Source organism: Platalea leucorodia (genome assembly GCF_965183815.1).
Source record: "Platalea leucorodia genome assembly, chromosome: Z".
NCBI classification, from domain to species: Eukaryota; Metazoa; Chordata; class Aves; order Pelecaniformes; family Threskiornithidae; genus Platalea; species Platalea leucorodia.
The window spans coordinates 26005661-26077749 of NC_138858.1; the positions used below are offsets into that span (position 1 = coordinate 26005661).

The window sequence follows — 72089 nt, forward strand, 5'->3', positions numbered from 1 at the left end:
AACAACTAAAACATCAGTGTGTTATCAACATTATTCTCATACTAAATCCAAAACACAGCACTATACCAGCTACTACGAGGGAAAAAAAAATAACTGTATCCCAGCTGAAGCCAGGACAATATCCCTTCTTAGTTATCCTATGTTGGGAAAGTTTCACATTTTCTAGATAAAGGTAGCCAGCACCTTTTCTAAAAAAAAGGGCAGCCCTCACAGCTCCCCAAAATCCATCTAGAGCTTGTAGAGCATCTTTGAATCCAAACATCATCCTGTACTAAAAACTTGTGCTTCCATTTTACATAAAGCAGGTCAAAGTGAATGTTTCACTGAGACCAAGTCTACTATCTTACAAAGATGAGGGGGAAGGGCAGTGAAGGGGAACATATGCATAGAAGGAGAACATTTTAGTGGATTGCTAGAGTTGGATTAAAACCAAAAGACTGTTTAAATTGCAGAAGGAAGCTGTTTTAAGAAGCAAGCCAAAATCTTACATGGACTAGATCACAATGAAGTGTGTAGTGAGTAACCTCACAGCAGGCAAATAGTTTACAGTTTCTAGAACTTCCAAACTGTAAAACTTCAAATAAATTAGAACTTAGAAGTTTGCACAAGAAGAGATAATGCTTGTTATTTCACACAGTTATCAGGGTTTTCACAATCTCATTAGAGACAGCAATAAATGAAACTTTTACCTGTACACAGATGCAGCACAGAATAGCCATATAGAAGTTTATGATTTGCAACAGGGGCCTTACCTTTACAGAGCATTTCCTTTTCTACTTAATTATAGGAAATATTTTAAATATGCAGTACAAAATAACATAAACTAGAAAAATAAGCTGTATCTTTCATATACAAAATTTATTTCACTGGACACCATACAAAATATTAAACTTAAAAAATGAAAATACCAATTTGACATCAATGGTAAATACAGTTTTAACAATAATTGGTCATCAATAACAAATACGCGAGAGGCACGAATTGTGCTACAGCAGGTCCAAAAGAGGGTTCACAACTTTTTTTTGGAAAAGCTAAAATTTTCAAGAGTACGTATTTAAATTCAATTTACAGTAGCTGACCAATTTACAAATATTTACAGAGAATCAAAACAGAAGCCCAGCTTATTATAGCAGTGGTATAGTTGTGGCGTGTTTTGGTTTGGTGTTTTTTTTTTTTCCCCTCCAAAGCAGACAACACTACTACTTCAAATATGCAAAAGGAAGCACTAAAAAGTATCTTGCCTACTCTGTGTGAATATGAAGCACTTATGCATATTGATTTGTCCTTTTTTATTTCAACTTCTTTGTAGTAGAACTGTTGCTTGAAAATTCCAGTTTAGATTACAGTTCTTGATATCCAGAATAATACATACCATAATCTAGTTTAATTTTCATAAGTTGTTGCTTGTTGTTCCCCGTAAAATGGAGATAAAACTGGAAAGTGCCAAGTTGAGAAAAAGTGCTTACTGCAATTAAGCAGGTGTAAAGCACGGGCTGTCTGTTCATCACGAAGTGGATACTGTGCCCAATGTTCTAAGGATATAGTCAGACTTGCATGTTGTTTAGCTCTGAATGTCTATTTCATGGTTAAATGTGTCTGAATTAATGATTACACAGATTACGGAAACAAGAAGTCAGTATATTCCCATACATTCCTTAAAGTGGATTTATTCTTGTGGTTTGCTGTTTGAGTTTCTTCTAGAAGTCAACAATGCAATCATTTTCAGAAAACACATCTTTGCATGAACAGCTGTATTAACAAATGTCGATAATAAAATATGCAATCTTTCTTATAAACATTTCCTTAACAAAAGTTTACAGAGAAAAAACCATGTCATAAAAAAACATAGGGTAACTGCCTCTTGATTTTGATACTGTTCTTTATTTCAGCAGGATCCAATAAGAAGAAAGTGAAAAAAGTTGGTTATCTTTTCTGTATGGTTGATCTTAAAGGTAATATACAGTTCAGGTCTTTCTTGTCTCGTAATATCTGCCAAGACTGGGGAAAAAAGTACAAGGTTTTAAAAGGCTAAATATCTTTGCCATTAATACTTAAATACCATTGTAAGCAGTAAGCCTCACAGATCCACAAAAATAAGGTTGATATTCTTCCCCTTCTTGAGAAGAGGGGGGCTTTGGTTTTGTTTTTTAAGGGAAGAAAAAAGAATCTAAAGGTACACAAAATACAATGAACTATTGAGGAAGGTACAGCCTTTCAAGAAGAGAGTGGATTTGAGGAGACTGAGATGTTAACATTATATAAGCATTACATTGATATTCTGACTGCAAAATAATTGTCTCAAATTCACACATGTCAAAGTTCCTGATACAAGATGTTGTATCCTGACATTTCCAGAACTTAATTGTGTCTTTAAAATAGGTTATTTCAAATTTCTTCTGTATTCTAGTGTGAATTCCAGGACACATCTGTCAGGCTATGAACCTGCAAATAACTGCAGTGACCCTCCTGTCTTTACACAGAATTCATTTAAACCACAATGTGTAATGAAAACCATGGGAAAAATAATCTCTGAAGGGCAATGAGACAAACAGATTCTTTAGGCTTCTTAAAAAAAAAAAAGTGCAAGATATTAGTAAGTACTTGCAGTTTTAAGCAACTGTCATTCCTTATGGTTCCTAGTAAAGAGGAAATTTTTTCAGGGCCATAACATGCTAGTATACAGGCTTCCAGACATCTAGGATCAAACAACTGCTTTTACATTTTTCAGAAAACCACACAGTTTGAAACCAATTTTTTAGTTGAAAACTCTGAAAAAAGTTCACTCTGATTTCACAGAACAGTGAGACAGCCCAAACTACTTTGAAAACCACTGCTTTAGCATTAGCAGATTCACAAAATCAAATATTTTATGTAAAAGCATGTGAACAGTTCAGCATTTTATATGCTAACATGGTTAAATAGAGGAAACTGACATTTCTGAACAGAATTACAAAGCAAAAAAGTTATCCTTTTCTGACTAAGGCAACACCTTATAGCATTTGTTTTATTTCAAGTATCTGGCCCTCAAGATATTTAAGGACTTGATTAACTGGAGTAAACAGAAGCCTCCAATGACAGCAAAACAGGGGAGTGTAACTGGTTAAAGCTGGAAGCCAGTTCTGCACACTAACCCCCAGTCATAACTACATTATGAATAGTCAGAGAGCTCAGAAAATTAGAATTTCCAAATACAATGTCTATGATAGGAGACAAGCATAAAAGAGTTGGTAGCAAGGATTTTTAGAGAAAGGAGGTTTAACCAAGGCCTAAATCTCTGCTTGCTTCAAAGTGTCCTTGCCTCCTCCACTGACTGGAAAAGTGAAAGCTCTAGTTTGAACTACTCATGTTCTAAAATTATGAGTGTGGTCTCCCTAAAGAAAAGTACCAATTTAATTCAGTGGTCAAAAACCAGCAGAAAACCATCAGTGGCAATATTTATAAAAAAGGGATAGTAAGTAGTATAAAACTTTGTTTATTACCAGTCAAATTCCTGAAGGAAGAAATACTGACTGAAGATAAAGTTGTAATTCTAAAGCTATTAACTATCACTAGAATTTTACACACACAAGAAAATCTAAGACAAAGGGTTTACTATTAGAATTTTACACACACAAGAAAATCTAAGACAAAGGGTTTACTATTCCAAGTACCCATTTCAACTTAAGCCTGATGCTTAATGGCACACATTAATAAATACTTACTAAATAATTTTCTATTTTTTTTTAAATACATGTCTATTATTTATATAGTACAAAGCATAAAAATATTCATAACACAAATATCAGAAACAGTGGGGTTCAATGACTAGCATTTGTATAACTATCTTGAAAACCAAAGTGACCGGAAAAATTAAATAAGATTACTTTTTACCTTCAGAAATTCACCTTTGATAATATCAAACTTCTGTTTTTCATGTACAGCTCTAGCAGTGTTTGTCCCATCAAAGGGCTCTGCAAGATCAAACACAAACATTAAGTGTTAAGAAAACCTAGAGCTAGGCTGTCTTCACTGAGCAAGCAATCAGACAAAACCCAGAGGAGTCAACACATCATCGCTTCCCAAGAGCGTTTGGAGTGGGTGATTCTACTTTGCTTCTCAATCTTTATTTCTACATAATATTTATCCCCCCCCAAAAAAAAGCCCCAAACCCTGAATGGTCTAATGGTATGTAATACATAATAAAGTCAGGTTATTGTATCTATGGAAGCACGCTATGATTGTGCTGAATTTATGCATCAGCAATTATTTGTTACTGCTTAATAGTCTGAGATGACATATCAGAGTATGATTTTGCATATTAAAATGTTTTGAAAATTACTACACATGTGCCTCTTGGAACTGTTCACTTTAGATTCATCTCATTTAACAGATTCTCAGTGAAATACAGGGAGTACAGTAAAATATTTACTATAAATTTTTATATAAGATGTATCAACTGCTGTAAAAATATATTTTTATCAGTTCACACCTATTCTACAATATCTATTCGTAACTTAACAATTTGGGTCCTCTACCTTCTAACAGACTACATATTTATGTTATGTTTTTCCTTTTTTTTTGCTAACATACTTTGAAATTTTTTTTTTAATTGAAGGATTAAAAAAAGTACTCCTTCCTTCTGATGGGGTTGCCAACATTAAAGCAATAGATACTAAAAAATTATGATGCAGAAACTATGCATTACAATGTGCTACAAAACAGATTTTATAGTCTTTTTCGCCTTACTAGAGAACTGCTTAATTAACATGGTATATTTCACACTGGCAGAATGTATGGAAGTCCTTAAGGGCCACAGAACCCCAGAAGTATATGCCTGATCAGGTAGCTTTTTTGTTTAGTTGGTTATTAATTGCTTTTATTCAGATAGGGACATATGGTAAAATAAAGTATTAAACAGACATCAGAAGGGCTTATGCCATTATGGATACTGGGACTTCAAATGTGGAACATGCTCCAGGGCATTGGGTTTTTATTTCTGCAAGTTATTTAAATTCACAAAAACTGTTTCATGCAATAGATGTTGTATTTAGTAGGTTTCTAAAAGATTTCTCTTCAAACTACCTATAGAGTTTTCAGTGGACATTTACAGGCAGATTTATTTTACTTTAGAATGCATCATACATTTAGATTGGAACAAAAGAACTGACAATCAAATAAAAAAAGGTACATAGTCCTCTAAAGTCAGTCACATAATTTGACACAGTGATCTACTGCCACTAAGAATTCCATGTCCCTTACCATGTGAAGCAGTACAGCATTTCTTCTGTGCTTCTTAAATGTGATGTTAACTGTTTATTTAATGTTAGGACCTTTATGTACTTTATGTTGAATCAAGAGATACATTTTTTTTTAAAAGTAACAAGAGCAAAGCTGTACAATCTTCTGAAATCATCAGCGGGAAAAAGGTACTCTAGTCACAAAAGCTGACTCACACCTTCCCTTTATTCTTCCTCAATATTTACTGTCAAAAGACAAACTCATTCCCTGGAGCACAGCAAGAATAATTTTGCAATCAGCTACTGTTTACACCACTACATTTTCTAACCATCAAGACAGTGAGAGTCCTTCATAAGTTATTTTGTTCACACACAGGGATGAGAATATTAAAAGAAAAAAAGGAATACAACTTCAACAATGATGCTTGAGGGAAAGGCTAAAGGCGATCATCTTTCCAAATGAAAATACATGAAATCATAAAACTTCAGAACTGCTGCAAACCAAGCGCTGAGGAATTATTTTTAGAATTATTTTTAACATGTGGATCTGAAAGATTTAAAAGTACAAGCATGAATCAGGTGCAGCTTAGACGGCTTCAGATACAGTTTCCCTAGACGACTATCAATTTAATTGTCTCACAAAATTGGCATATTTCTAGCTTTTCCAAACTGTGTCTTTTTCAACAGGACAGTGTACGATATTATTTTATATAGACAAGATTTAAACTGAAACCAGAATACGCACTAGTAATTTAGACCTTCTGACAAGGAATGTTCACAAATATTAGCTAAAAGCAGTGTTCTCTGTTTCCCCATAATGGTAATAGCTTGCCAGATTTTAAACTGCCTAGAAAGAGCATTTCTATTGTATTTGCTTCTCTAACAGCAGAAGTACAACTAAGAATCAGTCTTAAGGCCAATAAAAATGAAAACAGAACACAATTTTTTCTTTGAGCAAGCCTCAATACAGTGCTACATGCAGAACTATGGCAACTTGCAGGCATAGACTTGTGTTATCTATCAACAAGTATATTTAAAATATTAAGAAATATATGCAATGATACCAATTACTGAAATTTTAGTCCACTAACTGGAAAAACTGACAAAGACGTGGAAACAAGAATATGTTGACAAATTTAGCTAGCTTTTAAAAGTTTCTTCTCAAAGTACACAGTTGTTTATCAGCATACTTTGTTAAGCTAGTTCAGCTTAACAGCTGTTATAAACATGAATCCTACTTTGAGTTGAAATAGAAAATTTAATTATTCCCTTCCAATTTAGAAGTAGAAACTTGGTATGTGAAGCTAAAACCCACTCTCAAGAAAGTCCTGAAGCACATTGTAACAGGAAGGAATCAGATGTGCCACCTGTAGATAATTTTGCTTTTTTAATAGTGCAAATGCGAGATGCACTCTTAAGGGAAAGTTGCATGCAATCAAGCCCATTTAATACAAATTCTAAAATGCCTATTTTGCATGCTGATATTCTATTTTCCAACCTGACAGAAAGAAAACCTAATTATTCAACCACTTTGTAATGTCATAAAAAAAGCTGGGAGCTTGAAACACACAGCCTGCCCGCCACACAGCGGATCAGCATCATGTGACAGCAGCAGACACAGCTGCCCAGCATTCCCACCTCCCACATTCAGACCAGAGCCCTGGCAATGCCTGCACTGTGCTACTGTGAATCATTTCAGCTGTGCAGATACTCTAATTCTCACATTTCTCAACTCTGACACTGCAGAGCCAAGTGTGCAGTCATCTTTCAGTGTATTTCTTCCCCTATGACCGGTAGTTGATTTTTTCCCCCAAGAAGTCCAATACAGAACAGGAGTCCCGTTACGTGGCTTCACACTGCCATCCATACAGGGCCACGCTGGGGAGGTCTGGGCCACAGAACAGCTCACTTCACCAGTAGGTAACGATTCTCTGCACAGAGCAGCACAAACGCAGGAAATTGCGTGCGCGCACACGTGGGTGCGCTCCCACCCCCAGCAGTCTCAAGGAATGTCTGTCCAGCCACAGGACTTCTGCCTTATCTCCCTCCTCCCCCAGCAAAATTTTCCTAGTTTCTAACAACTCTTTCCATACTATGTGGCTCCTGTCGAAGTTCTATTCCCCTTTTATCCTAAAACTTCAAGCCTTGATATCCCGATCCTAATAGCCTCCATTTATTTACATCCAGGGCCTAGGCCACGTCTCCCATTTCAAACCGTCCCTCTTCACCGCAGTGTCCTGAACCACCTACTTCTAATTCAGCTCCCATTCCACCTTGGCTCCTTACCCACAGTCCCTTGTCCAAACAATTCCCCTTCACCTACAGCATTCTGATTCTCACCCCCCTTTCTTATCTCTTTGTGTTAACTATTACCAGTTACGCAGCACCTCTCAGTCCCTTCCCTGCTTCTCTTCATTCTCCTACCATCTCAATGGCCTGTTATCTTCTCTTTCCCTGGTCCAAGCTTCATCTCCTACACTTGCTAACTGTTCATCTTCTCCATGTAGATTCCCCACAGCTGTTGAAAGGCATCAAGAGCACATGAAGCCGGTTCCCTCTATGGTGCTATGGCCCAGCTCAGCCCGCACTAAGAAGGCTGAGACCTGCAACTCCAAAAGGTAGCCTGGGTTTACTCTCCAGTTCTGGAGGGCATCACAGAGTCTCTGCAGAGACTGTACATGCACAAGCCAGACAAAAATAATAGCCACAAGGGGACTGACATACGCATAGTCTAGTCACTGCTAGGACTTGGGATGCCAGAGCATTTCTGGAACAAAGAATATTCTTAAAGAGGAATCGGAATATGTGCCCGCTGTGTTTCCTCAGAAGCTCAATCTTGGCAAAACTGACAACTATGTTTGCAGAGCAGGAAAACACAGACTACTGTCATGAAGTCCGTTCCTTGTCAAAGTCCTAATCCCGGTTCCAAAAGTAACAGGGCAATGAGTGCTCTTGAAGAAAAGGTCAGGAGAACTATTTTTAAACAGTATAGAACTTAAAGCTTCCTTCTCAAATGTTCTTGGCAGGACTGTTTCCAAAACTATTTACATTGGTTAAACTTAATTTTCTACATAAATATATTACACGTGTGCATTATTAAAACTCAACCAAGGTAAAGTCTAATTGACAGATTTATGTATTTAGTGTCTTAACAGTTAAAATGATAATGCAGCTTTACATTTTACCTTCTACACAAATAAATTTGTTTCTCCATTCAATACCATCAGGTCTTGGAATAGCTTTGGCCTCACGAACTGAAATCATTTGATGGCTCCAACTAGGGAAAAGGAAAACAATTTGCAGAACTTTTAACTCTCGATTCTAAATTAATAATATCAGTTTGCATTAAAAAATAGTCAAATTGCTATGTCATAAGTCTCAATAACACAGTACTTTATGAGTAATTTAGTGTAACAGCCTAATCTTCCTAATTCACTATATAAGAGTAAGGAATGATGGGTAGGAAACAAGAAAATTTTCCACAACAGAATTTTATTTACAAAAACATCTGCAAAACAGAACATCACAGGTATCCATGAATAACACATATTCATGACAGCATAATTTTTCAAAAAAAAGTGTCAACTTGAATATGGACACCTACATTTATTTCTAAGTTCAAAAGAAATTATAGCTTCAAATCTATCTTTCAGAATTTTCTGTGGGGAGAAAAGGAATGTAAGGAGTTTAAGTGCAGATTAAGTCACATACTGCATTCCATTAAAAATATATTCAAGAGTACAGATATATAAAGATAGGTTGCTTACAGGCCAGCATTCCTGGTGCAAGGAACCTGTTACTAGAAAGCACTAACACTTTGTATATGCTGAGTTTTAGATCTCCTGCAAGTGTAACAACACAGCAAGAACTCAAATCCGTGTTTGAGGATTTTCTACTGCTTTCTACACGCAATTTTACAACAACAAAACCACAGGAAATGATCACACTGAAACAGGAATAGCAGGCAGTTTACAGGGCCATCTTTACAATGTGCCAAGCATCTTTATGATCTTTATGATGCCTGGCACAACAATATGCCAAAGATACTGGAAGCCAAAGCAACCACTTGCAGTTTTATGTTCTTATCTACCCAGCCAGTTTTCAGCTGCTCTTAACTAAACCAAGGAACTACCATACCAGCGAAACACCTGGACCAGCAACAATGCATCACCATATGGTCTGACTAAATGCGGCTTAGAAATAGCTGGGTAGCATGCTGCTACACATACTGGTGTTACGTACACCTGACGTGATCTCCTGGCTGAATCAATCTTTTAACATAATGCAAGGAGAGAGGAGCTTGGCTGGGTGCATCAACCACCTGCAGTAAATCTGTAAATATCAACTGTAAGACAAAATACAGTCTATAATTCATCAGTTAAATTTGGAAGAACTCTGTGCTCCCTAGGCCACAGATCAGCTGTTGTAACTCCATTAAGTCAGTGATGATAAAACAGTTTACACCAGCTAAAAATCCATGCCTGCAATTCTCCAGATTATCTTGGATACAACACATGATTAAAACCACTTATGAAAGTGAGCTGCTTGAATAACTGTACCTCCATAGAACACATACATTTTTCTTCTATTTAAGAATGTGAATAGGGCCTATTTCAAAAAGGTGCAGGACACAGCATATGAAGCATAGTTTGGGATACCTCAGATTACTTATTCACACTGACTGCTGTGTATATTTAGATTTCTCTTGATGTATTCTTTAGAAAATTAGTACAGGTGATGATCATTTCTAGCATTCACTGCAAACTAAAGCTTTCATTCTAACCCATCACTCTCCCTCTCCTTAATTCCCATAGTAGACTACTTTTGCAGAATTAAAGGTACTGTGAAGCACCAAATACTTTCCTATCATGTCTTTTTAATAAACTACCATCAACACAAGCTTAACAAGAAATTGCTCAAAAAAACCCAACAAACAAAAAAAGAAAAAAGAGCAAAATCATGTTACTAGAGCATCAAAGAAGCTTAAACTCCAGCTCCAGAATATTGGTTATGAGCAGAAGCAGCTGACAGTTCAACTCTTCTGCTTCTTCGCTTATTTAAAAGTCAGAGACATCCAGGCCGGGGCGGGGGGGGGGAAGTCACACAACAAAGTATTTGATCTGTGTTTGGCCTAACAAGGCAGTATTGTTTCACTTCAAACATGTAATGCTTCTTTTGACTTCTTTTTCTCTAGGTTACACTTGGCTTGATTCCTCAGCAAAAAATAAATGTGTTTATAATACACTGGTTTAGCAAAAAGCAACAAAAAAGGTGATATTTCTAGCTATTTAAACAGCTTTTTATTTAAACTTTAAAACAACTACTTTATCTAATAGTCTCATTAAACCCTCACTAACCCTGCCTTGGTACCAAAATCAGCCTGAATTAGAAATGAATTACCAATAGCAAATGATTTGTGTATCAGTTTAAACCATTTTGGCTTGCACACAATAACTTCATTATTGCCAACACAAAGCAAATACTCTCTCCATACACACTTTCAATCCATAAGTTAACAATAATTGAAATACCTGTTTAAATGGTTATCAGTTATTTCTGGTGTCACTACCCATATTAGGTATGTGCTCCTCATGCAGAAGGCAAGAATTTGGAAAAGACCAGGCATTTCCAGGTATAAGTGTGTATGAATATACTACAAATAGTTTAAAAAGCTATCTTTTCCAGAGTGTTCTTATAAGCAAAAGCCACTTGCATAAACACATTAAGATGGGTACAAATTGCAAGCATATTTAATTCAATATACTATTAAAAAATGATCCCTTTATTACCTGACCAGTTCTACCCTGAAGAGAGCCATGAGCAACTGTATTTTGTATTTTGTCACGATAATGTAACCAATCTTTTATCATGTCCACCAAATACAACTTAATCAGTGAATGATCTTAAACAACTGCTGCGTAACTTGAAACAATAAATTTAAAAGAAGTGCAGTCGCAAAGGACAATCTCTGAGCTTCCTGGCAGTAACTTCAGGGGAGCAAGGCCTTGCTTCAAGGTCTCGCTTTGTAAAGAGGCAGCCAAGTAAAAACCTGCTGCCTTCACTCACAGCTGCAGAAATGAAATCAGACACTCTCTCCAGAGGGCCTGGTAAACATGGACCAGTTTCCAAATACTTTCTTTCGAGAACACCTCCATACATTTTTTCACTTGGTCACATTTACTGCGTGATCAGCGGGCCTTTGATAGTTTGAAATACTTCAAGTTAGAATGGAGTTATAAGCATATTTTTAGCCAGCTGTATCATGCAAAACATTATGCAGACTTGAACTCTTATGGCAAACTAATTATACAACCGTGTCAGCAAATCAAGCTTTGCCATATGTAGTGTGTAAACCCAATATATGCAGCAATTTCCAAATCACATTTCTGGTAACTTATGAGGGGGGATAAAAATTACTTCCTACGAACACACCGAAAATCCCAGAGTAGGACTGTGGAATGTGCGCTGTATAAATACATGGTAATCAGCAATTTTCTGAAAAAGTGTATAGTCTAAATAAAGAAAGCAGATTAAAAGCATAAGGGAAAAAAACACAGCACAAAGGAGATAAACTTATTCATGGCTACAGAGCATGCAAGGTTCCTGTTTTTTTCTTTACGCCCTACTCTTTGGGCCCATCGCACCCTTAAATATTATTCACTACACCAAGTAAAATAAAACATAGATTTTAACTGAAATACCTACTGGCCTTTGCTAGACTAAGGGGGAAGTTTAAAACAATGTATCTCCGTATTCCTGACCCATACATGTAAAATAATTGATCAGTTCCGCATTCCAGGCAGGTGGCATCAATGACTGTCCAAAAGGATGATCTTCACACATGATCCGATCATTCTTGACTGCATGCTGTTCTTTCAGTAAAACAGATCCTGTGTATCAAACCCGGTAGTGTTGTGCCCTACTCCATAGTAGGAATCTACAAACGTCACTTTTATGAAAACTGAAGTAGTATTCTCTTTAGTAATCTTTTCACACACATTACAGTTCAATAGTGAAAGTTCACTGGCACAGTACAGGTCATTTAAATGTGACCTAACTTAATACAGTATCTGAAATATAATCTCAAAATTTCTGTGCATAAAACCACTAGGTGAATGTTTTACAGGGAAAGTAAACGCTGAAAAAAATAGTGATAACAGCAATGAAAATACTCTGCTCATTCAGGAGTAAAATACTAGTTCTTCCACAAAAGGCAGAACTAACAGAGCCCTGTGTTGTGTGTACTTAACTCTTATCCTCCTCATTCCCACCCATAACATTGTTTCTGTCAGCAACCTCAAAGCAAAGATAACAGATACTGTGGATAGCGTGACACTGTACTTGTTCTCATCAGCTGGCTATCACACACGCACAAATGTTTAAATACCATGTTCTGCCTGCCTTTTCCCCAGCATGGGCATTAATTTGGGTTTCTCTTCTCCAGCCAATTACCAGTTTTTATGAAACTATAAGGAATTCTGGTATCATCGAGACAGACACCCCGCTTCTTTCAAACAGGATTTGTAGTTGTCAGGGATACACAGATTATCAAGTAAACAGTACACCTAAGTTTTATTTCTGTAGCAGAAAGAGTTAAAAATAATATAGGTTGCTGCATTAGGTGCATCATTTCCTGATACAACTTCTCAGCTATGTAATGTTAATTCTAAAGGCTATTTTTTACAGTTTGGGGTTTTTTTTGGCTTTTTTTTTTTAAAAAAACAGAGTATCACCAGTCACATGTTTAAATCCTTAACAGGTACTTAACACTGGAAAAACAAGCCAGATAATATTTTTTGTTTAGTTCAATGTTTTTTTTTTTAAAAAATCTTTTCTTCCCTTGACGTCAGCAACTATCCTATCTTTGTTGTCCACTTTTTCAAGCTTTGTTTTAACCAGAAGCTCCCGTGTGCCTCTGTGATTAAATTTAGGTAACATTTTTTCTTTATTTATGATCACCACAAAAAAAGAATATTCCGGGATTACTATCAGTTCAAGTACTGATATTGCAGCATTGTTAGTCTTTATACTTAGTACATCCTGCATGTCTAACAGCAGGCAAAAAAAAAAAAAAAAAAAAAAAGGTCTTCCTGGACCAGCTACTGACTTATGCAGAAATCTGCTCCTGACTATGTTCACAAGCATCCAAACCAGAAAAGTCAAATTAGGTCTTTTTCCTGCATTTGGACAAGATCTTCTCTGCTAGTTTGCACGGGCAAACCAGAAACCTCTTCCTTATTGGAAGAGGTATTTACTTTCATATAGGAGAAGATTAACAGCTTGTTATACAGACGAGTAGCAAAGGATGCAGCTAGTGTCCCACATAAATTAGGAACTTGAGGATATCCTCCAGCAGTGTCTTCTAATTTACCTGTTTAGCAAGCAGCACCTTGCCAGCTGAAAAGACAGGTACTCAGGAGAAACTTTTAGAGCATTCCCTTATCTGCAGAGATTGTTGAAGGAAAATCCTTTACATTAAAATCTCTCAGAATCAGGCTTAAGCATGCACAAAGTGCAATTAGTTCACGAATTGCCACAGGCCATGTGGATTTAGCTTACATATTCCACATGTAGTGCATACCCCAGCAATGTTTTCTTATAAGGATTCCATGATTGTTCACTTCTTACATTGAAGTAAAATATGAACACTTCAAAAATTATAACGAGTATCCATGTAGTTATACATTTTGTTCTCCTTCCAGGAAATGGATATGATGCACATACACAGGACAGCAACATGTATGAACCAACTGTCTCAGAAACAAGTTCTTTAGCAGATCTTTACGCTTATTGAAATACAACTATTTGATATTTTATACAGACAAGAACTTTTTCTAAGAAATTATCAAGTGACAATTTGGCAAAATATTCGTAATCTTCAGCTTTCTCAGATGCCCTCACAACTTTACTTTCTCCTTCTCTTCTACAACAAAGTCCAGATGCCAAAATTAAACTTGGATTCTAGCAAGCCAACAAGGTTAGTGAACCAACTACATACGGGAGAATTCTTCACTAGGTGTGGCCTATATTGATGTGTATTATAGTCAACATTAGGAGCCACTTGGTCAGTTACCTCCATTGACTCAGGGTGACAGAAGACAAGCGCAGCTATCGAGGTCCAAATAATTCACATCACAATCAATATCTTAAATTTACAACTAAGAAGAACAGATTTTTCTCACACATGGATAGGCAGTTTTGCAATAGTGTAATATAACAAAACCCAGATATTTTTCAAGGACAAAGCTCTCTAACTTCTGGCTGCTACTTTACAGGATAGCATGCTTCGCTAAGCAAAAGATGTCAGACACTCTTTATCAGCATTCCTGTTGTCCTTTAGTCTTTTCACCCATTTCCCCTCTGTCAGTTACCACTCCGGCATTACTGCTGTTCCTTCTCTTCAAGGGTTATAAAGCATTGACATATTGAATAGAAGGAATCAAAGCTTTGCATATTCTAAAACACTTACATAAGCTTATTACTTACTCAAATTCTGTGGCATAATATTTGAAGAAGCCTATTAGCAACTCTCCAAGGCTTGATCCATTTTTTGAGAGGTAAGGAGGAATGGTACCTGGAGCTTGATGAACAAGATGCAACTGCATAGTAGGATCAAAAGATTCCTGTCAAAATAAAATCAGAGAGTATGTCTACACACACACTGCCTTAATCTAGGTGCACATATTTTTCACAGTAAAGAAGCTGCCTATCATTTGCTTATTAGAAGTTCAAGGACAACTTACAAGCAAAGCACTATTTCTTTTGTGCTCCTCTGTTCGATACTAGTTACTCCTCCTGAACTCAGGTAGAATCATCTTGCACAGGAGGATCCGAGACCATCCCTTGCCTTCTGTTTGCTAAAGAATTTTAACATTGGAGAATCTTTGGACTGGACTTGTGTTTACATGCTAATAAAACCACATGAGCAGAAGCTGAGTAAGGTAGCCTGCACTGAGCTGGCTGCAGCTGAACTGAGATACGGCAGGTGAAGCTAATGCACTCATCACCAAGTTCCCATAACTGTGGTACAGAAACAATCTAAAGGGAAGGCCTGACTTATTTTTCCCCACAGCACAGAGTAAAAATTGCATGTGAAACCCACTGGCTCTAATATGAGCCTGCATCCTCCCACATAATGAGTTCAAAGACTGCAGCAGCACCTCCTCTAGCCAACCTATCTGAAAGAATAAAAAAAAGAAGTTATAGAAAAAACCTGAATACACAGAACATAGCGTTTAAGCTGAAGTACGCTTTTCCTCTGGGGCCTGCGGGGGGGGGGGGGGGGGGGGGCGCAGCAGCGGGTAGAAAGAAAAAGTCAGGTTTGCTATAAGCAAAAATCACTATTGCCAGCTTAAAAAGGAATCTACACAAAACTAAATTAACATAGTTTTAGATCTGCTGTACTGTTTGGGTGTCCATTGCATCCTTTAGGTCCTTCCGAGAGACGGGTACACAGAGGAGAACACTCCTCTTGCTAGAGAAACAATTTTTAAAACCTGGTAATACCGGGATACTACATTTTACAGCAATGTTGTGTATTTTAAGGAAAATGAACCCAAAATACACAAGAGCAAGCTTTACATTCACATAAATACATCTGTGTAAATTTAGGAACCCATTCAACCATTACTGTATCTCCTCTCCCACTCTTTTGTTATTTTAAAGAGTAGTAACAGGCATGACTCAAACTTTACAGTACTAGAATATCACTGGAAGCACTATACACTGTAATGCTATTTCCATGTTCACAGCTCACAGTGCTTCCTCCGAGAAAAGTATGGTTAACTATCAAACTAGCAGGACTGGGAAGTTTGGGACTCTCTTGCCCATTCTAGCAAAACCTCCTGGAACCTTGCACATCACCTTCTGGGGAAAAAAGGCCATTCTTCCAGCTATGAAAAATTTCAAGTCTTGTTCTCACATGATATAACTTTGCATATAAAATATTATTATAGTTAGCAGAGCTCAGAATTTAACAGCTTCCAGTCCAACAGAACACACCAAAAACATGGAGACAGACATAAAAAGCAGATATGCAGCATATAAAGATTTAAAAGGGGAACAGTTGTTCCTATGTTATCCAGTATATACAGTTTTAACCCCAAAGGTAATCAGACAGATACTGGAGTGAAAGCCACTCCTTGCCCATTCCCACAGAAAGCTGTAGAAGAGTCACAACAAATGAATTTCGTCTTAGCAGTGTAGTAGCTCATGAGGAAATGGACACAGGGGGCAAAAAAGGAATGAGAACAAGGGCTGCTGAGTTCCAAAAATACAAAACAGAAATGCAATTAAATTACTACAACAGATGTCTACTAAGACTAATAAGTAAATGTCTGGTGCCAGCAGACATTTTTGAAAAGGAGAATAAGATTTTTTTTTTTTTTTTTATGCTTTGAATGTTCAAAAGCCTGAGAACGTCTCAACTGCAAGAAAAATCTGCCACCACAGTGAGGCTGGCATACTGAGCAGCTAAAAAGTTAGACTTTTGGATATTATTTTTCAGAATAATAAATAAGCTATTTTCTTTAGTACTATTACAAGCTTAGGAAGGATGTTGCTTTTTCTTATCAATCTTGACCTTAAGTACATTTTATTTACAGTTTATATGTTGATCACAATTAATTAATTTTTATTAGTGTTTGTACATCACTTGAATAAGAAAAAATAAATCAGTTATACTAATAGCAGAAGACAATATATCAAATATAGTTGTAACAAAACTTACAGCAAAAAAGGGGAATACATGTGTGCCTGTGTGTGCATGCTTACAGCCAGAAAAAATGAGAGTGCAAAAGGATATCAAATACAACTTTATACAAAGATATTTTTTCAATTAGATTTGTTAGCAGTTAATGAAATAGGAAATTAAAAAACCTTGCAGAGTTTTAAAATCACAAATCTGTATTTTGAAAAAGGCGATTATGATAGAAGCACAGTCCAGATGAAGGCATTTTTCAGGATATTTAGTTTCTTCAGTGAGTTTGCAACTGATCAAAAGTCATGTAAGCAGCAGTGATAAAACTGAAAGACTCCTCATTTGAGGAGCAGGAAATGTACCACATTTCCAAAGATTCCCACCCACGGCAGAAGAGATAAAATTCCTAACCTGCAATTAGAAGGCCGTTTTCTAACTCTTCATCTAGTAAGTAGGATTAAAACTCTTCAATTCTGCAATCTAAAATTATGTGTTTTTTTCAAAAGCAAGTTCAATTTCATGAAACCTGCAGTTCCAAGTTTTACCATGTATATTAAATACACTTGCCTCACAAAGGTCAGACACATCAAAGTTTTCCTTACTCAGAAAGGCATTTGCCTTCAAAGAATAAATGCATATTATTCTATACAAGTGCTCTAGTAAAAATGCAAGTTACAGTCTATAGCAGCTAATCATTTAAAAACCCAACGACCTAGTTTAAAAGACACACATATAAATAATTGCCATCTCCATTTGTTTTAGTGGATATACTACTATGAAAATGACTCTTAAAAAAACAACTAAGTGTTACAAAATGCAAAGCATGACTGAAACTACTTTTCTGGAAGAAAAGATTTCTTTTACACTAACTAAAGCAAACTGTTAATCACATGTTTCTGATATTGTTAGTCAACTTATTTTTTTGAACACTGAGTTGCTGATCACCACATGTAGAAGAAAAAAAAAAGTGTTTCCTCTTTCTGAAATACATGAAATTTGTCATGGAAGAAATTGCTATTACCAGATTAGAAAGTTTTACATGTAAAACCAATTTAATTATTACTTAAAATTGGGTATGGAGAAGATTTAATGAAAACTTCTCTCAAGATATACCAATATTCAATATATCAATAACCAACAATGTGGTTTGTTTAAGGTCATTTCTTAACAAAGCAATCACTCCATGTCCAATGAACAAGAGGCCAGACCAGCCACAGGATACCTAGGGTCATTCTTCTGCTTTGCCACGGACAAGCATGAAAATCCATGAGCCTCAACCTGCGCTTATTCACCTATTGTGAAGCAGGGATAACAAAACTTTTCTTCCTGCCAGAGGGACTCGGGGAAAAGCCAGATAAATAGAACAAGGTACAGCTTATAGATTCTGCATGTAAGGGAGGTTGGTAATAAAACAGAATTACAAGGCATCCTCAAACTAGCTTTATTTCAAGTAGGCCTTCCCTGTAAGCTTTCCCTTAGCTTGCTCTAGGAGGCAAAAAATGCAGCTTCTTTCAACACTATTCCCTAATTTGTTTGCTGTGTCTTTGCCTCATGCCATCTTAAGAAATGGAAAAGAAATTCAGGATCTGATTGAGCAACAAATATAAATGAGCTATCCATTATTTCAAAAAACACCAGAAAAGGGACCCCAGAGTCTTTTTTCCTTTTTTGCTAGATCTCTAATCTTTACTTTAGGTGGCTGGTTTCTCAAGGAAACACTAGCATTCAGCAACATACTTCATGTTCAAGCAACATAATGGTTACACGTATTCTCATTCCACCTTACACACTGGAAATGAACACAAGTGTACATCAAAAAATCTTCATATTTTACTATTTTGATGTATAATGAGTATAATTGACTCGTAGAAAATTCTTCCTTCAAAAAATTTACAGCGGTAACATCAGCGTAGTATCTTGCCATTTTTGATAGGTATCTACATTTGTACACATAAAATAGCCCTCCTCAGTCTTACAAATGAACATTTAATTCATGCTTATCCTTTAGAAAAGTGCAGCTTGAAGAGTGAAGCAAATTGTGTCTCTCCAAGGACTGACTCCCGTGCATGAAGGAGCTACAGTAAGCACCGTCCCTTCTCCTGCCCCACCCTTTGCGAGATATAACTGCTCGTGAAGCTGACGGAGCAGAAACAAAAATGTGCTTGTGCTGGAGTCCACAAAGTTCACAATCCACAGCACTAGTGGAGACCCACCTCTGTCTGGATTTAAGCTAATACGCCAGGCTGCTCTGGAACCTTGGAGACTCAGGCACACGTTCCCTTCTGACTCCCAGCTGCAGCAATGCTCACCTCTGGCAAACACACACGCGGAACCAGAAGCCATAATGGCCTAAGCCACCACAGGTTCTCCAGAGCTCATCTATAAAGGTCCTGACTTGGAGGCAAGTTCTATGTAGACTACAGAACTGATCAACACGTTTTATGGGCTACTCTCATCTACCCCATCTGGCTGGGGGCCAGGCAGGAAGCCCCAGAATCCAACCTCACATCTGGTATGGTCCAATATTCCCTTTAAACTAGGGGCTGCAAAACACATCAGCTTGGTGCCAGCTGGGGACTCCCCCATGGCAACAGAATAACAAGTGGGCAGATCGGGTGGCTTTCCAGGACTTCTCACCCTTCACATCTGCAGTGGGGATACACTGAGTCACAGATCTGCCTTTTGTTTCTCGCTCAAGGTAAGCATCTCTCTTTCACACGGCACCTACAATTTAAAACAAGCAGTTTCCTTCAAAGCGCAGAAGTATTTTCAGGCTACAGAAAGAGATGAAGCTTTGATTTTGAAAAAAAAAAAAACCCAGATTGTAGGTAGGGTGGTTTGTTTCAGAAGGGGAGAAGCAGTATTGATGTGTATTATTAGGATGGAGAGACAGCTTTGACCAGCTACAACCACAAGAAAAATGTATGGTTTCTTTGGATGCTGACATTTGCCCGTGCTTTTAACTATTACTGCAAGCTACAAGACCAGAATTGTTTTGGTGTATTTCTCATTTTCATTTTAGTTTCAATTTCTTTGCAGTATCAGTCTTCAGAAATTGTAACTTTCACAATTTTTAAACATTTAATTATATTCCTCATGGAGACAGTAGACCAAAAATATATTTGCAGATTTCTAGTGTAATTTTAAAAAATCTTAATCCATAGTTTTGATTTGGTTTTACAGTAAGCATGTATAAAATACTCTTTTTATTTTATTAGCAATCCTGGAATATTTAGTTCATCCTCCAAAGGCAAGATAACTAACAACAACAACAAAAAAAATCTACCTTGAAACAGAGTAAAAAAATGTTATTCTTACAGTGGTGTTCTAGAAACACAGGAGCCAGCAAGTGATTTACCACTTCCACACGACACAAGATAAAACCTTGCTTTTAGTACAAATTAATTAGATTTTTCAGCTTATCCTATTGTATACTTTTGCTTTAATCATTTAAGCCATTAATATTTGTACAGTGGCCTCTGAAGGCCTTTTTACAGTTCAAACACTACAAATATAAATGTTTGCATTATTATTAAAAGCAGTCAAAAGTTACCAATTCTTACAGTTGTTTTAAATTACATGCTACACAAAACTTAAAATACTACAGTGTCCTGGTTTTGGCTGGGATAGAGATAATTTTCTTCCTAGTAGCTGGTATAGCGCTGTGTTTTGGATTTAGTATGAGAATAATGTTGATAACACACTGACATTTTAGTTGTTGCTAAGTAGTGCTCACACCGGTCAAGGACTTTTCAGCTTCCCGTGCTCTGCCAGGTGCACAAGAAGCTGGGAGGGGGCACAGCCAGGACAGCGACCCAGACTGGCCAAGGGGCTATGCCATACCATATGATGTCATGCACAGTATATAAACTGGGGGGAGTTGGCCGGGGGGCAGCAATCGCTGCTCAGGAATGGGCTGGGCATCGGTCAGGAGGTGGTGAGCAGCTGCATCACTTGTTTTTCCTGGATTTTGTTCTTTTTTGTTGTTGTTGTTGTTTTCCTTTTCACTATCATTATTATTTTATTTCCATTATTAAACTGTTCTTATCTCAGCCTGTTCGTTTTCTCACTTTTACCCTTCCAATTCTCTCCCCCATCACACCGGGAGGGGGAGAGTGAGCAAGCGGCTGTGTGGTGCTTACTTGCCAGCCGGGATTAAACCACAACATACAGCATATGAGCTTTACGCAAACATAACTAGCAAATTTAGCAATTCAAAAAAGCCATCAGATAAAGCTAAGTGTACAAGAAATGAAAAGCAGCTTCAAATGATTTTGAGCACTAACAATAAAGAAACTAGAAGGTATATAGTACAGTAAAAAAATCAGAGGAAAAAAGAAAGACCATAAAAATTTAGCACAGGTATGCCTAAGCAGGTTTACAAAATAGAAATAAAACTGCAGTGTACTATAGCTCTAAGCTTTCTTCTGCACCTCGATTATCCTAATTACCCAAAATGGGTGACACCACGGTATTTTCTCCCTGATGTACAGTGTCATCAAATATTCCCATTTCAGCATTATAGAAAATATATGCAAGAGAAAGAATGGCTTTCTGATACTACCTCAGCACAATTATCAGCAACAGTAAAAAAACATAGATAGACAGGGACACGAAACTATGGCAACTATGAATAAAGAAAAATTTTAAAAATGACACTTGAGAGGAAAGGTAAGAAGGAAGAAACTGATGAATTTCTGTAAATAAGTTATAGCATAGAACTATTCAGCAATAGCTCTTTTGTCCCCTGACAAATATTTAGGAGGGTAACTCTTATTTCTAGGTAATCTTCTTTAGATTAAATCTCACTAATTACAGTTCTAATTCTGCAGAGGATCAAAGCATACCGATTCACAGAGTTGTCTGGAAATCAAGAGAGTATGATCTGGACATTACAGCAAAGTCCCAAAAAGGCATTCTCTTGTTGGACTGAAGCCCAGTTTTGTGAGGTCTCAAAAGTCTCTTTAGTAAACATATATCATTCACTCTCTGCACCCAGAAATATCAGGCAACTCAAAAACTGCGGGAAGGTATGGAATTCTGAAACACCACAGTTGGATGTAAAACCCACTACTTAATGTATTAAGAAATAAGAATCAGAAAGTTACAGATGACTCAGGGATATTTTCAAGCCAGCATGAAGAGAATTAGGTCAGCAGCTCTGATTAGCACTCGCTTCCAACTGGTGAAATCTTCTCATGTGTAAGAGACTGTTTTCACTACAGAAATGATGAAAAGCAGCAAATAACCTTTTTCACGCTTATGTTTAGTGTATCAATGACCAGGCTTATAGACTGTGTTTAACTTAATCCACTAGAGATATTTAAGAATTCATATATTTTAGATAAGCAGCTTCATACACATACATGATGTAGTAAATTCATAAGAAACACTTACTGGGTAATTTTTTTGAAGGGATGGAAGGATGGGTTCAGGTAGGGCTATAAAAAAAAAGTTTAAAGTTGCTGTGATTCATGTAATTCACAGGAAACAATATCATATCAACTACACCAAAGGGCTGGACTGAAATTCCATCTTAAAAACATCTATCAAGAACTTCACTTTCATGCATTTTGTAAAATAAAAGTTATTCACCAAATCTATTACTATATTTCGTATATATATAGTAGTATAAGGAGATAATTCAGCTAAGGGCAACTGTTACTAAGATACTACTGTTTGTAGAAGGCATGAAAAATTCTACAGCAACTGGGTATGACTTCACTTTCAAAATTCATATTAATTCATGGCTATAAGAAACTCATCTAGATTCCCTAAAGCAAAAATCAGAGCTTCACTCTTTTTTTTCCTACATCTAATACAATATGATTCTATCACAGCATAAGACAACTGCAGTCCAGATACTGCAAAAGTACACATTCTTCAGCTGCAAAGTATTACATACTGAGTCTCCAAAGGTAACTTAAAGAGAAAACGCCCAACACACTTAGTAGGCATTGCTAGTAAGATCCCTATATACATAAATAGTCTAATGCTGTTAGCTGGTCTACTAAACAGCAAATGGGTTATAAAGATTATGCAGACATTAACAATACTAACAAACACAGAATGAACTAAACAATTGTAACTTATGAAAGTCATGGATGGGGAGAGCATCTATTGCACAATACAAATAACAAGAAAAAAACTTATCTTCTAGGTTAGGTGGTCCTACAGATGGACAGGAAAAAAAATCCCAAAGTATTCACATCCCACTCAAGCCTTAGAGCATCTACAGAACTGTTAGAGCACTCCTTATACTAAAGCCCTAACATCATGTCTTCGGCATGTTGGTTTTTTTTTTTTTTTTTTTTTTAAACAATTGGTCTACATCATTCACTAGGGAGAATGCTAATTAAATTCAGCACACAGGACTTTCACTTGGGACTTAATTCACCCTTCAGACAAGGTCTCACAGGGGATGAGATGTTACAGAATCCTTTTCCCATAGAGACTAAGAATCAGAACAGCAGAATTCTCAGAACACACTTGGGATATGTTCAAAGAGTGTATTAACTAGTAGGACTGCTAAGAATATGATTACAGCTGCTTTAATAATAATTTTATTTTGTTTGTGGGTGTTTAGAAATATGCAAGAGCATCTTATTTCTGCAACATCTTGGATAATTTCCAGTTCTCTGTCATGCTAAAATAAAGGGCAACCAAATCCGAGCAATACAAGCAATCAAGATATTTTATCTAGGTCTGTATGTTACACTAAGAGGATGAAGTGAAGGGGAAAAGTTACCACTTACCACTAGCATTCGCCACATGAGTTTTCCGTTTCTTACTGTTCAAGATAGTTGGACCTGTTACCTGGAGGAAAGTTTACGTACAAGACACTGATGTATCTACAAAATAAACTCAAGCGACACTAACCTTAGGTCCAAAAGACATCCACACGAGTAGAATACAAAAATGGATTAAGTAGTAAAGGAAAGAAATTTGTCTACTGAATACAGGGACACTATTTACTACAAAAGAAAGCTTTTAATTTTTTCCCCTCCCTGGTAAAATCAACAAAACCTTATTAGAAACTCTTATGACGAGGACACAAGCTACTTTCAGTAGCATCACATGCACGTAGCAGAAAAAAAAAAGGTTAAAATCTGCATGAATAAAACATCAGAATCTAAATAGTTGGTGCTAGAAGCACAGGTAAAAGGTTCCTTTTTGGTCTGCGGACTGCTGATCCTTCCCAGGCAGCTGACTGATCACAGTTTTGCATGAAAAGGATTATTTGAACTTTTTTTTCCCCCTTCCCCAGACAGCTGTGGCAGCTGCCACAGATAACTACAGCAAATGCCCTCATGCTTGCACCGTTGTTAACATTCTGGCAAGCCTACACATTTATACTTCCTTATAACTCCTACTCTCTTCCCTCTTGTGCGCTACTTTTATACACAGCTCAGTAATTGGCTATCCACGACTGCACACAGCACCCAATACAAGTCTCTAGAGTAACTGCGATACAATGAAAATAGATGCAGAAAATAAATTTCCAAGTGAAAAAGCCTGTTTCCATTAAAAGTGCAACACTATAAAATGCTTATCAAATCACTGTTAGGATTGTCTCTAATTGGTAGACCATGTAAAAATACGTTTTCTCCTCTCCTGCTTGTGCTTCACCTTTGCATAGCAATCTCCACATCCAGTAGTTCCCAACATTTTTAATCTTATATCTGATAACCGCTTTGGCATTTTTAAGTTCATTGTCATTCCATCTCCTCCAAATCAACATTTTGTTTCATTATTTTTTTTTCCTGGTGTGTAATACGGATCTTCATTGCAGTACTCGGTCACCTACAGTATGGTTTCAGAGCTGTGACAACAGACTTGGCCACATTTTCTTTTCCTTCCACAGAAACAAAGAAATTGATGGAATTCCACCATAGTAGGTGGAGAGAAAAAAAAACAAAACCACATAGTCACTGGATATACTAGCTTATGTCCTACTGTCCTCACGACTGGTACATTAACAACAAGCATATAGTATGGGCATCAAAGAATTCAGCAGTAACCCAGCCAACTGGATCCCAGATACACAAAATGCCTTCCTAGGTCCTCTATTACAGATACTGCTCAGCTGAAAGAAAGCCACCAGCTTGAGTCAGCTATCATAAAATCTTTCCACCCTAGTACAGAGTGGGTGTAGCTACCCACTCTACAGCAAGAATCTACATTCCAGGCCAAACAAGCTGTCAGAGGAGCTAAACATTGTTTCTACCTGATTTAAACAAAAAATTAACAGCTACACAAACTGTCAAAGGGGAAAAGTCTAAAAGGAGAGCCTAAGCAATTGGTCCACAGATATGATTGTAAAATATTAAGAACCAGTTGTCATCAAAATAACATAAGCAAGAATAATCAGCAGATTACAAAAAAATTAAAAAGGTGTAGATGAATACAAGCAGCTAAATACACAGTCTATGCATGAACTGACAAGAATTAAGAAATACTTCTACAGGCATGTTACTCCACAAGACGTACACTTCAGGGGTTCCTTGCCTTCCTTTCTGAAGCCACTTATCTCCCAACAAAGAACGAAGAAACTCATACTGAGCTAAATGATTTCTTAAATGATAATCCTTAAGTCTTAAGCAAGAATTGCAAACTACAAAAAAAGTCACAAATGTGAACTTCCGCTAATAAAAGAAAGAAATAGGGGGATAAGCTCATTTCAACCTATTCCTCGAAAACATTCCTGGACTGCATGGGTTTCTTAATTCTCAACAGGGATCCTTAGTTTCTCAGGTAAAGCTCTGCAGCTCCGTACAGATGTTCAATGTTTCAATATATTGAAGTCACAAGAAAAGATACTGTCACTGGCAGTCAAATGTCCCAATTTCTAATGGTCTTCGACATCTGCCACCTTAGGGAAGACAGTAATCAGTGGAAAAAATCTAAATACATAGTAGTGCATTCTTGCATATACATGTTCCCCATGTTCAGTCCTTCACTCAGAAGACAGAAAAGTGACCCCGCAGCATTTGTTGTCCCTTTGAATTTTCTTGGAAGTACCCAAATTAAAAAAAAAAACAACACAAAACCAACAACGAACCAAAAAAAAAACCAAACCAAAAGCCACTGAAATTGTTACGTTTAGGTTTTTCCCTTTGTTAAAAGGCAAATTTTTGTTAACTAGCGCTTGAGTTTATTTTACAGTTACACAGTGTCCTGCAGGTACTTTTTTTTTTTTTTTTTAACCTTTTTAAAGCTGGTAACTCTGCCTCCAGAGAAGAGGTTCACTTGGTAAAGAAAAACGTAGCATTAAGGAAATGGAGTAAACCCACTGTATTTTCAGATTTTTCTGTGTGGAAGATGACTCCTGTTGGTGTTTAATTTTATTAAAGAGGAAAACTACACAAATATGAACTTAAAATGGACAGTTTCAACATGCGAAAAAATACTTACTCTGTAAATAGTGCAAAACCATCAATACCAGACTATAGCTGCTTAAAGTACCACGACTGGCATCATTTATGTCATGAAAACGCGCCCACTTCTTAACAACAAGTACTAATGGACGAACTCGATTCTCAACTGCAAGTAAAATAAATACATCTCAAAAAAAAAAAGCACATTTAACTTGACAGCAATCAATCAATATTTGTTCCTACTTGATCAACATGATACTCTTGTATTCTAAGGTTACCTTTTGCAACCATTTTCTAGAATTTACTTAGTTATTCTACAACTACTATCCATCTTATAAAAATCAGAAAAAAAAAACCTGCATTTGAAAACAGTATTTTGAGTAGTAAGATCCACAGAAACATTACAAAAGGCATGCCAGATAACTTGCAGATAAGACAAAAGTAGATGCATCAGTCAATGTAGCAGTGTCACATTCCACTTTTAAGTTCTCTCCAGTTCATTGTACTAATTTTCCCTGAATTAACTTGCTGCCTGGACAGACCACATCTTTTTTTTTTTTTTTTTTTATTTAGGTTATATGAACTTTGAGGGCAGGGAAAAGAATTCTCCCGCTTGGAGGACACAGAGATCATTCTTAAGTTTTCCTCAGGATCCATGAAAGCAGCAACCCCTGCATACAAACATCAATTTTAAATTTGCCTTGTCCTCAATAGCTTTTTATGGAGATGAGATGTTAGATACAATAACTCATTAAATCAAGACTCATGCTTCTCATGAGGAAAGACATAAATACAGTCATATTCCAGGTATGGTCTTCTGAATTTCTGGGGTATATAGACAGCCTTCTAATTAAGGTAGTCATGTATTGTGGGGAGATGTCACTCACCACCACCTCCCAGTGACCTTGCAGTGTACTTAATTTATTATTTGCAGGTATGTGGAAGCAGATCATGAGGTCAGGTGCCTTATGATGGCCTTACAATGTGGTATATGTTCTGGAGTATCATTTCTAACTTGACAACATTGTGCAAAATTTTGTATTCTGCACATCAGGACAGCAATATATGAATAGGTAATCACTTCATCCAGGACAACAGACATCCTACAACAGCACCAGTTGGGGTACGCTCTGTTACTGTGAAAATCTTATCAAGCATGGGATTTTTTTACAACCTGTTCACAGTGGTTCAGCACACATGCCCCTGTAAGTGGTACTATTTTTCTCAGCGTCAATATCCTAGATCTTGAAGACTTCTTAGAAACAACAAAACTCCTTACTACTAGTCACCTCATTCCTGACATTATTCACCAGTGGTTGAACTAAAAAAAATATGACTATTAGTACGCTAACTGTGAGATGCAGAATTACTGTACAGACATCATATGAACATGCATTAACTGAAATAGGATTTTTCCACGAGAGAAAAATGCAAATAGGCTCAAATTCCAAATGGGACTGTTTTGTGTGTGTGCGTGCGTGACAGTAGAAAAGTTCTCTTTTTAGTTGATCTTATTCTGAGATAAGGTTTTTTGTCTGCTAGTGCCTGTAATTAGTATATAACAAAGTTAGTGTGCAACATGGCCAGTAAACTTTTCCTGATACTCTCTCATCAGTCAACAAGCTACCCCTTCAAGAAAGTGCTCAGTAATATCATTTGCTCCAAGGTCCAGCTTCCACTAATTGAAAAATACCTACTATCAATTGCTGATTGAATTGCAGACATGTCTCCTTAGCAAAAAAACTGATAACACAACAGCACAGACTTCAGTTTCTAGCACTGCTTAATCTACCTACATTTTCTGTGGACATTCTGCTTCACTTTGCGATATCATCTTTGATGTTTTCTATAGCACCTATGCACCAACACAGAACGGCTGGTATCAAAAAAGACACAAGAGCATCCACAGAAATATTTATGATTTTTTTTTGTAATTGTCCTCATTAAGATAACCAGTCCCTTGTTTCCTTGAGCATCTAATTGGTTCTAATGGAACAAAGAGACCTGTACATCTTTCACATGAAAGGTAATTTGATCCTTTTTTCTCCCATGCAGGGTGAAGCCCTTCAGCCACAAATTTAACTGAGCAGGCTAATACTTTTAATGCTATCTGCCCTGGTTGATGACTTCTAAAAGTATGTAAAGCGACTGTCTGATAAAAGTTTCCATTTACTTTTGTTTGCCTTATGTCACCTGACAGTTTTCTGGTCCAAAGAAGACAAGACAGACTATGCTTGACACAGTTTGCCTATTTAAGAAGGTCTAACACATTGAGGAGATAATCTTTTCAATCACAAGTCTCCCTTAGCTACTAACTCACTCCTTGGCCTCAAGCAAATAACAATATTTATCCTTCATAAGGAGACATAAAGTTAATTTTGCTGGCCTTATAAGAGTGGGCACCAAGGCAGAAGGGAAGAAAAGGTGGGATACTAGGACCACTTCCACTGCTCTTTTCATATCTGGACTCATCTGCCCTACATTGATTTACTGAGAGGAATAAGGGAGTCTGTGGCAGAAGTTAGGAACAACTATATCAACATTAGACTTGGTGAAGTGACCCCTCACCTGTAGCCATGAATGACAAAGATTATTTCCCTAACCTTTTCAAGCTTGGAAAGAAATACTTCTCCAAGCATACACATTTCGGGATGTATGAAGAAATTACAGTTAACCAACTGATCCAGGCCAAGTTGTAGACTCTTCTAGTAATGTGAATATGGAACACTGAAACCACTCTGAAATATTAGTAAAAATTAACCAGTAAAGGTAACTTCTACTGATAACTGCCTGCCCTAAATAGAAAGGGATTCCTGTACGCAAGAACTGAAGAAGGTGGTAAAGGAAGAAATGCAAATGGCCTAGAAGAATTCAACTGAGGTCCACTCATCAGGTATTTATCTGCCAAATGACATTGTAATGCTAAGTAAGAAAACTTCATTTTAGCACTAAGTGTGCTGTTCTTATTACTTCTCATTCAGAAGTCTGTTTCACAATCTCTCCCTAGAATGCAAACTCCTGAGCAGACACAAACCAGTTTTCTTTTGGGGTTAGTATAAAGACTGAGGCAGTGTTTTGGGTCTTCCAAGGAAGGACTCTGTAACAGCATACAGACACAGCTAGCTATCAGCCACACATACTTATCAGTGGCTGTCAGGAAATAAAATAAACTGGAGATTATACTACTAGATAATCATTAGTATAACCATCTTGTTATCTGCAGAATACTGAAGCCGCCCTTGTAGCAGATATGTGGACCTTAATATGAAGAATCTTTATTATCTTCTGAATATTATAATATTAAATTAAAAACATACCTAGCTGATATATCAGTTTTCTCCATATATTTAGCATGAGCAACAAGAAGTTATCTTAAAGCTATCTAATGCAGCTCCTGAGGTAATTATATAAATAGTAACCTAGTATATTCAACTGAATTTTAATAGTCTATCAATACCAAAATACAATTTAAACACCAAAGTTTATAGAAATAAGAAAATACATTAAAAAACTTACTGTATGCATAGGTTCTCAGAAGGAATGTATTTCTTATTCCTACAGTATTGTTTACATTCAAGTCAAACTCCACACAGCTATGGAGGAGGAAAAAAGAAAAAGAATCAAGCATCATGGTATTCAATTTCAGAATATTTATTACCTACTTAGAGGCAGAGGTGAAGAAATGTAACTTTAAGATAACGCTCTAGAAACTTTTTTCAAACAGAGTTTTGATGCCGTGATTTCTACTCTGGTTTTGTTTATAGTACTTGAATTGCTTATAAGCTTGAATTCCATTGTTCTAAAAATGTAATTGTTTTACATAGAGAATACACGTAGACCCAAATTTATACATTAGGACAACTTAATGTATCAAATATGTTTTGAATTTTTAGCAAATCTTTCTCTCAACTAGACTTGCACTACATGATTTACTATGGACAACTTTTGATGCCAGGAAGGATTCTCTGATGTATCAGCTTAGGAAATCATGCCAGTGAACTGAGGAGAACTGGAAGAGGTTGAAAGGTAAGAATCTCTTTCCTGCAATGATAGTCGGAGATAATTGGCAAGCACTTTGAAATGAAAACTGTTTGTTAGTAAACATCGCATGTTTTGTGATAAAACAGATTTAATAACTGTTTCATGCTGTTAACAGCAAATAAGAACAAGGCAAACAAGCAGTATCTGCTTTATTTATAATCACACCCCGCCCCAAAGTTTGAATTTCATACTGCATATAGAGCTTAACTACTCACAGTACTCAAGAAATTATATTAAATTCATAGTTAATAAGCTATGCCAACAGTGTAACTCGCAACAAGAAAAGCCTATTATTGACAAAGAAGTAGCTATCTGCAATGTACAGCTACTTCCACTTTATATATCCAAGTCTCATACACATAGCATTTGTTTGTCTGAATACTCCTCTGGCTTTTCTTGAATTATTGTAAGGGGAACATGGACCTGGAATTTATTAAACTGGATAAAACGCATGAATTTGACGCCCACAAAAGGTTTTTGGCATCATTAACTACATTAAAAATGCTTTGCATCAAAAATATTACATAATTTTAAACCTGAATTAATATCAAGCAAGACTTTTTAGATGTATTAAGGGCATAGTATAGGAAATAAACAAGCTTGAGCTACTGCTTGACAGTTGTAAAAATAAGCATAAACACCAGCAAGAATATTAGTTGTATGTGCAAATATAATAAAGAAATATGTCAGGCTGCATGTATAATTCCAATTAACCCCAATTGACAAGATTACTATTTACCAGATACTGATTAAACAGGTTCTATTGCAGTTATTTTGTACTTTAATATGCACATTTAATAGATGTTGCAATTATTGCAAGTGAAGAAGGTTTTGAACTGTTAGGACTCAAGTTCTACCAATAGCACTAAAGGAGAGGAAAAAAAAAAAAAAAAAGAGTCAACTGCACATCAAATGTAGCAGAAGAGGAAGCTTTTGCATCCTCTGTAGTACAGAAATCTTGTTAATTAATCAAAAGCTTGCCTGGTAGCAGAGCCAGCATTGGAATTATCTCCTGGGAAAGACTACCAAAATAATAGATAATATGTCTTTAAGTGCAATGGATCTTCCTTTACTGCTATAGTGCTAAAAAACTCTAAGATGAAAAAGGAGAATAAACACAAGCTGAATGCTTTCTCATTCACCAAATCAAAGTAAGTGGGAAATGGCAATTTTCAGGTATATATGGACCATTGGCAACATGTTAGAATCCAGATGCAGAGATACCACCCACTGAATTCTACCATCTTCTCCCAGCAGCCAGGTATCAAGAAAACTGGCTTTCACAGGAAGCTTGTCATGTTTAGTTTCTGGTGTTGGCTAAAAGAAACTTAATGCCCTGGGTACAGAATATCCAATGCATTTTTTCAAGACCTCTGTAAAAAAAAATGAATCAGTGTGCATGTATGTATATGCATGAGCCTATGAAAGACAGAGGCCAATAAGAGATTAGAAAGAGACAGATGCTTAAAAAGACAAAACGTGGGTGGTGGTGACAGGTTAGGTAAGAGAATAACAGGAAAGAGAGAAAAAAAAATAAACAAACAAAAAAGCCATGTCATTCCCCCCTGCTCCCCTCTTCCAAAGAAAAAAAAAAAAGCCCACAGGAGACCAGATTGTGAACAGTACTGTTTTTTTTTCTCTGAAAATATGTAATGGGCAGCTTCTAGTCTAAGACAATTATACTTTGATTTTTTAGGAAATAAAGAATTCTTTAAATCCTGTCTGTAAGGTTTATGAATATCATGACCATTACTTTTTTTTTTTGCAAGTGACCATAAATGCCTACAAAAAGACTTCCACATTCTGACATAATCACTTCCATACTTAAGGTTTCTTTTTAAAGTTTATTTTCTGATTTTAAATTGGAAAAAATATTCTTGCTATAACTCCATGATTTACACAATATTTGTATCAGGAATTGACCATTTAGTGTATCTATAAAACGACTATCATTGTTATAGGGAACTAAGCCATTTAACCCAAATTTTAGCTTGACAAGTTTAATACTTTAAGAAAGCATGGAGAGAAACAACCTTCTGTACTGTCAGAGGAGAAAGTTACTAGATAAAAATTATTCATCTTTTAAAAAGGTAGGCAAGTATATAGAAGTAAATATGGGGTTAGGTATAAATGAAAAAAAGTATAAAGCAAAAATCCTAACAAGTGTTATATAATCTCAGATGCAAGAAAAGCTTAATGGATGATACTTATTACTTCAAATTGTAAACATGACAGTTTCAGTTTTATCATAGCAGGGTTTCTGCTCTGATAATGGTATGTTGTGGTAAAAGCACATTGTGATATGCTTTTATAAAAAGAGGCCAGAGAAGTGGGTTTGTTTGTTTTTAAAAGAAAAATTGTTTTAAATTGGGTGCAAAATTTTAGAAGCATATAGGCAGGATAAGATAGATACAAAAGAGTTGTTCAAAGTCCTATTTACAAAGGATAGTCAAGCTATGTTATTACATGAAGGTGATACACGTAAGTCTTACAAAATCTAAGCCCATAAGTACAGGAAGATTTGAACATTACTCAGACTCCCAACCAATTTGAGCTCTTTGCACAGTTTTTTCCTCTGTCAGATACTTTTGGTCACACACAATAAGAAATACATTGTTCTCTCTCCTAGTACATCCCTCTTGATTATTCATTTTCATGTGTTCATAATGAAGATACAATGAATGCAATAAGGTACAACACATCCATTTCTCTCCAATTACTTCCCCTTCTAAAAAAAAAAAGGCATAAAATTACTACTTAACACTGAATAGAACATGTAATACTACTTTGTTACAGAATACCACCCTAGAAGACAGCAGAATATACTCTTTTAAAATGAACAAAAATTTTTTAATCAAGAAAACATCATCACAAGAAACTAGTGTTGTTTGTATAGTGTAAATGCTGTGAATTAGTCCTTAAGTAGCTCAATAGTTATGTTTACACAGCAAGCAAAGTTATCTTTCACAACAGTTTTCTTCCCACCACTGTTTTTCTGTCACAAACCATATGTCAACAGGAGTCCACTATGTACAAATAACCCATAGAAATACATGATGTACTGCTAATACTTCACATCACAGAAACTAAACAGCATCTCAACCACAAGAGGTGTTTCAGGGCATTAAGGAAGTAAGCTGACTGCCACTGCACACTAGATGTACAAATTTGCAATAGAACTATAGCACAACACAAATAAACAAAGCATGACTTCAGTGGGACTACTCATACAGAGAGTGCATATATGGAGTGCTTTCCAGTGTCAGAGTATAAAACATGATGATGAACAGAATACTTGCCTGACTTTATCCCTGAACTTCACAATTGGCACTTTTGCTCGAATCAGCTGAGGTCGCTCAATGTAGCTTGCTGAAAGGGGGAAAAAAAATATGCAATTAAGTTTCATGTAAAATGCTGATCTTAAAATAAGATCCTAAAGTGGAGTTATATTGACTGGTGTATAGCAAATAGTAGCTTAGTAAATTTAGCAAATATATTCTCAGAAGGGTTATGCTAACTAAGTAACCTTTAGCAACTGCAGCAAAAAGACAATCTAGGAAAGTGTTTGGGGAAAAAAAATACACTAAACATTAGAGAAAAACATTAGTGGAAGATTTTTCTGTGGGCAGTATATTCAAGAAATTTGAACGTAATGAATGCAGTTCTACAATGCTTTCACTAAGCAGTACTTGTAATAGAAATCCTGAATTAAGGTTCAAAAAGAATGGAGGAAGAACATATCCACCCAGGATGGCCAGACACTTAAGCCCAGCACTACACTGTAGCAACGGGCACGTGATTAGCTGCATGCTTTTTAATCATGTCTAGTTTGCTTACAGTTGAAATTATGCATTTTACTGAGCAAAAAATATTAACATAACTATATCTTCACTATGCCCTGATTATGCTTAAAACTTCCTTTACAAACTGTTTATTTGACTGATAAAGTACATACCAAGAAATACATTTCCTATCGAATTGTTACTGAAAATAGGATGACACTTTCCATCAGAGACAGGATAAGCTTTATTTGCCTTTTGCTTTAATGGTGATAGGACATGCAATAAATACATAATCACAGGACTGCACCTCATATGATTATCCACACAGTATAGACACACAGGCTCGATGCCAGACCATCCAAATCCAAGCATACTGAGCTCTGCCAGACTCACACGGTGCCACCAAATGCACCTTCGCACTCAGCTCCCCAGAACTGTTCTGTCAGTCTCATTATCTGCGATGTCCCTATTCTTGATGGTATCTCAGGCTATGTTTAGTAGTTGCCCATAATCGTGAATGAGAAATAAGCCCAAGAAAGTAATGGAAAAGACAAAGAAAAGTATAGCCCGTAGGTTACATGGTATGAATTTGGGCAAAAAGCACAATTTTACCAGTTTCTTCTGTAGCAAAATCTAGGATCACTTGAATTTGCCCATATGTAACACCACACATTTTCCCCTTGCTTCTATAAATTAACCTCTAATTAGCATAAATAAGTATGACAAAGCTAGAAGTAATGAGGATTAAAAATAACATTAAATAAAAGCTGATCTTCATTTTTTGGTAGGGGGGGAAAAAAGTATTCCTATCAGTTTGGATAGCAACTGTGATTAAACAGTCTCATCTCCATTGCATTTGGATGACAACTTCAGGTTTGGTAAAACCCTATTGTGCAATATTCAATTAAAACAAATTTTACTCTTTTTTTTTTTTTTTTGAGACTTTCTGGATGTGTTTTATGGATACACACGTTTAGGCAGATTTGATCTGAGGTAATCCTTTATCTGGATTTGAATGTCTTGTGCAATCCTAAGCAACACACAACTGGCACTCAAAAAAGAGATAATCTTATTAACTTACTAATTTTAAAGGAAGAATCTTACAGAATTCCAATCCACGTTCACTGAACATACAATCTAGTACAACTTACGCGAGTGTCCCCTCTTTCTAGCTGCACCTGCAGACACATCCAAGCATCCCTTCTCTGACATCCCAGAACATTCTTAAAGCGAAGCTATAAAGCATGTAGAGCTCCCTGCCTCCTTCCCTTTCCCTTACCAAATTTAAGACAAAGATGCCCAACTCATTAGCACATGGTAGACAACGGCAGGTATCTATCTTCATGCCGTAGCAATTCAGCTTTCCTCACTATGAGCTTTCTCAAGTGCCCTTCAAAAGTTAACTGAACTTCTAGTGGCAATCCACTTCCAAACACACCCTTGTCTGCAAATACCTCCCAGCATTTGATGGATGCTTGTGCCAAATTAGTCGGCTAAGAAAAAAAAAATAAAAAATCCCAAAACATAATCCCAATATGTTTCCCAGGGTGAAACAAAGCAAAGAGGATGTTAGAAGGCAGTAACTTGCTGCTGGTACCCTCTTTCTTGGCTCACACCAATGACACTGTTAGCAGAATCTCTGTTGTACATTAGGTTGTCATACATACAAGGGAAGAAACAGCGACAAACATAGCATGTGGAATTCTGAAATACGTACAGGTTGAGAAAGTGCCTTAGTAAACTATCTGACCTTGAAGCCATGACCAGAGGGGCTACACCAAAATACACATAAAGAATTCCACATAGCTGCTCCACAGTTTCGCACATGTTTATGAAAAAGTCACAAATGTCACTTCAGCTGTAGTGAAAAGAATATAACCATTTCAAAGACGACTAAGCACTGTTTCATAAATAACTTATTCGTGCAGAATTTCAGATTACACATCTTAAGTCTCTTTTCTTTTACAGAATAAAAGATTAAGCAATTGTACAAAATATTAATTCCAAACATGGTATATGCCAAAAAGATCTTTGGCATCCTGCACATGTAGCCTGCTCTCATTGACAGGGTTATAATATAGAAAGAGAAACTGGGCGACACAGAAGTCTGAATCCAGAGTCATGAAGAATCTAGAAGGGTACAACCCAGCACAGGATGAATTAGTTGTTGATGTCTGGAATTCACTTGCCCACCTGCACAGTCCTTCAAGGTCATTCATTTGAGTTCAAGTCCCCTTGCTTGTCCTAGCTGTTGCATGTTCCCCACCAGACAACCGTTAGGTGGATTCCACTCTGATATCCTAGTCTCAACACTACTGCACCTCTTTGTATCACTAAGAGAAAATGAGCTCTTTGTTACTTATTCACATAGTAAACACCAGTCAATGCAATACTGCTAAATTGTTCTGCAAATGAATCCTGCCTAGACAAATCTGAACAGTGATCTGTTTGACGTTTACTCTCAGTGATTTGGATTATGCACTCTTCAATACATTGCAACAATTATCACTCCAAATTCATGTTTCACATTTCACATTTCTAAAAGACATTGGCTTGAGTGTACAGTTCTGGGAACGTTAGCCAATATTGTAAAAAACAGGTAAGTGCAGGTATCTGAACAAATAAGTGGAAAAGTTACACATACTCTGCTAGTCTTCGGAACAGAAGATATATTACTGCTATCGTTACATCTCTACTCTAGGAGAAAAACAATACATACCTTTTAAGACTAACACATCCTACAAAAACAGCAAATAAATATCAGAAGCATTTTCCTACTTTACTCTGTGACTAGACTATTCAAAAAAAACCCCCACATCTTCACTTCAGTCAGTGTTCTAGATGCAGAATGACAACACAGAAAAGCTTCTGCTCCAAGACTTTAAATATGATGGGCTCAAATTCCTTGCTCACACTTGCTACCTTTTGCAAGCCTGAAAAACTGAAATAAGCTGGAGTTTAGATAAATTTTGAACCCGCTTCCCAAACCTCCTAGAATGAAACACTAATCTAACAGTTTACTGTATATAAAGGATAAAAGAGATGGCACTTAAGGTTCTGAAGATGATGTTAGGAGAGGCACAGCTAGAAAAAACTTCTGCCAAGTTTCTGAACTGAAATGATCTGGAAAAAGGTTAAAAAAAGCTCTAGAACATTACCTATACTACAGGTCTCCTTATTGCTTTTTTCCTTTAACTCTTTCACAAAACCAGCCCCAGAACTTTGTTTTAAATAACATCTTATCTTTCCTCCCCCTTCTACAGGCTGTTCAGAAGGGACAGGTGAGGTAGGAGCGGCGGAGGCGTTGCCCTCTACGACAAGAAATGGATAGAGTGTCCCTGAAGAACAGCCATGAGCAGGTTGAAAGTTTATGGGTAAGAATTAGAGACCGAGGCAACAAAGGGAACCTCATAGTTGGGGTCTACTACAGGCCGCCTGATCAAGGGGAGCCTGTTGACAAAGTCTTTTTTCTTCAACTACAGGAAGCTTTGTGCTCACAGGCTCTTGTCCTGATGGGGGATTTCAACCACCCTGACATCCGCTGCGAAAGTAACACGGCAGGCGGTAGGCAATCTAGGAGACTCCTGGAGTACCTGGAGGACAACTTCCTGAGCCAGGTAATAGATAGCCCTACCAGAGGGGACACAGTACTGGACCTGGTGGTCACCAAGGTAAGTGAGCTCATCGGTGATGTCAGGATTGGAGGCAGCCTCGGCTGCAGTGATCACACACTGGTAGAGTTCACAGTCCGGAGAGATAAGGGTTGGGTGAAGAGTATAGTCAGGACACTGAATTTTAGGAAAGCAAACTTTCAGCTCTTCAAGGAGTTTATCAACAGGACACCCTGGGAAACGGCCCTCGGGGACAAGGGAGCAGAACAGAGCTGGCAGGTCTTCAAGGATGCTTTCCGTAGGGCACAAGAGCTCTTGATCCCCAGGTGTAGGAAATTGGGCAAGGAAGGCCGGCATGGCTGAGTCATGACCTGTGGGTCAAACTAAAGGGCAAGAAGAGATTGCAGAAGCAGTGGAAGAAGGGACTGGTATCTTGGGAAAAAGTCCAGGGACACTGCCCAGTTGTAGAAGGATGGGATCAGAAAGGCCAAGGCTCAGCTGGAGCTGAACCTGGCGAGGGATACAAAGAATAATAAGGGCTTCTATAGGTACATTAACCAGAAAAGGAAGGTTAAAGAAAGCATACCACCTCTGATGAGCAGAAGTGGCAAGCTGGTAACAACAGACAAGGAGAAGCATGAGGTACTCAACAATTTCTTTGCCTCAGTCTTCACTGGCAACCTCTTTCCTCACACCTCCCGAGTCAATGAGCCATTTGACAGGGATCAGGGGGGCAGAGGTCCTCCCACTGTAAGAGAAGATCAGGCTCGCGACCACCTGAGGAACCTGACTGTACATAAGTCTATGGGTCCCGATGAGATGTATCCCAGAGTCCTTAGGGAATTAGCTGATGCAGTTGCCAAGCCACTCACCATGATATTTGAAAAGTCATGGCAGTCAGGTGAAGTCCCTGGGGACTGGAAAAAGGGAAATATTGCAGCCATTTTTAAAAAGGGTAAAAAGGAGGACCCTGGGAACTACCAACCTGTCAGCCTCACCTCTGTGCCTGGGAAGATCACGGAACAGATCCTCCTAGAAGCCATGCTAAGGCACATGGAGGACAGGGAGGTGATTCCAGACAGCCAGCATGGCTTCACCAAGGGCAAGTCCTGCCTGACCAACCTAGTGGCCTTCTATGATGGAGTGACTACATCAGTTGGCAAGGGAAGAGCTACGGATGTCATCTATCTGGACTTCTGTAAGGCCTTTGACACGGTCCCCCACAACATCCTCCTCTCTAAATTGGAAGGATATGGATTTGATGGGTGGACTGTTCGGTGGATAAGGAATTGGTGGGATGGTCGCATCCAGAGGGTAGTGGTCAATGGCTCGATGTCCAGATGGAGAACAGTGACAAGTGGTGTCCCTCAGGGGTCCGTACTGGGGCCAGTGCTGTTCAATAGCTTCATCAATGACATAGACAGCGGGATCGAGTGCACCCTCAGCAAGTTTGCAGGTGACACCAAGCTGAACAGTGCAGTTGACACGCCTGAGGGACAGGATGCCATCCAGAGGGACCTGGACAGGCTCCAGACGTGGGCCTGTGTGAACCTCATGAGGTTCAACAAGGACAAGTGCAAGGTCCTGCACCTGGGTCAGGGCAACCCCTGGTATCAGTACAGGCTGGGGGATGAAGGGATTGAGAGCAGCCCTGTGGAGAAGGACTTGGGGGTACTGATAGATGAAAAGCTGGACATGAGCCAGCAATGTGCTCTTGCAGCCCAGAAAGCCAACCGTATCCTGGGCTGCATCAAAAGAAGCGTGGCCAGCAGGTCGAGGGAGGGGATTCTGCCCCTCTACTCTGCTCTGGTGAGACCCCACCTGGAGTGCGGCGTCCAGCTCTGGGGTCCTCTGCACAGGAAGGACATGGACCTGTTGGAGCAGGTCCAGAGGAGGGCCACAAAAATGATCAGAGGGCTGGAGCACCTCTGCTCTGAGGAAAGGCTGAGAGAGCTGGGGTTGTTCAGCCTGGAGAAGAGAAGGCTGTGGGGAGACCTTATTGTGGCCTTTCAGTACTGAAAGGGGGCTTAGAAGAAAGCTGGGGACAGACTTTTTAGCAAGGCCTGTAGCGATAGGACAAGGGGTAATGGTTTTAAACTAAAAGAGGGTAGATTTGGACTAGATATAAGGAAGAAATTTTTTTACAATGCAGGTAGTGAAACACCGGAACAGGTTGCCCAGAGAGGTGGTAGATGCCCCATCCTTGGAAACATTCAAGGCCAGGCTGGATGGGGCTCTGAGCAACCTGATCTAGTTGCAGATGTCCTTGCCAGTTGTAGGGGTGTTAGACTAGATGACCTTTAAAGGTCCCCTCCATCCCAAAGCATTCTATGATTCTATGATTAATTCTATGATTCTTCTTTCTCTTACATCTTGGCACATACTTCGTTAGCTTTCATGTTTGGCCCAAACTACATTTATTTGTGTTCTTTTGTGTGAAGCAAAGAATAAATTAATGACAGCTCACACACTTGTTGAGAACATGCTACAGTCTTTCTTCTACAAAAGAAAGAAAGAAATATTTAACTAGTGTTGTCAAAGAGGGATTACATGTATTAACTGGACAGCACAAAACTTAAAAATAATGATCAGAAGAAGGTTCATATCTTTTAGGTTGTTAAAAGGCACACACAATCAAATACAGAATACTGCTGGAATGAAATTGCAATTCTTAAAGAAGCTCCGTACAGGCAACTCTTACACTTGCTTGTACACAGCAGCAGCAGCATAAGAGCACTGCTAACCCTTTTAAAAGCTGCAAATCTAGAATTTTATTTCAAGTTGAAGCAACGTTTCAAAAGAATTACAGTTTCTGTAGGCTTTTTCTTTAAATGTATGTACTTGTAGATTCCATCCTTGATGATTAAGTGGCAGCTGACTTCTGAAGACAGTAGAAGGATGGAAATCACTTTAAAAAGTGCAGTTCTATTAAAAAAGAACTTAGCAGCCAACCTGGAGCTGACAGTGAACAGCTAGTTCTAAGCATGTAAACCTGACTCCACAAACGCACAGGAGTGCCAACAGGACACCACTGAAGTGTATACTGCTAAGATCGTTTCCCCAAAGGCGAAGAAAAACCACATGAATCTATCGGCTTCTGAAGTCTAGCCTGTGGGAACTCCCTCCCTGCCCCCCACCAAAAGCAACCCACCAGCTATTTTCAAATTATGGATGACAGCAATTATATTTGCCTAAATAAGCTTTAATCAAAATAACTGGACAACCCCCTTGTTTTAGAAGTACTGAACATTAGCATAGTTGAGGTACAGTTTGTAAATTAACTAAATCCAAATGAAAAGACCTGTATAACAAAGCATTTTCATTCTGAATAAAGTGAATATTTTTCAAACAACTTCTATCTATCAGTTCTATCCACAGAATGTCCATACACAGGCACAAGGACAGAAGGCTAGGTATAGGAATTCATGCCCATAGTAATGTTAAGATTATGAAGAGATGATCTAAGAGGTCTACATACCACAACTAAGAGTCTGACAGGAACAGTAACATCAGCAGTGTTTTGTCCTGCCTCACCTTCCAAAGAACATTTTGATTAAATTAAGCTGGACCAAAAGCACTTGCAAAATAACAGAGAATTAGGAGAGCATCAAAAATGAGCAATGGCACAAACAAAAACCTTCACACATCGCTCCCACATGACCATTGTGTCTTTCTGATACTTGTATTCCCTGGCAAACAAACTTTACTTTGTCTAAAGCTCTGTCACGGAACACAATCTCTTCAAAAAAAAAGAAGAGGGTGATATTTTGTTTAGATGCTCCCTTTCTGATTGGTGAAAACACAACTATTTTATCACTGTGCTTGTCAGAAAGCACTCGAACAACTTGCATCCTAGGCAAACCCAGACTAAGTTCTGGACTCCTTATGCAAACATCAATATACAATAGTAATAAGCTATTAAATATCAGGTGCCTATTCTGCAATGGATCTGTCAAGTCTCTCTTCAAGTGAGTTGTTGAAATCTGGGTATGCATACTTGCCAATGAAGAAATTTTGAAATCTGCATTTAAATTTATGCTTTGTTCCTTTTACCATTGCAGAATTGTTCAGAACAGCAATAAAAGGAGTGGCATCAAAGAATATATCACAAGTCTGAGAAGTAAGGGGACACAGTCATTGATATCAGTAGATGACAGGGTCTCTTATAATTCAAAGAGACGGTACAAAAGCCTCTTTAAAGTAGGAGACTTTCACGTTTAAGTCAAGAACTGCCCATGTGAATTCTTCATCTGAAGGGAGTCTAAACAACAGCTTACAAGAACTATGCATTGACCCGTTTCTGCTATATGTCCTGGTACTGTCAACATTTACTATTTTCTTCACTAGGCATCTAAGTTAATTATTTCACTGGCATCAAGGCTCCCCCAAACAAAAAAATCAATTCTACACAGTCTACTGTGAGTAACATCTTATTTTAAATAGAGTATTGTCTCCAGCAAGGCACTGCAATCAAAAGAGTAGTAAAAGTTCACTAACAGAGGTTTCCCAAACAGAAATCTACTCCCCCCCCGCCCCACCCAATTGTGGTCCACAATTCAAAAGTCATTTTAGATGCTAGCTGTTCTTAAAGTCCACTAATTTGCAAGGCAACTGTTGTGTTTTTCTAACTACTATCCATCAGCAGCAAGATAAGTAATGTTACTAAGTATTTATAGCTTTTCTCCAAACAATACTGTGATTAGAAGCTAGGCAAAATGCAGTTACATAAATTATTTACAACTGTGCATCAATACTTCTTCCAGAATTACCAATAATCTTACCACCTCACTGTAGCTGGGAACTTACAAAGTTTAGTACTGAAGAGTTTTTGGACTGAGCTGAGTATACGCCTTGCTTCAGTCTTCTGATTTACCTGAAATACAATATTAAAATTAAAGAAAAAAGTTGGTATCTCTCATTTAGATGCTCCAAGTAAGCATGCTTTACTTTTCAAAGAATTAATTCTCACAATGAGACATGAACGTGTATACCAACACATTCCACAGCCTACATATACATCTAGTGCGGCAAAATCCAGACAGAACAATTCATATTCAATATGCAAAGTAACTATCAGACATTCACAAAACATAGAACTTGATGAAAACCTAGCCCCACTTACACAAAAGTGTCCTTTCCTTCCTTTTCAATGATGCTTCAATTCTTTCAAAATTATGCCCTATTTAGATTTCTTTTTTCTTACATCTTTTCTCTCAACCTAAATTCTACTCATAAACATTTTCTCTCACCAAAAATACTTAAGATGTTTTGCATATCAAATTCCTTCTTATGCCTGCTCACTAAAATTAGTGGCTATGAATCTAAATAATGAAATAAAAAACTTGTACTTATTGAAAGTTGTTTCTGCATGTCAAATGAGTTAGACTTCTCTAAACAATCTTCTTCATGATTCTAGGCAATTTACATCTCTGTTTTGCTGTCCTTTTTTCACTTATGGAGTGAAGGTCATGATTTTTTGAATGTTTTGTTAGGTTAAAGGGTTTATAGGGTTAAATTCATATTTGCAATATTATTGGGCCCACAGTTCATAGCTATTATGAGTGCAAAAATACGTTATTAAATCAAAGAGATTTGACCATTTTTTTCTCATTTTAGAATCCTGCCTTATAAAAGCACACACATTTTAAAAACAGACTTTGTTTTAACTATATATGTTTTAAATTACTTACTGGTTCTTCTTTAACCACGAGGCACAAGTCACCATCACTACTACGAGTGCCAAACCCATTCAGTGAGGACCCAACCAAAAAGAGTCTGCTCTCTGTAACAGAAGAATCACAGAATAAAAACTGATGTGACATATCATAGTTTAAGACGAAGGAAGAACTGCAAACTTGAAGAACATTCAGACTGATATTAAGTAATCAAATTCAAAACATACGTGGAAAAATTCGCTGAATTTCTCTCTGGAGTTCTGTTCTGCAGAGCTCTTTTCTGTTCAAATCACAGGTCTGTTGCTGACATGCTTGAAACAACTCCAAAACCTGCTGACTTAACTTGACACACACATTCAAAAAGTAAAGATATAGAGAAGTGAACATTCTTTCCTGTCAGATACACTACTACACAAAACACAGAAGACTGCATTAAAAAAAAAAAAGTATAATTTCACACAACCTATTCCATTGTCTAGAGTTTTATTATACTTGAATTCATATTGAACAACTCCCCGGAAGAAATTACTGAAAAGTTTTCAAATTTAAATTTGTTCAATCTGTTATAAAATGTCTATCCACAGAAAATAATTTTTGCCTCATCAGTATCTGCAGCCTTTCAGGGAATAAGCAGTGAAAGACCAGAGATATCTTCTGCTGACTTTAATGTCAACAATTTGCCTACCAGTAGTAGGGAGGAAAAATAAATATTAAAACTGATTTAAGTTAGCCTTCTTTTTTTAATCCCACACAAACTATTAAAGAAGTAGTCAGCTCTTTGGTGGAATGAGATATTAACTGTCTTTCATAACACTGTTACATGCTATGATCAACAGGCATATTTATACTAAAAAAAAAAAAATCTTTTGTCATGTTGGTGCAGATAAGGTATGAAGACTGATTGGCCACATGTGTTTGGTTTTTTTAATTAAAAAAGAACAAGAAACACAGTTCCAACTCCACTGTCCACCTAAAGAAGACACACTCTTTTATATTCCAGAACAGCTAGGACAGTAACTTTTATCTCCTTCTGAAGAGAGGCAGAGGACATCTTTACAGGGCCAATACTGTATTTTTTCTCTCACATTACTAGGGTGGGGTTTTTTGGTTTGCTTTTGTTTGTTTGTTTGTTTTCTTTTTTTTTCCTTTTTTTAATCCGGATTCTCCCCACCCCCCAATCATGTGATAAATGGACCATCCCTCCCATTTCTACTTCCTGGAGCAGATATGTGGGTTTCCTGACATTAGTATGGAAACCAAACACCACCACCCCCCCCTAAAAATGCTCCAAACCCAAACACAGACAAGGAGGCTATATAGTACCATAGTGTCAGCTACATTTATTGGTGTTCCTTCTAATGGCAGCTCAGCGATAGAGACACTGCCAAAGAACCTTGCAGAAATTTTTGTGGTCTCCCGCAGCATCACTGGACCCTGCGTACCCAGAAGGCAGATGTAAAGCACAGGCATAGAAGAATATTACCTTATCTTTGGCCACAGGTAGCGTGGTTTCTATAAGGTCTGGAAACAAAGTATCTCGCAATGGAGGGACACATCCAGTTAAATCTGCTACGTAAGGTGCATGGAACAGCGGAGACTGAACTGATCCTGGGAAGGAATATCTCCGTTCTTCTGGTAAAGGCACTGCTTGGTTAACTACAGTTGTTTCAGAATGATGCAAATGAAACCGCTGCCGCTTAACATCACATGGAACACTTTGTTCACTTAGTCTCCTAAAAAGAAAAAAAGAGCAACAACAAAAAAGAGAAACAGTAATTCCTCTAGTTTGCAAGCTCCAACCTATGATTAAAAGACAGTTGCTACAAAGCACAAATACCAGTGCTTAATTATGTGACTATTTCACTAAAAGCAAGTACTCCATGGAACAAGACATCCCCATCCTAGATACTAGGTGAAATAAACCTGGAACAGGAAAAGTGAACACACAACTGTAAAAGTGCAGCTACCCTTGAACTGCATTGATGCCACTGCTTTTGTAAAGCAGCATGTCTGTATTAAGCAGAGTGTCTGTATTAACCAGCTGAAACCTAAACGGCAAGTTCAGTTAAGCAGGACAGCTCAGAAAGCTGGTCATACTATTTTGGTGACAATATACTTTTTTCTTCCTAAAAAAAGGTAAATACAGACTACGTAAGGGTACTTTCCGTTCAAATTGATGTAAGTGCAGTAAGAAGTTTTGTGAGTTCTGAATACCCAGTGATGAACAAAATAAATTCGGTAGTGAGGAGGGGAAAAAAAAGAAACTTATCACAATAGCCATTCAAAATGTAGCATTTGTCTGTGTCTTAGATTGTACAGACAGTAAGCTGTGTAAACTGGGCAAAAAAAAAACACTATTCATTTGATAAATCGAACTAATGATTGTATTAAGCTACACAGGTCATAAACCTAGTGTCTCATTTTCAAACACTAGTCTGTACCTCCTCATTAAGTCATTTGTCACAGGAACTGAAATATATTTGAAGAGATATAGTGATCTTACAGCCAGCCCCTTGGCATCTTAACTCTTCATTAAGAAAAAGTTGTACTGAAAGCTGACTGGTGGTTGAATACTGTGGTCAATCCACAGTAAAGAATAAGAGGACATTCGTGTTTTGTTTACACATCAGGTATTGCGTAAAAGTAACCAGTATGGGGGTACTCCCATTTTTTTTTTAATTAAAAAGCATGAAGTCAAATGTTCATATGTATCAATGACTTAACTATTAATAAAACTACAATAATTTCTTGTAGTCAGAAAAGCTGGCATCAAAGTAGCTGGGGGACCTGGAGAGATAGTATTATTGATAATAAAAATTTAACAGAAGAGACTTCAAGTCTTTATTTCAGTTTTCAAGTCTGAGCGAAGTTCTGATAACATTACCTACCCACAATCTTACAGGAACTCATGTCATGTTAAATCAAAACATAATGCTGTTTCAGATTATTTTGACTGAGAAGAACTTGCACGAACTCATGTTCAGCAAAAATACCTTAAGAAGAGTTAACTCAAGATCTAAGGATTAACTAGTTGAATGTAAATCTCCTAACACAGCATAGCTTTCCATAAACCAGACTGGTCAAGAAGAAAATATGCATGCAACGTGAAACCAGCAACTTCTTTAGTTCATGTGATAGTTATATACCCAACTATAACTTAATACCATATACTTAATTGCACTTATTTTCTCATCTGTTAAATCTGGAAGAGAAATAGCATACAGGAAATAGTTTTGAAGACAGATTATATAAAGGTTCCTCCCTATCAGCTGGTTCACAGGATTATTACAAACACATATCAACTACTATTTCTGAACTGATAAGAAGTGATTTTTTTCTAGAACATTAAAAGAAAATAAAACCATACATTCACCTGAAATTTCTCTTTCTGTTGTAACTAAAGTAACAACAGAAGTTACATAACTTCAAGTAAGTTTTTTGAAAAGTAGAAAAACTATGTTTCCATAAAATTCCTCTTGAAAGAAAGTGCTTACATATGTTTGAATTCAGCACTTTGTATTTGAAAAATAAAGCATCACGTAATTAAGAAAATCAGGAGAAACATCTAGTGTCTCATCAGAAAAACATCACAATTCCCATAAAACATTGAGGGTGCAGTCTTACTCTTAACTTGACAAATTAACAGGAAGAGAACACTCAATTTATTGACACCAACGCTCTTATAGTCAAGCACACACAGACTACAATCTATTATAGCATTAATAAAAACCACGTAAGTCACAGTTCTGTAAGGCTACAGCTGTTGGAAAAGGAAAATCTACATATACTAAGTCACTAAAATTCTCAAAAGCAGGTACATGAACGCTTTAAAGAGCCATGACATGGCCTGTTTCATCAAAAAACATTTCATTCAGTATTCTTGCGATTTCTAACAAAATTCAAGTTGCACAAGAAATTGATATTACACAAGCTTCACCATGAGTACATTACAATCAGAATTAGTCACACGCACAAAGAACTTACTTTCTTCCTCGGGATGACGAGGGGGCATCAGACATATGTGCTGGACTGCCATTTCCGTAAGTCAGTGGCTGCGGTGTAACAGCTGGAATAGTTGCAAGGTTGCCATGCAAAACAGCCCTGGAAAGACTATAGTCCATAACTGTTATTCATGACAACTAAGATGCTTTTTACAGGTTGGTAGTTTTTCTTAAGTGACTATGAAACTTAGTAAGTCCTGTCATTTTTTTTCTTAGAAGAAATACATCTGTCTTTTCTATCCAAAATGAAGAGATACTTCAGTATATGTTTTTCATTAAAAAATAGAAGATGGTCATTCTTCACAGCACATGTGTAAGAAGAGGTTAGCAAACAAATTAACCTAAGGTACTGTTAAATTTAAGAGCCTAAAGAAAACTATGGTGTCTTCAAATCTAGGCCCAAGAATAAATGTTTCTTCCCCTTCTCATCTCCTCCCTGTTTTCCCCAGTAAACAAATACAACTGAAGATCTTTAAAACTGAACTGTGGATTATTAACTCTAATCAAGGCAATGGCATCTCATGCATCAGGCACAATGCAGGAGAGCATTAAAACTTGCAGGTCACCAACAGAAATGATACAGCTCTGTTTTACACATGACACTTTCCTATTTTTTAAAGTTTAATGCAGTTTAATGTTAAAAACAGTGAAGAACTTCCTCCATAAACAGAAATGCTTCTTTCAAAAGACCATTAACTCTCTTTTTCAACCCAATCCCCACTATCAAATATTACTGTACTTACGCTGCATTCTGAAAATTAAACTGAGCATCAACAATTTGCTGGTGAGAGAGAAGAGTAGGTGGTATAGTTAGAGGAAGCTTATTGAAGAAATTACGCTGTTGCGGATGTTTTGGAGGGAAGGGTGGACGACCCAAGTTGGAGGAATTTGGGAACATGCTCCTTTCTACTTGAAATGAACATGTATCCTTTCACCTACATCTAAAAAAAAAGAAAAAAAAAAATCAAAATTAGGCAACAAGAAATACTAGTTACCTTTTAAACTCCTGGTTTAAAAATTAAACTAATCTGGAATATATTTCCAGAAATTGATTAAAAGAATTGTGATTGTGGGCTAATTTTATCTCCTTTCAAGACAAGACACTAAATAAAAATACTATATACTCTTAATTTTCACAATTACTACTTACTTTATTTATGTTTGAAAGTGAGTTTTTATTTGCTCCCCTCCATTTTAAGTTTAATTTTAGAAAAATTACATGACACAAGGCATAAGAGTTTTCATCTCAAGGAAAAGTAACATGTTACAGTGGAATATGTTTCTTATTTCAAAGATTCCACAATGAGCTTCACAATATATGGGAAGACAGACTTGACTACATCATAAGAACATGAAGATGCAGCTGATCATGAACTATAAGTAAAATTAATTCTTTTTCATGACATGATATGCAAAGAAGCAGCCAAATAATGACAGGAACTGGAAAGTAATCTACTCATGCTTTAAGAATATCATACATATGGTGTTATTTTATGTTTGTGCTTATTGAATGGATTCTGTGATAGAAAAAGGTAGGTTTACTGTCTTTTAAATTTAAAATTGATTTTGGCACAACTGAGTGCTTTTTGATCTGGTATCATTATACGCATTACACACGAGCAGAAAGGTTGGATGAAAAAGAAGATATTTGCCTCTACAACAGGCTAAACTGCGTATTGCATCCATTTTGCAAATCATCAGTATTTTACATTGAGCTCAACTTATATACTGGAAACAATAAAAGTTCAGACTTTACATTGCAAAAACCGTATCAGAAGATTTTTAAAACCAGTTATCGGTACTGTACATATCTCTTAGCTGCAATGAAAACCTGGCATTATTTTCAAGTTTCTTCATTTGTTTTTTACTTCGGTCTTAAATAAGAATCCTGCAAACAACAAGATGTGTCACTGACAAACATAGTTATACATGATTGATCTCAATACTCTGCATATGAATATTTATCCAGTTAACACAATACAGGGATTCAAACACAAGAGGAAGAAGTTTTTTGAAACAACTTTTAACTAGAACATTTAGAAGTCATAAAAGCAATGGCAGTATTTCCCTAATTATTACATAAAAAACTTTTTATCAACCCAATGCTTCAGTAATACAAGTAGAAAAAGTGTGGTCCATGCCAGGGCATGGATCTATCACCACACATTAGTCTAAGTTTGGAATAAAATTCAAGTATGACCTTCAGATTCTCTCAATTACCAAACTAAAAAATAATATATATATATATATATGAAATTGTATTAACAGTAACACTAATAGGCATTCTCTCATACACTGAAATAAAATCAGTTACAATCATTCCTAAAATCATTCCTAAAATCATTCCTAAAATCATTCCTAAAATCATTCCTAAAATCAGTTATTCCTATGTGTATATATATATAGAGAGAGAGAAAGATAAAAAATTGTATTAACAGTAACACTAATAGGCATTCTCTCATACACTGAAATAAAATCAGTTATTCCTAACTTTACTGTAGTAAGGTCTCACTGCTCCCGCAGCCTTGAAGTCTTCTTCCACCTACCACTATGGTCTGTTGTCATGTCTTAACCTCCTCAGACAGCCCTGGCTGTCACTGCAGGCAGCATTAGCATGGAACACAGGCAAATAAATACCAAGGAGTTTGTTTGCTCGGGTTTGACTTCACTCCTTACTTCCTGTGATGACAGCCCACACTGGTGAAAACCCGGCACGACCTACGTGGACATTGCTGCACTAGCTCCAAGAATAATGCTCCATCAGTTTTTTCTCTTTTTTATCCTCCCCCCACCCCACCCCCCACCCCGGGGCGAGTGGGGTGGGGGAGGGGAAATAACATGTATTAGTGAAAGTTATTCTTGAGTTATTTTCTTTCGATTCTGCTGAAGAAACGAAACCGAACTGCAGGACAAGAGAGTCACCCGACACGCACGTTTAACCTGCACGGTATTTGCCTGCAGCCTCACCCCCCACCCGCGGCCCGGGCGGCGGCCCTCGCTCCTCCCGCAGCGGCCCCGGCGCCGGCGGCACGGCGCGCGCTGCGCATGAGCAGTGCGCGGGTATAACTTAGCAGTAACAGAACCGTGCCTCGGAACGGAGGGCTGGGTTGCAAAAGCAACGAGTTGCAGAAGTAATGCGTTGCTCTCCGTCTCTAAGCACCGGAGAGAAAAGCAACGAAGGCGCTGCCTCCCCACAGCCACGCCAGACCAGCGCGCTGGCACCGCCGCCTCCGGCAGCCGCGCCCCGGCCGCTCAGCGGCGGCCGCCCCGGCCCAGCCGCCAGCCCCTCCGCGGAGCTCCGCGGCCGCCGCCGCTCCGCGCCTCCCGGCGGGCACCGCTCCCGCACCGGCGCCTGCCCCGCGGAAGCGCGCGAGCCCACGCCGGCACGCTTCCGGCGCGGGCAAACCCGAGGGCGCACGCCGCTCCCGCGGCGACCGGAGCCCCGCCGGCCCCCCCCCGCCCCGCCAGCGCCCCAGCAGCGGGAGGCGGCCGGGGCCGCCCTCCGGCCCCGATACCCCCCGGCGCCCGTCCCCGCAGCCAGAGCGGCGCCCGCGCGCCGCCGGGAGACTCACGCCGGGCGCGGGCGGGGCGGGCCCGCAGGCGGCACCGGGCGGCACCGAGCAGCCCCTCGCCCGCGGTCTCCCCGCGGCGGCGCGGGCCGGAAGCGGCGCGCAGCTCCCCCAGCTGGGCGCTGCCCTCTCACCCGGATGCAGAGGGGCCGGCAGGAAGCGGCCGCACCGCCCGCCTCCCGCCCCGCTTTTTCCCGCGGCGAGGCGCATGCGCGGGGGCGGCGCCGGCGGCGGCGCCCGGCCGTGGGCTCGGCGGCCGCGAGCGGGGCCGCTGCCCGCCGAGGCGCTGGGGGTGCCGAGGGGCACGGGCGGGGCGGGGCGGGGCGGTAGTGTCCTGCGGCCGCCCCGTTGCTGCGCAGCGCGGTCAGGCCGGGGAGGTGCCGGCCCGGTCCTTCGGCGGGGGCTGCTGCAGCAGCACGTCCCTGCAGAGGCCTCACGGCCTGCCTGTTCGCTGCCGCGGCTCGCAGGCGGCTTGTCTGATGAGCACCTGGGGGCCTGTCAGAGCTGACGGCTGACAGTGCGCCACCGACCGCCCGTGCTGGCTGAGGCCCAGAGATGGGACCGGCAGTGCGGGTGTTCTGCTTTCTGGAGTTACTGACCGAGTGTAATTGAACTGCTGTTCAGAAGTGTGTCAGAAGGATAACATTTAAATATGTAATTTAGGGTTTGGCCACCAGAGGTTGGAGGTGTGCTAGGATAAATCAGAAGTCAAGAACGGGCTAAAACGCTTGCACCCTGAAGGATCAAGAGTTGAGATAATGTGAGCCAAACCAAGATTTGATTCCTTCCTCTGGAGAAGGGCAGTTACTGTAAGTGAACCCTTGGCATTGAGTAGGTAGGTACCGAAACGACGAGTCTGAGCACACACAGAGACACTGCTGAAGCATCCGTCTTGGAGAGGGAAGGGGGAAGCTGAGGGCTTGCTCAGCTGAGAGCAGGGCACAGCTGGAGCTGTCATGGCTTACGGCTCTAGCCACTCACAGATACACTTAATGGATAAGAGACAAAGCACGGGGGATGGACTGGCAAGGGAAGGTTTTGGCTGAAAAAAGAATCCTTCCCTCAGGACTTTTTCATCTTGGCCATGGCTTGGGGTCAGCCCATGGCTATGGTTAGCATTACGTTTATGAGACACAAACCCTAGTGGCATATATGGAGTGAAGCTGCAAAGGAAAGTTTAGCCACAGAAACGTTTCCCTTAACAATTTTTTCTTTTGGCCTTATTTATTTATTTTTATTTGAGGTCTTAGGGTAAGGCTCAGCACATGCCTTGGGTTAAGGCTAGGGTTCCAGTTCAGAGAGAGACAAAGTCTGGGGGTCTAGGTGGAGCGGGACTGCAGAGAAGCTGCCAAAGGAGGGTTTGGGCTGCGGCAAGTGGGTTCCGGACAATTTTAGGGTTAGAAGAGAGCCAGTTCCTAGGGGTCTAGTTGCGGTGGATCTGCAAAGGGGGTGCCTAGGGACAGTTTGGTCTGCAGAAGTATTGATTTAAAAGACTTTTGTCGGGGCCATGTTTGGGTTTACCTGGGGTTAAGGCCGTGGGCACATTCAGGGTGAGGAGAGAGAGAGTTCCTAGGGGTCTAGCTGGAGTGGGGCTGCTGAGGGAAGGTCTGGGCTGCAGAAGGAATTCTCTGGGGACTTTTTTATCTGGGCCACATTTGGGGCTGTCTGGTGTTAAAGCTCTGTGCACTTCTAGCATTAAGTTCAGAGAGAGTCAATGCCTAGGGATCTAGATGAAGCAGGGCTGCAGACAGGCTGCCAAGGGAAGGTGTGGGCTGCGAAACCAGTTCTCTCCTGAGAACTTCTTCATCTGTGCCACGGTTTGGGTTTTCTGGGCTTAAGGGCTACCTGTCCACTTTTAGGCTTAGCTTTCTGCTCAAGGCAGAAACTTCGTGTCTTAACTGTTGAAGTCAACGATACAACTCCTGATCGCTGGAGTTCCCCATTTGGCCCATTCAGGTGGTGTTCTCAGACCATTTGACCACTCTTCTTACCGTCATCTATCCGTTAACCAATAATATGTCATTCCTCAAAGCTTCTCACATTTGCCATGGGGCCTACAATAAATATAACCTGATACAATCAATATGCCGGCAACAGGCAGTGTTTATAGCACTGTATTAAGCATCAACTTTTTTTGTACAGCGAACAGGAAAAAAAAAAAAGATTGAGAAATGCATTTACCCTATTAAAGTAACTTGTGTGTTGCTATGTTTTTCCTTGATTGCTTTTCTTCTGCTCTTTGGCATGGGGCACGCTGATATTTTGTGTTTGCCTTAATCTCGGTACTAAATCTGACTTTTTTTTTTTTTTTTTTTTGGCACAGACTGTTCACTCTTAAGGATTTTTCCCCATGTCTTACCTCCACTTGTCAAAATAGCTACGCATTTCAGTGAGGCACCTGAAATAACCTGACGTTTTACAAATTGCCAACAGCCTTCTGAGACAAATCTCTGTGCTTTGATGTGCTGAGAGCTATTCTATTTTTTTTCAATATGTGCCTTCTTACTTCCTGACCCTGACTGTGATCTCAGAAAATTAACAGGTTACATTCTCCTCTGTCAGACCTACAAAGCCTTACTTCTGGGTTTAGTCATTCAAGCAAAGAATCAGACTGCTGGTCGAGAGATACGCAGCTGAACAACTGTACAACAAGGAATTTGAGAACTAGCACTACAGATTCCACTAGATCCCCCAAAATACAATAGGATTAGGACCAGTCTTGTGTTTCTGCCTCCAAAGACAAATATTGCTTTAGAATAAAAATAGTATATTTATTGTAGCAGAACAGTTTGTAAAACTAATTTATTGGAACAACAACAAAGTAACTGCATGACCAATGAAATAAATTTATGATCTATAATAGAAGCAGAAGCTGAATTCAGCCTTTAAAAAGTCTAAAGAATATTTAGTTCCGATGGATAGAAAAAAGAGTGGTTTCCGGAAGTCATTAGCAAAGAGGTCTCTGATAAACCAGCTGCAATCTCTTTCATAGAATGGAAACAATTATGCAACATTAAAGTTCCTGTCTGGTGCTATTTGCAATTTTCTGAAACTTTTAGAGCTGAAGTGCTCCAGGTATAGTTGCTGTCTGAAGGTAAATAGTGCTGGGAAGTTTGGTCAAAGCAGCTCAATGTTCAATAGTTCAGGGAGAAAAAATGAAGGAAAAAACCCTATTCCTCAATGGAAACCTTTGTCTAATCTCAAAAAGTCTGTAGGCTCTTTTCTCTGTCTCTTGGCACCAGACAAGGCCTGTGGGAACTGAGACAGGTGTATGTTTAGAATGTGCTTTACCATAGCAAACAGCCTTATGAAACAGCATTTGACACTACTGCTTTTAAAAGTGTTACTTGAGTAAGGGTGATTAAAATCATGTACTCATGTACTCATCCTTTCCCTAATGGGAAATTGCACAACTCAAAACATTTTTCAGTTTCAAAACCAGCTGTAATATATGACCATTTATGATGTTATTAGTCTCCAGGACCAGGTCTGAAATAATGAAACTTGTATCAGTACAGTGCTTCATTTTAAGTATGCCATTTTCATATTTTGTGCTGAGACCAAACATGGCAAGTGTATTAAAATAAGAAATGTAACTCCACTGAAATAAACGGAGCTATAACAGGGATTAATATGGTGCAGGATCCACAGTGAAGACTGCAGCTTTTTAATCATACTCATATGATATGCTTTGCAGTTTGTTTAGAAATCAGGATATTCTGGGATTGAAGCCAAACCAGAGACTTGGGTCTAAAATAAATTTTGTGTACCAGGCAAAAAGCAGCTTTCCTCAGGAAAATAATACAAGATTTTAATAATAATAATACAAAGAACTTAAATTAGATGTACATTAGGAAACAATATTAAAAAGGCACAAATCAATTGCTGAAGGTTGGCAGGTGTCCATGTAAATATCCACTGCATTAAAAGCAAGATCGAAAAGTTTAGCAAGTAAATACTGAAGGAAAAAATAATAATTTTCTTAATTAAACAAATGCAGCATCCTAGTTCTGATGTTCAATGTTCAGCCAGGTTCAATGATGTCCATGTATGCCTTTGTATGCTTTCTTTAGTGCTTTTTAAGTGAGAGATCAATTGATACATTTATTAAGTACAGTATTTATGAAATGTAATTAGTGTATCATAGGCATTGATATTAAAATGTTAAGTAACTATGCAAACATGTATATATGTTACCTATGAATTCCAACTTATACAGATTTTATAAATCTACTGTGCTGATTTATAGCAAAATATATATTTACAGTTATCTTTATTTGGAATGATCTAAAAACATGTCTACATATGAATGATCCCGTATCTTTTTCAGGTGAGTTTTTTGTACTATGCCATTTTAGACTACTGTTGAAAATACACTATTTGTTTTTAATGAGAATTAAGGCTGTTGTGATAAATGGTTAATGCTGGGCACTGGTTACATTAATGCGTATAATTGCTAGTAATTTCATTACTTCAGTGCTCTGGTTTTGTAAATTTTGTAATTAAACACCTTTAAATACAACTTTTTTAAAGGAAGGTCTAAGTTCTGTGTTTTCCTAAATTTTAATATTTTGTCTTTTGTGTGAATAAAGACAAGTTTTAAAATAAATAGACAGGGTCATGAATTTTGATTGAAAACAGTGGATAATGCCAATTAATTCTGCACAACTCTACAAAACTGTTTTTTTCACTTAGTTTTGTTTTAATCCATTTTGCTCTTGGGAGGATATTCATGTTCCCCACGTCCTAAACTAGTCAGTAAAGTTTTTAAAGGGTTTGCCTGATAAGTCAGTTCCTGAGGGTGAGGTATGTAAGAAGGATTTTGTTTATTGTTACAAAGGTCTAATAAGTATTTCACCGTGGTCCAGTTTTTATCACTGGGTAAGAAAATCTGATTAAGGGTTAATGGATCGGGGGGCAGTACCTACTCATTAACCTAACTTTTTTTTTTTTTTTAATCCCCAAACTGGCGGACAGACAGATGCAAACTTTTTTCTCTCTTGAACTAAGCATTTTACAGAGACAGTAAGTACTATCTCTGTTTTATACTTTACTGAATTAAGCATGCACTTAGAAGTTATGAGGTCTCAGTGAGCATACTGAGATTTGAACAAGTTGGGAAGGTCCTATTATGAGTTAATAAATAAAATAAAACTTGCTACCTGCTGTCTTTTTTCCTAACATTTCCTATGTACACTGCCAGAAGTTGAGTAGGGTGCAAGAGCTAGCTGTTGGTGGTCAACTCAAATTCTGTTGTATTACATTTCTTCACTGTCTTCTTCAGGTTTTTATGTCTGGTTTTGATTGCGTACTTGTTTGTGGAAAATGCACCTGAACACCCAGTTTATTCGATTCAGGAGTTTTCCCATGTTTAAGAAGTAAATTTTGTCAGTCAGATGTAAATGGTGACAGTATTTTATGGAAAAAAACTTTACGTACTGGCTTTGCTGGCAAAGATGTGTGCCTGTCGACTAAGAAATTCCTTAATCTTATCCCCCTGTGACAGAGTATTAAAGATTACTATTCTGGGTATTACAAGTCTGCTTACACAAAAGCTATTGTAAAGTTTGCCGAATTTCAAATACATTTGGCAGAATGAGGAACATTTTCATGTACCATAAAAACTTTTAAATAAAATGTACTAGTGTTTAAGAGTTTTTACTCAAGAAATCAGGACATTTTTGTTAACAGGTTTAAAGATTACCTTAAACTTTATAATATGTGTAAATGTGTTTTCTTCAGGGCTTTTCTATGAAGCCTTACAATAGGACTAACTAAAACCATAGTTTTTACTTAGCATTTAAGTAAAGCAGCCTATAAAGAGTTGGACCTATGTACTTTGGCTCTGAAAACCCAGGTCCCTCTCTCTCAAGTTGCTAACTTTTTATGTTACTAGTAAGCTATAAAAGTGACTTTCATTTTAAGGTGCAGGCAGCCAAGAGATGGACACTATCTGTATGCCCATACGCACTCTTGCTGAAGTCAGTTACAGAAGTCTAATCAAAAGTTATAGGTTCAAAATTGGAACAATTCTGTCTAATGCAGCAGTAATCCACAGCATTGCTTTTATTCACAACCAGCATTCACACCATCCAGGTGCACTTGGTATATGTTCTTTAATGAGTTGTAATTCACCAACCTGCTCCTCCACCTGAATGCTCCAAGTCCATGGGGCCAGACGGGATCCACCTGAGGATACTGAGGGAGCTGGCAGAGGAGCTCGCCAAGCCACTCTCCATTGTTTATCAGCAGTCCTGGTCAACCGGGGAGGTCCCAGACGACTGGAAGTTAGCAAATGTGACACCCCTCTACAAGAAGGGTCGGAAGGAGGATCCGGGGAACTACAGGCCTGACAGCCTGACCTCGGTGCTGGGAGAGATCATGGAGATCATCTGGAGTGCCATTATGTGGCACGTGTGGGACAACTGGGGGATCAGGCTCAGCGAGCGTGGGTTTATGACAGGCAGGTCCTGCTTCACTAACCTGGTCTCCTTCTATGACAAGGTGACCCGCTTAGCGGATGAGGGGAAGGCTGTGGATGTTGTCTACTGGGACTTTAGTAAGGCCTTTGACACTGTCTCCCACAGCATTCTCCTGGAGAAGCTGGCTGCTCATGGCTTGGATAAGTGCACTCTGCGCTGGGTTAAAAACTGGCTGGACGGCCGAGCCCAGAGCGTGGTGGTGAATGGAGTCAAATCCAGCTGGCGGCCGGTCACGAGTGGCGCTCCCCAGGGCTCAGTGTTGGGGCCGGTCCTGTTCAATATCTTCATTGATGATCTGGATGAGGGGATTGAGTGCACCCTCAGTAAGTTTGCAGACGACACCAAGTTGGGTGGAAGTGTCCATCTGCTGGAGGGTAGGAAGGCCCTACAGAGGGACCTGGACAGGCTGGATCGATGGGCAGAGGCCAACTGTATGAGATTCAACAAGGCCAAGTGCCGGGTCCTGCACTTGGGTCACAACCACCCCAGGCAACGCTACAGGCTGGGGGAGGAGTGGCTGGAGAGCTGCCTGGCAGAAAAGGACCTGGGGGTGCTGGTTGACAGACGCCTGAACATGAGCCAGCAGTGTGCCCAGGTGGCCAAGAGGGCCAATGGCATCCTGGCTTGTATCAGGAATAGTGTGGCCAGCAGAGCAGGACCAGGGAGGTGATAGTGCCCCTGTACTCGGCACTGGTGAGGCTGCACCTCTAATACTGTGTTCAGCTTTGGGCCCCTCACTATGAGAAGGACATTGAGGTGCTGTAGCGTGTCCAAAGAAGGGCAATGAAGCTGGTGAAGGGTCTAGAACACAAGTCCTGTGAGGAGCGGCTGAGGGAGCTGGGGTTGTTTAGTCTGGAGGAGGCTGAGGGGAGACCTTATTGCTCTCTACAACTACCTGAAAGGAGGGTGTAGCGAGGTGGGGGTCGGTCTCTTCTCCCAAGGAACAAGCAATAGGACGAGAGGAAATGGCCTCAAGCTGCGCCAGGGGAAGTTTAGGTTGGATATTAGGAAAAACTTCTTCACTGAAAGGGTAGTCAGGCACTGGAACCGGCTGCCCAGGGAAGTGGTGGAGTCTCCATCCCTGGAGGTATTTAAAAGACGGGTAGATGTGGTGCTTGAGGACATGGTTTAGTGGTGGACTTGGTAGTGATAGGTTAATGGTTGGACTCGATGATCTTAAGGGTCTTTTCCAACCTTAACAATTCTATGATTCTATGAAATAAAGTAATTTTCCCCATTTTACATTTGTAGACATGTTTCTTCTTGCCTTCAGTTTTAATCTGGCATTTTTCTGGCCAGATCGTTTTTCAGACAGTGTCACAGAGCAAATGAAACAGGGCTCCAAAGGGAAGCTGTCAACACCTTATCTATGAAGAGGCTACCACATAGCCATAATATATTATGCCAGCTTGAGGCAAGTTCAGTCTTTGTTGTGAGCTATGTATTAGTACAGTTTCTTCTGAATATTTATAATGTTGCTGTGCAAACTGGGTTAGTATTAGGAGCCCTAGAAATGTCAGGGTTCAAAATTATCCTTCTATTGGTAAAAGTATTCAGTGTGAAATACTATATTAAAGCAACACTGAAGCTGAGCTTTTGAAATCACAAAAGGCAGGAAATGCAGAGTTAAGGTTGCCATGGAAACCTTAACTCTACACCTTTAGGTAGGTAGTTATGCTATGCTTTTAATTACTTCCTCTTTATACAACTCGATATAGGTGTTCTCCTTTTATTATGTGAATTCTAGTTATATTGAATGCTATTTATAATACATATTAATTGCACTGGCTACTCATCAAACATTAGAAATCAGGTGTTGGCTGTGGCTGACTGTATCTTGCACTTTAATATTGAGGTGACTGTGTGATGTTTATCTAGAAAAGAATGTTATGGCTAACTTACTGGCCAGGGTGTTAAAAAGTGCTTTTTCTGAGTTAGAATTGCACAATATGACCATCACATTACAGAGTATCATCACAAGAAAAGCAAAATCTTAGAAAATACAGGGAATTCACAGGAGGTAAACTGAAAATGGTACTTCATGGAAGTTTAACAAGGATGATGGTACACTTCAGCAAAGCATGAAAATACAGCATTAGTGCTTTACAAACATGCATTGTTCCCTCCAGTACTTCATCTTGTACTTCACAGGACATAGCTCTTGCTCCTTCTCCTCCAGTTTCTGTCCCAACAGCTTGGTGAGCAGTATGAAGCCTCCGCAAAGTTTGCATTAGGCTACAAACCTGAAAACTCTCCGACCCAATTCAGAATTCCTATATCTGCCTGCTAGAGGGGTGGATTTATATGGAGTTTTGTCTTCTTTTAATGAGACATTGGCTTGACTGATACACAAGGAATGCCCAGATGTTGAACATTAGGAACCTTGAGTCAAGAGACCTGGCAGCAAGCTAACATCTTCAGTGTAGTATCTTGAAAGGTGCGGCACATTGTATGGTACATTGCTCAGAAAAAGTCCTCTCTCCATGACAGCAATTCATACGGTGTCTGGGAGAATCTGCTTCAGGAGAGGGCATGCTTGCAACTAAAATTTCGAATACATTCATCAAAGTTTGTAAGATTGTGATCAAAATAGTATAAGTCAAATGACGCACTGTGAGAAAGATGCTAAAATGAGCGTCATTCATTTTTTTTCTCAAACTGCTGGTAGCACTTTTGGCAGCACTGTTTGGGTAATAGTAAATATATTTCTAGAATGTATAAATATTAAAACAGGTAGGCATGATGTTCAGGTAAAGTAAAATCATTATAGTTACAGTGCTCATTGCCAATTACTTCCTAGAAAGCCAAAACCCAGGCTTTAAATGTGAAAGAGAGCACTGCGTCCTGATGTGGCACTGCTGAGGCCACACCTGGAGTCCCGTCTCCAGTTCTGGGCTCTCCAGTACCAGAGAGGCATGTCCATACTGGGAGAGAGTCCAGCGAAGGGCCACGAAGGTGAGGAAGGGGCTGGAGCCCCTCCCATAGGTGCTCCGATAGGAGTAAAGGCTGAGAGAGCTGGGGCTCCTCAGCCTGGAGAAGGGAGAGCGTAAAGAAGACAGAGCCAGGCTCTTTCCACCGGTGCCAAGCAACAAGAGGCAATGGGCACAAATGGAAACACAGGAGGTTCCTCCTGAATAGCAGGACACACTTTTTCCTGTGAGGGTGATGGAGCAATGGCACAAGTTGCCCAGAGAGCTGCTGGACTCCCCATCCTTGGAGATCTTCAGAAGCCACCTGGACATGGTCCTGGGCAACCGGCTGTAGGCGTCACTGCGTGAGCAGGGGGGTTGGAGAAGATGACCTCCAGAGGTCCCTTCCAAGCTCTGGGGCTTTCCCATGGCAGACAAGGGGCGAGTCCTTCTTCCCTGACAGCCCTTGGAGGAGCCCAGGCAGGGCGCTCCGTTGGCACCGAGGAGGTCACTGGCGTTCCCCACCTGCCACGTTACTGGGCTGCCCGTTGCCAGGTCGGGGGCAGCCCCAGAGTCCTCTGTGATGTCACTGGGAGGCATCTGTGACGGCCCCAGCCTCACTGCTTGTCGTGGTTTAACCCCAGCCAGCGACTATGCACCACACAGCCGCTCGCTCACTCCCCCCCGGTGGGGTGGGGGAGAGAATTGGAAGGGTGAAAGCCAGAAAAACTCGTGGGTTGAGATAAGAACAGTTTAATAATTGAAGTAACATGAAATAGAGTAGTAGTAATAATAATAAAAATAATATAATACAATAATAATATACAAAGCAAGTGATACACGACACAATTGCTCACCACCCACCGACGATGCCCAGCCCACTCCCGAGCAGCGATCGCTTCCCCCCCGGCCAGCTCGCCCCAGTTTATGTACTGAGCATGATTTCAGAACAGCCCTTTGGCCAGCCTGGGTCAGCCCCCCTGGCTGTGCCCCCTCCCAGCTCCTTGTGCACCTGGCAGAGCATGGGAAGCTGAAAAGTCCTTGACTGGTGTGAGCACTACTTAGCAACAACTAAAACATCAGCGTGTTATCAACGTTATTCTCATACTAAATCCAAAACACAGCACTATACCAGCTACTAAGAAAAAAGTTAACTATCCCAGCTGAAACCAGAACACTGCTCTTCAGCAGCCGCAGGCTCTGTCCCGGCGGGTCTTTGGTCCAGGGCTCCTGCAGGTGCACACGCGCAGCGTGCAAGCTCCATCAGGCCTGTGGACCTCCACCTGGAGTGCTGCCTTTGTGAAGAGCCTTGGCTGGCGGGCTGCTGCGGGTCCCGCACGACGGCCGTGCTGTGGCTGTGGACACCACTGAAGGCTGCCAGACAGTTCCTCCGCCTTCCCTGACCGCCTCCTTCAGGTGCCCTGTGCTAGATCGAGTCGTGCTGGTTGTCTGGGGGGAGCGGAGGGGCTGGGGGGGTCTTGGACTGTGGGCAGTGTCCCTGGGGGGGAGGCGAGGGGGACAGGCGGGCAGGGAGGGCAGCTCCTGGGGCCGGCTGTGCTGTGGGGCCGCTTCTGCTGCCACTTTCCAGCCTGCAAGGAGACCCTTCGGGAGGCCCTTGCCTCCCCTCTCCTTCCGCTTTCTGGGGCTTTCTTTGCTTTGCCCTTCCTAGCGCCAGGACAGCTCTGAAGATCTCTCTTGGCAGGACATGGCGTCGGGTGCTGAGGAGGCTCTGGAGCAGAGCGGCTCTGCCGCGACGGCCACCACCAGCCATCTGCAGCGGGCAGGGCAGCGGGAGGCAGCGGCACGCAACCTGTGCTCCATCTGCCTGTGCGAGGTCAACAACGCAGCCTATGTCGACGGGTGCTTCCACACCTTCTGCTTCGGCTGCATCCAGCGGTGGGCTGCCACGAGAGCTGCGTGCCCACTCTGCAGGCAGCCTTTCAACGGCATCCTGCACACGGTGAGGGCGGACGACGACTACCAAGAGTACGTGGTGGGCTCGTCCGGCCGCCGGCAGAGGACTGCGGCCAGGGAGCGGGTGCGCAGCAGGTCCCCGCAGCAGCGCTACCACCTGCGCCCAAGGCCCACCAACAACCAGCCCGCCGCTGGGAGAAGGGGACCTGCGGGGAGACCCCGAAGGGTGCGGGCTGATGCAGCTCCAGGGTCCTCCAACGCCTCCGCCCGGCAGGCTGCAGGGGAGCGCCCGGCCGGCCCAGCGGATCAACCCATCCTCCTCTACAGCCTGGGGCTTCTGAGACAGCGGCTGCTGGCCTTTGTGGAAATGGAATAAAGATCCAGAAGATTTTCAGGGTGAGTTTCTTCCAAAACCAAAGCACAAGCCGTTGCAGGCAATGCTTTCCAGCCTTCCCCCCCCCCCCCCCCAAACACCGGGGCAGAGCTGTCTAAGTCCCTTGAGCATCTGCCGGGCCGCCTGTGCTGAAGGCCCGCAAAGCGGGGTGCCATGGGCAGAGGCCACGCTGACAGCCCTGTCCCTGCTGGGTCCTGCTGGCACCTCCGCACCCAAACAGCCCCTGGCATGCTCCAGTCACAGCCCTCTCAGCCCTTCTCTGGCACTTCTCTACAACAGCAGCCCGACTCCTCCAGCCCTGAGCCCCGTGGCCGTGGCTGGGAGGCAGGAGGCGGTTGCTCTTCTCTTCTGGGGACAGGCTGCCTGATTCCCAAAAGCCACTGCAGGGGAATGAGGCCCGCCTGTTGATCTGCACGCCTTGGCTCGGTCTCGGTCACGAAAGCAAAGCTCCAAACCCCGAGCATCCTGGGATTTCGGCAGCCATCCAGAGGCAGGCTGCCATTCCAGCAAAGCATGCTCGTGCCACGGGCTGAAATGTGCTGCTTCCCCACTTCCAGCGAGACCCAGCCCCGTCTCCTGCCTTTGAGCCTTCCCCCAGAAACCCCAGCATGAGCCTTGCACATTTCCACAAGCCCCTCAGCAACAGCCCCTCATAAAATCTGGACACCCCCGAGCGCTCTTGCCCCTCCATCCCACAAAAACTCACCCAGCCCTGCGGCCACTGACCCCCTGCTGCCTATTGCCAGGCCCCTGTGCTCAGAGGCGTGAACCTGTCATCATGGGACCTGTGAAATCTGAGGTTAATGCCACCCCTGCCCCACTGCCCCAGGCCACAGGAAGATGTATTGTCCTTCTGCAATTGATTAAGTGCGTTAGTGGACAACGGAAGAGCTACTGGTGTCACCTACGTGGACTTCTGCAAGGCCTTTGCTACGGTCCCCAACAACATTCTTTCCACTAAACTGGAGAGATACTGAATTGATGGATGGACTTTTAGATGGATATGGAATTGGCTGGGTGTCTGCATCCAAGGAGTTGCAGTCAATGGCTCCATGTCCAAGAGATGTAGGAAATAATATCCTAATATATTGTTTGTTAGATGCCAGTAAAGGAGTACTGGTGGGGGCAGTGTTTTTTCTGTGCATGTTTATATGCTGCCAAGTCTTTGGATAAACCATAAGTTTCAATGGCAAAAGCATCTGTCAATGATATACTTGCTCTTACAACTGGGACAATAAAATAGCTGACGGCTCACTCTCGGAAATAGCACAGACCTGAATACTACAAACAGGTTAGTACATACTGTCCTATCATATATGCTGGACAATTCACGTACATAACAATTTGCAGTCTGAGGGCGTTAAGCATAAGTAAATGAGCCGACTTCTCTATTTCTCATCACTTGCTAAGAATATGTTTTTTTGATGTTTAAAGAACCACAGTGTTAAAACGGTATTAAACTAGTTCTTCTGGAAAGGACACATCACGCTTTTCCTTCCTCATTTGAACATTGTTTTATACTCGCAGCTAATTTCACACTCAAGATCTGACATTACACTAAATACAGGGAGCTGGAGCGTAACTACTGCAACTTTCAGGATATGCTTCTTTTCCTACTGAATAGGCATAAATTCTTTAAGATCTTAACTGCTGCCATGACACCATTCTGGTACAGAGGGTAAGCAAATAAATAAAGAATAAATAATAAATGTAGTATTAGCCTACAAGAAATGGAGAGGTGAGCTACCTATAAAATAAGGACACACCAAAGAAACAACTCAAAGGCCAAAACAATAGCAAAATATGATTTGCTTTCTTTTAAAACAACCAAGACGGCACCATTTCATACTCTGAAATTTATCGCTTGTGGAGGATTCAATCAGTTTGGATATATTAAAACACATAGCATATTTCCTACTCAAACGACAGAATTTTTTGATAATAGAAAAGTCTTCTGAAAGTGTCCAGATACAACCCTTAAAATGTAAGAGATAAAAGGAATTTTTAAGGAGGCCCTTTAGGAAATGCTCCTTTCCTTTTTTTAAAACAAAAGCGCACGCCTCTTTCGTGCAGCCGGCTGCAGCTGAGGACAGGGTGCGTCGCTCTGCCTTGGGAGAGGGCTGACACAGCTCCTTAAGGAACTCTTGCCAAACTGCTGCCTTTCCCAGCACTCACGAAGCGGTTGCTGCTCCGAGTGCGAGTACAGCTGTGGACAGAGAGCACCTCGATGCCTCCTGATGGCTGGGGCGGCTGCCCCTCCAGCCCTCTGCCAGCCAGCTCCCCAGGAGGACCTGACCGCCATGTTGAGGCAGGCCACGGGTTTGCCCATGGCATTGTCGCACCCATCATCTGCCGACAGCAGCAACTTCGTGCTTGGCCTTGCTCCCACCCCTTTTTTAAAATGCTAAATTCTCTGGCTCGGGCCATCGTGACCATTTTTAATACAGAGAGCAGCAGGGGCGGGCTGCAGGGGCGGCCTCTGTGAGGAGAGGCTGGGGCTGCCCCGTGCCGGACACGGCCGGTTCCAGCCGGCTCCAGGGGCCTCCACCCGGGGAAGAGCTGGGCCCATCCGAGAAGCCGGTGGCGGCCGCGTGAGGAGGTGTTTAGGGCAGGGCACAGGGCTGCCCGGCCTCAGAGCGTGTGTGAGTGTGAGTGTGTGAGTGTGGAGGGGGGCAGTCGGTGCCTTTTGGAAAACAGCTTATTCAGCTGTAGAACTGCAAGAACTGGGACGGTTTAACCCCGAGGTCACCACACAGGATCATTGCAGGGTATGTATCAAAAGCTTTAGGTTTCCTTCTGTGACAAGTCCAAGGATATATATTGTGTGGTTAATCAGTAACGCTGGTTCTGAAAATCAGATTTGGCCTTCCAGCTCAGATTTTCCCTTTCAGTTTCTCAAAGCGCAAGTTCTGCTCTTCATGGTGGTCCCCGTGAGGCAAAGGCATAGATCTACACAGGAAGGCTTCCTAAGGCTTGCGTAGCTCCTATGAAGTAAGTGAACCTGTGGTCGAAACTTAAAGGGCTGTAACTGCAGTAGAAAGCAGGGTGGGACGGGGAGGGGTTCTGCCCTGGGCATCTCTCAGGGCGCCGCAGCCTGTTGTAACTGTCAGGCTGCTGGTGCTGTGCTGGTCGGCTGATGCGTAACGGCTAAAGCGAATATCAAGCGGCACCCAATAAGACTTAAGGCTGAAAGGTAAATCCTTAGTAAAGGCGGTTCGGCCTGCTCTATCCTGGTGGTTTGCACTGATTTTGAGCACTTCTGTCTGAGATGATAGCGGGCAAACAAGGGCCTAAATGCCTGCCTGTACGCGGGCCCAGGAAAAGGCGTGCCTCTGCCTTTGGGGCTACTTCTGTCTGGCGACTGGTTGCCAGCAGTGTTCCTCAGGGCTCAACTCTGGGGCCAGTTCTCTTCAATGTATTTATCAATGATCTGGATGCAGGAGTTGAATGCGCCTTTAGCAAGTTGCTGATGATACCAAAGTGGGAGCTGCTGTTGACTCTCTTGAGGGACAAGAGGCCTTGCAGAGGGATCTGGATAGATTGGAGCACTGGGCAGTGATTAATGGGATGAAATTTACCAAGTCCAAATGCCAGATCCTGCACCTAGGATGGAGTAATACTGGGCACAAGTATAAACTGGGAGATGAGTGGCTGAAGAGCAGCCCTGCAGAGAGGGATCTGGGGGTGCTGGTCGACAGCAGGCTCAATAGGAGTCAGCAGCACGCCCTGGCAGCCAAGAGGGCAAACCACACCCTGGGGTGCATCAAACAGCATAGCCAGCCAGTCAAAAGAGGTGATTATTCCTCTGTATTCAGCACTGGTGGGGCATCACCTTGAATGCTGTGTGCCGTTCTGGGCCCCACAATCTAAGAATGATGTTGAGGTCCTTGAATACGTCCAGAGGAGGGCAACTAAGCTGGTGAAAGGGCTGGAAGGCATGTCCTGTGAGGAGCGACTGAGGACTTTGGGCTTGTCTCATTTGGGGAAAAGGAGGCTGAGGGGCGACCTCATTGCTCTCTACAGCTTCCTGAGGAGGGGAGGTGGAGAGGGAGGTGCTGAGCTCTTCTCCCTGGGATACAGTGATAGGACACCCGGGAGTGGTTCAAAGCTGCGCCAGGGGAGGTTTAGACTGGGCATGAGGAAGTGTTTCTTTGCCGAGAGGGTGGTCAAACACTGGAACAGGCTTCCTAGAGAGGTGGCCGATGCCCCAAGCCTATCAGCATTTAAGAGGCATTTGGACAATGCCCTTAATAACATGCTTTAACTTCTGGTCAGCCCTGAATTGGTCAGGCAATTGTAGGTCCCTTCCAACTGACATAGTCTATTCTATTCTGTTCTAACTGTGGGACACTGTGCAGTCTCTCAGCAGCAATGTCCTGTCCTGGAGACGGAGGCCATGGCCAAAGGAGGGGGAGGTTGGATGGGGCAGCATTGAAGGCTGCATTGGCTGCCCTACCTAGCCCATGAGCTACGAGTCTGACCAACAGAAGAAGAGGCAGAGTAGCTGAAAGGGCAGGATGAGGTATTTGGCCCTATTGGGAGGAGCGGGGAAAGGGATTTTTCTTTGGGCTGTTTGAAAGCAGTGTGAGGGTGGCAGTGTTCTGGCTGCTGGTGGGGCAAGACAGCAGGCACTGACGCGGGGCTATTACAGAGCTTGTTAAGGTCATTAGATGAGCGGGATCAAGAGTGTAAAAGTACACTGAAAAGAAAAGGGGATCATAAAACACAGCAGAAAACGGGAATGGAGATGGAGGAGAAAGGTAACATCGCAGTCTGATTTCTCTATTTCACTGATCTGTATGACGGAAAACCTCAACCCCTTTACATAAATCGTAGACATAGAGAAAACGATGCCAATCTATGCCAGTAGAATTCAAATGTGAAGGCAAGTATTCAGGGTTAGGAAATGACAGGAATGAGGTTGCTTGTGTAATTTTAATTCAGCTACTTTGTAGGTATGCATTATGCTCACTTCATGTCTCCGTCAGCCTGCTGAAACAGAAATCCTATTAACAATCCTAACGGCTAGTATTCCCAAAATCTCAAGTCTCCCAGAAGGTGGAGAGCACTCGTGCCAAGTCTAAAGCGGTCCCTCAGCTAGAATTACACAGGTATTGTAGCAAGGAGGAGTTAGCTTCCCCTGAAAAGAATTCAGCTACTATAACTGTAAAATCATCCTCTCGTTCATTTCATTTCTCTTCCTCTTCCACTTAAAGAAGTGTGGCTTCTTACTTGTGGCCACTTACTTGCGTGGCTCTTCTTAGAGCCTTTATAGTACAAGCCCTTTGTTCCGGGCAGGTAGGGACTAAGTTTCCACTAGGAAATGCACACATTCCAAGTAATGCAATACACAAGGCTTCTTGGAGGGAGGTTTTCCTTCACTGCAGATCGTCTTCCAAGCAGATCCATCCTATCCATTGAAGGAGGTAGGAATTCTGTGGTGCAAAAAATATCTACAGCCATGTAGTTACTTTATCATAATGTATCTACACAAGGAAATTACAACATTTGCCTGTGCATCCGCTGTTGTGGAATTTCTAACCCTTGAGAGTCTTAATGATACAACCTTTCAGTGCAATCTCTGAATGTCCTTAAAAAGTCCGAACCGTAAAAAAGAGATCCCACCCTGTGGCATCATATCGTCCCACAGGGACCACCAGCAGGATGGAGTCACTCAGCTGTTCAGAATAACTGGTAGGATTTACAGTTTACCAGCGTTACGCAGACAGCACTGGGCAGGGGCTAAAGGCAGATGGAGCCTGTGGGTTTCACTGCTGTGGTCTGACAGCAGAGGAATGACGTGCTGGGTCCTTTACCTGCATCTGGAGGAAACGTCTGCCCAGCCGAGCACACTGCCCATCCGGTTCCATGTATGCAGCCATATACCAGGCCTTAAATGTGTTGATAAACTAACACATTCTGAGGGGGAGAAATATTGTTATTTAATGTTGAATGAACAATTACAGCCCTCACTAAAACCAGTTATAAGAAAAAAAGAATTTAAAATGAGACTTTAACAAACAGTACTGTGGAGGAAGACTCTGAGATCTTAAAACACATACACATTAATCAATCTAGGATAGAACTCCGTTAAATACCACTGAGTGCTCCTCTGTGTCAATACAAACAAACTTCCTGCAAAATCATAACCTACAAATAATTACTAGTGTATTAGTGATTGATTTTATGAAAGGTTGGAACATGACTACTGGACATAGAAAGGAAAACTCAAATTATTTTCTTGGTTTCAGCTTCTCTATCTTACAGGAAGATTTCATATTTCCTTAATATAACTATTACAAATGCTAGGGATTTACAAGGCGAAAGGACGACTGTAAGTGGTCAGGCTTGCATGCTGCCCCTTCATAGCTTCTCCTTCTTCCATTTTGAGACAGAATAAGGGCTAGGTGGACTGCTGGTATGTTCTAGTGTGGCATCCGTTGTGCTCTTAATCTGTACTATTCAGTGGCTCTTTCTTTTCTTTTTCAGCTTTCTTCTTGGTTTCCATGGGATATTAGTAAAGGATTACAGAACACATAAAGTTTTATCTTTTATTTCTTTTTTTATCTAATTCACTATATGCTGAATGACATCTTGAAGCTGAAAATTTTTTTGCGTTTTCACTTCTCTTCTCCTGCCTAATCAATATTAGAAAAAACCTGTGTTTTTTGTTCCCTAAAGAAACTGTTGCACCTTTGTGCTTCCATAATAACCTACTTGTTGAAACCCTAGCCCGCTTAAGTCAATAGCAAAATTTCAGTTTAACAGGCTAGTATTCTCCTTAAGACTGTCTTGCTCTGGAGAGAGAAGAAAGATAAGAAGTTGTCAAAGCCTTTGAGTTCTCAGAAAAACTATGGAATATGTTTAAATATAAAATGAATTGAATCAGCTTTTTCTTGTAAAGTTATACCAATTTTTGTATGAAAAAAATTTCAAGACTGTTGGCAAATGGCTTAGTTATTTTAAAATTTAGTCTGAAGAATTTTGTTATCTCAGCAAGGTTTTTCTCTTGTAGGACACTGTCCTTCCTGCCATCACTTCAGGCTGTAATGAATAGCCACAGTGGAAGACAGTATTAATACAGCCCAATTCACCATGACTAAAAACTCTGCTTATAATCTTCATCATCTCCTGCTGAAAGGCTTGAGGGTGATGGGAAAAATGGGATTGGAAGAGGAGAAACAGTATTTTAAGTGGTACTTCAAGGTGAGCAATTACAACTAACTGCAAAACTGGTGTTCTCCTGCCGCATTGTAGTGCTGGACTTATTTTTTGGCCCTCCTGCTGAGTACTGAAGGATATATCAGAGGTTCTTCTGTGTCCTTCCTGGCTCCTTCATATCAGCCAATGCTAGGATGCTTACAATTTTGTTTGTAATTCATCCGTGACCTGCTTTTTCCATTCTCACACACTGAATAACCAGCTGAGCAGATGTCTTTCTAGCTTCTTTCTTTTTATTCTTTTCTTCCCTCTCTTTTGACAGTGGACAGTGGAGGTTGCTCTTTTCTTTGGTATATGGAACTGGCAACCCATCCTTCTTTCCTGTCATAAGCAGGAAAAAAGATGCCTCTAACCCTTTGCCAAATTCAACCCCTTTTCTTTCTCCAAGAACAAATAATTTGAAAAGGACCACCTGAAGATTTCACAATTATTGAGATGCCTCTTACTCATATATAAGATCTGATGCAGCAGTACTCCAACTTCAAAGGCCTCCTTTTCTGTAAGAATGTTCACCCACCCCTCTGGCATGTATACATACACTTCATCTTCTGCCCTTGCCCAGGGTTTTTTCTCTTGCCATGTAGATAACTATCTCACTTCTCTGGTCTGCTTTCTACCGCGGTGGCATGCACTTCAGTGCTCTCCTCTTAATGTAACTCTCTCCATTACCTTTTCTCTCCCCAACATCCTCAAAACAGCAACCTGCTCATATAGAAAACTTTCAGTAAAGTCTGTTCTGACTCTGTTCAGTTCAAAACCTCTGCTACCCTCCTCGGTTTCCAGCAGATGATCAGTGCCTTGTACTCCTAGTAACAAACACTTTCCTTGCCCCCACTAAAATCCTATCTGTTCCAGCTGAACTCTCAGGCCTCCTCTCTACTCTCAACTGGCTCCTCTGCTCACAACACCAAGTTACCCGAAATGAATCACTGTTTCATCTCTTTTCTTTTGTATCAGAATGAATTTTTCAGATGTCTCTGTTGCATCATACTTAAAAATTGCAACTTCACTAATTTATTATTTCCTTTCCATCCAGGCTAGCATTGATTACCTAGCCGTGTCTGGAACGAACATTCTACTGTCAGCAAATCCTCATCACACAAGATACAAAAAGGAGAAAAAGCCAAGAAACTTCAAATCATGTGGCTGTAGAGTCAAGACAAGGACTGACAAGACCACTTAGCAGTGTACCCTGGGGGTACAATGCTGGGTCCAATATTGTTCCACATCTCCATTAATTAATTGGATAATGGGGCAGAGTGTTCCCTCAGCAAGTTTGCTGGTGACACAAAACTGGGAGGAGTGGCTTAAACACCACGTGCTGCCATCCGGAGGGACCTCAATGGGTTGGAGAAATGGGCCAAAAGGAACATCATTAAGTTCAACTCGTGGAATTGGAAAGTTGTGCACCTGGGGAAGAACAAGCCCATGCATCAGTATATGCTGGGGTCTGACTGACTGGAAAGCAGCTTTGCAGAAAAGGATCTGGGGTCCTGATGGAGATCAAGTGGAAAATGAGACAGCAGTGTGCCTGGGTGGCCAGTAAGGCCAAGAGGCACCTGGGCTGCATTAGGAGGAGTGTTGCCAGTGGGGCGAGGGAAGAGAGAGCTGGGGCTGATCAGCCTGGAGCAGAGAAGGCCCAGGAAGGATCTCATCAAGCTGTACAAATCCCTCGAAGGAGAGCGTAAAGAAGATGGAGCCAGGCTCTTTCCACCGGTGCCAAGCAACAAGAGGCAATGGGCACAAATGGAAACACAGGAGGTTCCTCCTGAATAGCAGGACACACTTTTTCCTGTGAGGGTGATGGAGCAATGGCACAAGTTGCCCAGAGAGCTGCTGGACTCCCCATCCTTGGAGATCTTCAGAAGCCACCTGGACATGGTCCTGGGCAACCGGCTGTAGGTGTCACTGCGTGAGCAGGGGGGTTGGAGAAGATGACCTCCAGAGGTCCCTTCCAAGCTCTGGGGCTTTCCCATGGCAGACAAGGGGCAAGTCCTTCTTCCCTGACAGCCCTTGGAGGAGCCCAGGCAGGGCGCTCCGTTGGCACCGAGGAGGTCACTGGCGTTCCCCACCTGCCACGTTACTGGGCTGCCCGTTGCCAGGTCGGGGGCAGCCCCAGAGTCCTCTGTGATGTCACTGGGAGGCATCTGTGACGGCCCCAGCCTCACTGCTTGTCGTGGTTTAACCCCAGCCAGCGAC

The 72089-nt window shown here is 40.5% G+C and overlaps 1 protein-coding gene across 6 annotated transcripts; it reads right to left on the minus strand.

Moving 5' to 3' along the window:
- Positions 1-891: 891 nt before the first annotated feature.
- Positions 892-51127, minus strand: TENT2 (terminal nucleotidyltransferase 2). Of its 6 annotated transcripts, none has more exons than XM_082337232.1 (16): positions 50974-51002; positions 49158-49219; positions 48145-48342; positions 47385-47510; positions 44884-45133; positions 43628-43742; positions 43416-43507; positions 42532-42598; positions 33632-33701; positions 29808-29884; positions 26329-26457; positions 22312-22355; positions 14703-14839; positions 8402-8493; positions 3871-3950; positions 900-1998 (listed from the first exon to the last, which is right to left on the minus strand). In XM_082337232.1, the coding sequence occupies exons 3-16, from the start codon at positions 48297-48299 to the stop codon at positions 1924-1926; spliced, it is 1509 nt and encodes a 502-aa protein (XP_082193358.1). In that variant the 5' UTR covers positions 48300-48342; positions 49158-49219; positions 50974-51002; the 3' UTR covers positions 900-1923. The 6 variants fall into 6 exon arrangements, 5 of the variants coding, with proteins under 5 accessions (XP_082193360.1, XP_082193358.1, XP_082193357.1 ...); XM_082337231.1 differs by lacking the exon at positions 50974-51002 and adding an exon at positions 49948-50636 and having other exon boundaries at positions 49158-49289; XM_082337234.1 differs by lacking the exon at positions 49158-49219 and having other exon boundaries at positions 892-1998; positions 47385-47501; positions 50974-51070.
- Between the last annotated feature and the right edge of the window lie 20962 nt (positions 51128-72089).

What these genes read in the sequence shown, in the direction of transcription:
- TENT2 (XM_082337233.1), bottom strand. Translation starts at nt 48,299, where the DNA reads ATGTTCCCAAATTCCTCCAACTTGGGTCGTCCACCCTTCCCTCCAAAA. An exon ending in AAGTTCAGGGATAAAGTCAG is followed by an intron (nt 29,885 to 33,631) that starts GCAAGTATTCTG and finishes CCTCCTCCATAG; the next exon opens with CTGTGTGGAGTTTGACTTGA. An exon ending in GGTTTTGCACTATTTACAGA is followed by an intron (nt 22,356 to 26,328) that starts GTAAGTATTTTT and finishes TTTTTTTTATAG; the next exon opens with CCCTACCTGAACCCATCCTT.